At 32.1% G+C, this 72,089-nt stretch overlaps 1 protein-coding gene, 2 long non-coding RNA genes and 1 other non-coding gene across 7 annotated transcripts; 2 read left to right on the top strand and 2 right to left on the bottom strand.

The window, feature by feature from the left end:
• Window positions 1-1,075: 1,075 nt before the first annotated feature.
• Window positions 1,076-58,280, top strand: LOC135130317 (monocarboxylate transporter 12). 2 transcript variants are annotated; one of them, XM_064057680.1, is made up of 7 exons: window positions 1,076-1,151; window positions 1,205-1,314; window positions 1,369-1,490; window positions 26,810-26,929; window positions 28,967-30,145; window positions 30,198-30,398; window positions 57,934-58,280. In XM_064057680.1, exons 3-7 carry the CDS (start codon window positions 1,370-1,372, stop codon window positions 58,080-58,082), a joined length of 1,770 nt encoding a protein of 589 aa, XP_063913750.1. In that variant the 5' UTR covers window positions 1,076-1,151; window positions 1,205-1,314; window position 1,369; the 3' UTR covers window positions 58,083-58,280. The 2 variants fall into 2 exon arrangements, with proteins under 2 accessions (XP_063913750.1, XP_063913751.1); XM_064057681.1 differs by lacking the exon at window positions 57,934-58,280 and having other exon boundaries at window positions 1,205-1,490; window positions 28,967-30,141; window positions 30,198-30,309.
• Trnas-gga (transfer RNA serine (anticodon GGA)) lies at window positions 16,901-16,974 on the bottom strand. The gene has a single exon. It is a non-coding gene; the product is annotated as a tRNA-Ser (tRNA).
• On the bottom strand, window positions 31,745-33,842 carry LOC135130365 (uncharacterized). 3 transcript variants are annotated; one of them, XR_010280747.1, is made up of 3 exons: window positions 33,054-33,842; window positions 32,865-33,003; window positions 31,745-32,813 (listed from the first exon to the last, which is right to left on the bottom strand). It is a non-coding gene; the product is annotated as an uncharacterized LOC135130365 (long non-coding RNA). The 3 variants fall into 3 exon arrangements; XR_010280746.1 differs by having other exon boundaries at window positions 31,745-32,325; window positions 32,376-33,003; window positions 33,054-33,840; XR_010280745.1 differs by having other exon boundaries at window positions 31,745-33,003.
• A 4,687-nt stretch (window positions 58,281-62,967) lies between the features above and the next one.
• On the top strand, window positions 62,968-63,436 carry LOC135129987 (uncharacterized). The gene is made up of 2 exons (XR_010280657.1): window positions 62,968-63,050; window positions 63,098-63,436. It is a non-coding gene; the product is annotated as an uncharacterized LOC135129987 (long non-coding RNA).
• Window positions 63,437-72,089: the final 8,653 nt, after the last annotated feature.

The raw sequence follows: 72,089 nt of genomic DNA on the forward strand, positions 1-72,089 counted from the left end.
TAAAGTTTTTGTTATATTACATTATAGTAAACAATCTAAGAGGAACAATAAGAGAACATCAGTCACGGAGTCCACTATGCTTTTTCACACAGATGGTATTTGTAAAAAAATATGGTGATCTCCTTATTTGACTTTCTACTACTATAACCCTTTAGTACAATGAAATTATTTACGAACAAAGACGAAAATGTTGATGTTGGTATACAAATTCACTGGATTGAGATTTGAAGGGGAAGTACGTTGAACACAATATTTCGTTCACTACAAAATAAATTTAATTAATTTTATAGCGTCAACAACGCGTCGTAATTATGCTGTTAAAATGTAGCTTATATGACACGTTCGTAGATTTACCATAGCAGCGCCATCTATTGATTACTTACTCAACCCAGTCGAAAGGTATCGACATCTGTTAGAATCATTTGGAGTTAACAGATAATTGTGACTGTCAAATAATAACAGACAAATAATTAGCAATAAATTAAAATTGCGACTATAATTTGAGATTTAAACTATCCTATCTCTCAAGTTGGATTGAACTGCACATGGTGTGCGAATTTTATTATAATCGGTTAAGTGGTTTAGGAGTCCATTGAGGACAAACATTGTGACACGAGATTTATATATATTAAGATATGTAGTTGTTTCTGCATGTAATCAAATACTAAATATATGTATATTTACTCAGTACGACATCATCCAACTTTTGACAAAAACATAAGTAATACACAATTTTACTTAAGAAAATTTAAATTACCAAAACCTGAAATACATAGTAACAATGAATGTATTCCTGATATGAGTGGTTTGTTGCTGCCAAGCATCTTATCACTTTTTTGTAAACAACTAATTTCATCGATAATAAATATATGCAAAATTGGAACCAACCTATTTACTGGTTCTTATCAGCAGTACTCGTTTGTACAATTTTAAAGCTGTTGCAAGATAAAAATTTTAAAACGTCTTTCTCAAGTTGAAAACAAATTACACTTTAGTAATGGCGACACATTTTCGATAGGTATATTGTTACAAAATGCAAACAAACAATATTTATTGATTTGATTTTAACTTCTAGTTTCACAATTCTTTGATAACACTAATGACCCTCCTTTATTTACTTGGTTGCGCTAGGTGCGTTCTTTATATCATCGGTAAATATAAATAAAGACACCAAATCATTAAATATTTTAATTTATTATTTTAGAAATAGCAACAAATGGAGGGGATATACTTACTTCTATTATGATAAACATGACAAAATTAGTAGTGGCGCCGGCAACGTCGAGACGAGTAGGAGAATCTCACACGCGAGACGTGCGCCTAAATCCACGTGGTGAAGTAGTGTTTTTATTTTAGTTCTGGTTATAGAATGTCACTAGGTCATCAAACGAAAAGACAAGAGGATGAAGAAGACAGTGACGTACCACCACCACCAGATGGTGGATGGGGATGGATGGTAGTATTTGGCTCATTTATGATTCACATTATCAGTAAGTTGTTTATTGCATTTTGACACATTGACGTTTGTACATTATCGCCTCTCTTGATACTGGTGTCAAATAACCGGTCATCCCTGTTTTAAATACTGAACTAAATTCCAGTCCAAAAGAACGACACATTAAGTAAATATCTTTACTGACAGTCTTAAAAATTAAAGAAAATGAATCTAGTAATAGAGGTACGTATCTTCAATAAGCTTATAAAAATAAAATAACACCTTTATATTAGGTACATTAGACAATGAAACTCAACGATTATACCTGAAAAACTAAACGATTTCTCTGACGCATGTTTCTGTTCTTCTTCCAACAACTACTTAAAAAAAAAAAACGGTTTTATCAGATGTACAAATAAAAAATATCTAAAATATTTATCATCACCATATCTCTGATCATTATTGTTACTTCCCATTCCCACTACTTATCGTGAAACTATTTCGAGTCTTTCAGGCACCGTTCCAAAAGTAACAGTAGTAGAATTATACTGATTTCGAGATTTGCAGTAATTTTAAATGAAGAGTAACGATACTCACAATAATTATTAGATATTACTTATTCACCAACTTAGGTTTAATAAAATAAAAACGCAAAAACTACTGGCGGATATTAAAATATTGTAAGTAAATAAAACATCAAATGCACTGCAGATCGTTTTTTGCTCTATATTGACATGGTATTGGTCGGCATATACATCATTCGTTTTCATTGCAACAAAGATGTAAAATAATTTCTTATTATAACACCGAAACAGAACTTAATAAACAAGACGTGTGAAAGAAAGTGCATGTGCAACCAATTAATAAACAACAACCACGTGTCGCGTCAACGCTTGGAGGCTCGTGTTCAAAAAATTTTGACGCACAAACAAATATTAGTAATCTTATTCATATTTTCAAAATAAAATTTTAATTTAATGAACAATTTTTGGGAACAACAATATGATTTTCTTAATTAAAAAAGTAATTAACTTCAAAAAACTGTTTTGTTTCGATGCCGGAATGGAGATTGTGGAATACTCCTAGTGCCCATTTTTCATGACAATGTACGATTGAGATGACAGTCGAAAGCGAGTACCACCGGTCATACAAGTGAGAAATCAGTATTCTGTGCGCTTAAAGGGTATATTTTCATTCATACATTCTGTCAGTTGAAAATAAATCTGTCTCACAAAGCAGTGTTTTAAGAATTCAGAATTATTTGGAGTAGATGAAATTTATTTATTCCGAACTTTTATGGAACTAAATTCGATAATTAGAAACCGATAAAAGGTGGTTCACGATGAACACATGCTGCTGTAAACTAAAAAATTGTCGTTCTAGAGCCGTAAAAACAGCGTGAAACAAACAGTGCGGTTTGCACGTGTGCGCAACACCACGGGATGGTAATTTTTTATCGAGTGACTACTGTGATCTCGGAAACCTTGACAGATACGACTGATACGAGATCGGTTAAATTTCAAAAGTGGCATTGGTGAGTGTTAATTAATAATCTTCTATGAAACAAATTCTCAGCTTATTAGATTTATGATTATAAATGTCAATTTTCTTTTTTCTAATCGACATTTTTACATACTTATACAGAAAAAAAATCTTTTTTTTTTGCAGATAATTATTAATTCATTAATTATGTACTTGTTTAGAACCATTTCATATGTTGTTAGATTCACTATTTAAAAATTATTCATTGATCGCTGTTATTTGCCGAACCTCCATCCGACGAAAGGCTAAGCCTATCTTTTCTCGACCATTAGCATTAGAATATGAAAAAATAGGCTTCACGTTTCTAGATGTCTGTCGTTTGGTGGTGCTTTTATTACATAGATAATTTCTAGACTGATTGCCGTAAAATTTTATAAGTAAGTATGTAGATATTTTAGAAATATCTTTTAGATGGTAAAAATCTAACCAAATTTTACATGTTATTTAAATTCTACAACATAACATACTTCTACAACTATAGTTTTGGAATCCAGAATTGATCATTTTAGAATTTACCTTGTAAATTGCAGAACCGCATGCGCTGAAATCTTGCAAACATTTTAAGGTTATCGTTAATCAAAATTTGTATTGCATATATTTTTATTTTAAATATAGGTTAAACATTTGATAAGACAATACTGCATTTAAACAACATCGTAAGTTACTTCTTTCACCGTTACAGGCGTTAAGAATGTCAGCATTATCATCTTTGATAATAATAATTTCAGAAGTGTAAAAAAAAATATTGTAACGCAAACACACATCAAAAATTTAAAACTTTTTCTTCCAAATAGTAAAATCGCAATACAAAATTGAAACCGTAAATTAGTAGTCATTATTCTAAATCTACTTGCACTACGATTTCCTAAATGAAAAATAGTAACTGGTAATAAAGACAAATTTCATGATTAATTTTTAACACACAATGTGTTTCGTCATTAACAAGGAAATAAATCTTAATAGTCTGGAGAATGAAGTATTTAAATGACCTACTACTAAGTAATAGACTAGTAAAAGTATTCCAATTTATAATATGGCTTTCAACTGACAGCTTTTTGATTTTTTTATTTATTAAGAAATTGTGAAATTTTTAATTTTCGTTTCCTTATAATTTTTACTGTATTTCCTACCAAAGTTTCCATATAGTCTTCCAACGTTATCCACTTCTAACTCCCTAACTTTCGACAAGTATTGCTTTTGCCTCAGAATCAGTAAAAATAAACATGTTGATAATTTCTGAAAGTAGTTTTTTATTCTGGTTCAGAAAGTATCAAAAAAATCTGGGTGTTCAATTAAAAAAAAGGAAAAATGTTGTAATCAAGTCACCATGTTTAACTATACCGGGTGTCTGGAAAATGGCGGATTAACTCTCCGCTACGCTCTTAACAATCAACTGGTGAGTCTGGGAAAAATAGTAAAAAAAATCCTTCGCATTTTTTGGTGAAGTTATAATGATTTTAAAATTGGTTCTTTTGCTACGTTTAACAACTAAACAACTCATTCATTATCAGAATATCTAGTAGTAAAACTTTTAGTTAATATTTTTCTCCCCCATGACCATGTTTAATTACCATTTCAGTTAGAATGCACAAAGATATGGATGTGTTGATTTTGTAATAATTTGATAAAATTCCATTTGACAACAATATTTGCCTGATATAAAGCGAAGGTGTACTTCAGTCACCATCGTTACTAAGAAACCAGAAAGTAAGCCGGAGGTATTCACGCATTAGGTGTGTACAGTGTTGCCAATTTTACTTTTATAAAATCACGTTTTTTTCGTAATCTACGTTATAAAGAATTTTTTTATTATTTTTTTGGGACTCCCGAAACCCCCGTATATAACGTACTGTTAATCCGCCATTTTCCAGACACCCGGTATTTATATCCAGAGCAAATTTCAGAAAAAAAACTTTTCAAATTACAAAGTTATTCCACCGTTCCGGGACTTTATACTAACCTGGTCTGGTCTGTTAGTGAAATGTAACACAATGAATGATAGATAACTCGATGGAATGTCCTGTACTGATGAGATCCAACAAGATCGAAACTACAGTCTACAGCTTTCCAGCGGGTTGTCTAGCCTTCGGTGTAATTAAACACTTTGCGATGTCTGATCTGTTGGCTGTAATACTTAATAAGGCTCCAAATATTATGCAAACACAATATCAGTTGCAATGTTTTGAATCGCTTCCAGTTTTCCCTTACTTTGTTCCTGAATCGCAGAAAAAGCTTTTATTTCTGCCTATAAAGTGAACAGTTTCAGCCAAATTAATGACATTTTCTTGTTAACATGATCTTTTTTTTAAGTCTTTGAAGAATTTTCCGTGTAGTTGCTTTTATTTTAGTCCATTAATTATGTTTTCTGAGATATGTAAAATGTGCATTTCTTTGGGAATAGATAGATTTAAAAAAAAAGAAAGAAAACACTCAAGAATCTTCAAGAATGGCGGATCTTAAACCTGCATCACTCAATGCTGTTCATAGAAAGGCCTAATGAGAAACGCAGTGAAGAAATACTGACACTGTGTAGAAAAGATCTCAGATTTAAGATCCACTACTGACCCGAAAATGACCGACATTCAGGCAAAACTTTTATCATTACGGGTAATAAAACCAGTAATATGCATTGATTAGATTAATAATAACTTTGAGATCCTAGAACTACAGCATACAATTTCGTCTAATTTTTCGTGTTGTATGTTTGTATTATGTTGTGCGTGTTAGGAACAACAATGTCAATGAGAATGGCTTCATGAAAGTGTTTCGTTATACAGTGCGCGGAAATTTATATTGCGGCTGCAATTCCCCAGTTGAAGTAAGGTGTCTTTTACGGCGAATAGCGGGGACTCTTTGATCTGGGCCACAAGGTCGTAGCCAGTGCGTCTCTAGGAGTGTTTACAGCTAGTAAAAAAACTACTTCTGTATTACTATATTACTTCAAATAATAATACTCGGTGCCCTTATTAATTTTTCAACCACAGGACTACAGATTTGTGATCTTGAAATGTTATATTATGTTGATATAGTCCAAAAGAAAAATATATTTGTAATCAAAGTATCGACGCGGCAGCACTGGTACGAGCGTCTGAGGTATTATTCCGCCCGTTGGTTATAAGTATGATATCTAGTATGTTGGTTGTAATGTTACTGTCTGTAAGTGTTGTGCGATCCCTATATAGTTTGTATTCGGTGTTTTCAAGGAACGAAGATGGAATATAAGTTAGTGTATCTTGGATCAAATTCAAATCTCCTTGCTAAGTCTTTGTGAATGATTCTGGCTGCGATGTCGTGTCTAGCTTTATAGTAAGTTTATGCTAGGATGCTAGAACATGAAGTTATGTGCTGATTGATTTCGGGTTTTTCTTTACAAAATCAACAAGAATGGTTTCTTATATTTGGATCTTTAATTATATATTTTCTGTAATTCTTAGTATTAATTACTTGTTCTTCAATAGCAAACAAAAACCTATCTCTTTAGGCATAGAAATTTAATTTTTTCAGCAAAATTAATTTTCTTATGGATGTATGTTTCGTCTAGATCTTTGACAAATTTTCCAAGCTGTTGTTTTTGATTCACTCCACATACTACGTTATTTAGTTTGTGGAATGTGGGGTATGGGGATTTGTTCGCTATTGGATAGATTTAATAATGTGTGGTTCAAATCTGCCATTGGTATGGCGCGAAATAGTTCGTTTCTGTCTGGGCGTCTCAGGAAATATATCAAAAAATCCACGAAATCTGTGGTTTTGAAAACGTAAAACAAAGTGTCACTGTCACGCATATGGCTATGCATTACATTTAAAATAAAGTTGATGGAAATAATTCTCTGAAAATGAGTTTCATGAATCCAGGAGTGGATTTTCTTGTGCGTAATAATGTGAATTGTGTTAATTTACACTGCCATTGTGGGAAAATTTGGCCCTATTACTAAATACAATGTTCCTGATAAAATTAGGATCATTTAACAGCTGTTCCCGCACAAAATTGCAAAATGCTAATCTAAGCTAATTTTATTGTTCAAAATTTGTGTTGTAAATCTAAAAACCCTAACAGATATGAAGTATGCCCTGCTCGTAATATGTTCCAAAATTTGTCACCCTGTTACAAAAATTTTACACACACCAGTAATAAAGCTATCGTGTCTTTTAAAATTACTGGGTATCTAAAATAAATTTGGTATAAAAATCAGGAGATTTTCTAAACTTCCTTATTACGGTTTAAAGTACAAGTCTTTTCATAATTTAAGTAAATTTCACGAATCACAATCTTCCAGTGCAATGAGCTGAATTTGACATTACATGAAAAGTTATAGATTACTAATATAAACGTAACATATAAAATCGGTACGTGCACGCTTTGGTTTTTTTAGTATGGTTATAACTGGTGTTATGATAACTAATCCATAATTTCTAGTAGTTCTATTTTTTCATGTGCATTCAAAGCCTGAAAACATCAAACATCATAAGTACGCCTCAACTGTCAGAACGGGCAAAATCTGCCTGTTGGTAAAAGAGTGATTAAGTACTGAAGTGGTTCTAAAATGTAAACTGTATTTGCAAGAACAAACTTTTCGGTTTATTCATTGGGAGAAAATAACACAGGAATTTTGTATGTTTGTTAAGATACCTAACAACTAGTTTTGACATTTCTGCTGCCGTCACAACGATTCGTACATATTTAAACTAACAAAAGTTGTTTAATTTAAGGGCATAACTTGATATACCTAATGTACATGTAGCGTGTTCTGTCAGTAATAAAAATTTTCACACTTTCCAGCTTTTCCTTCAAATAATTTATTGACTAAATAAAACGTACTTAGATATTGTCGCAGAGGCCTTGATTTATCTTATTTAATGTTATTGTTATCGTTATCATCAACAATATGGCAGTGTCCTGTTTTGTGGTAAGCTAAATATTTATTTCTATTTTGTTTAGCAACATACAACGTCATCGGATTTGACTTAACCGCTTTCAATTTTATTTCTAGAACTAAGTATTTAATCTTCTTGATGTTAATGATTGAAGGTCGTGTCTCCGAGAAATCCATAGGATTTTTTAATATAATTCCCAATTTTCGTAAATGTAGGTCGAATTTAGTTTTTTAAATTTAACTATAAATTAATTATACACTTTTCTGAAGATTAGGTCTCAAGACGTACCTATTTCTCACAACTTTTGTGTTCGCACTTACAAATTCAACCGTGGTGATTTTTTTTTTTTCTGTTACTGAAGTAGTGAATTTTATGGACGGTGTGTCACTGGTAACGCCGAGCCTAACAAAATTAAAAATGTAACACACAATAATCATATTTTCAGAGGCATCATTGGTCTTGACAAATTACGCATAAAAGATAATCAGCCTTTGTATCCTATCAGTTTTGTAAAAAATGTCAGTTCAAGACATTTTTAGGTTGTTATAGGTTAAATCAAAGAGATTATTAAATAATCTAAAAAACAAAATATGTGAATTCTAAAATTTATTATTCAAAAACCAAACAAACAATTTAACAATATGAATGCAACAAATGCTCAAAATGCCGTCCTTTATCTTGTTGGCAGGCTTGCATTCTTGCTCAAAAAGATTTATTCATTTTCATTAAAAATTCAGGTAGCAAGGCGGCATCCTTCAGAATTTTTGGTTCCAAATGTTCCACACCAAGGATCTGGGTTTTATAAAACCGTTCCCTCAGAGTGTCGCATAACAAGAAGTCTAGTGATGAAACATGTGGGCCTCTTGGGGGGCCTGGATTTTCTGAACCTCTTCCTATCCAGCGATCTTCAAATCTTTGATTTAAATATTCACCCACTGTTCGCCGATAATGTGTAAAGCCCCATCCTGCTGGTATTATTTGACCAGAAATATAGTAAGGTAGCCGTCACAATAAGCTGAACGCCTCAAGCGCTTAATAAACCCCTAACCACAGCTTATAGATGCCATAAATTTGGGCCGAATGCCGCGTACCATTCGTTAGTACTTAAAGAAGAGATATGCTGTGCCCAAACAGTGGAGGGTAATAAAAATTACAACCACGCTAATAAAAGGAGCGCCCCTTTTATTGGCGTCATTAGGCCCCTGCATTGTCCCACAATCCCGCACAGTAGTGGTTGTAAAATTTTACTAGGTACTGTTATAATGTAGGAACTTTACAAATTTGTTCTTTTACTGGGTATACGACCCTGGACGATTCTACTCTACTGATAAAAACAATAAATTAATCCTTACCATTGTACAATTATACATAAATCTCATACAGATGACAATCTGAATATGCATCCATGCTATTGATTTTGTATTGCTTTTGACACAACATAAAAGTGAGGTTGTACGGGATTTATGTGATAATGACTGTACAGCGGTTCCTCCCATTATGTCAGACATATACTTTGACCAGAACTCTTGTGCGGACTCTACCTCAGGCATCTATTGCCTTACACTAATTTTTATGAGAGGGTAACCACCCACTGTTGTAAACTTGTCTACTTATACAAATTTCATTCGAGATACACCCACATAAAACTTTATGACAGATAATGAGTGAAATCCCTGCACAATGGCAACAGTAATTTATTGCTTTTAACACCCTCTGCGACCAGAAATCGGCACGTTCCGGCAGAATTTTTCAGGGCCGTACTCTGTATATATAAGGTATAAGTTGAAATAATAGACAAATTATATTACAGTGAAACCTGTCTATGCCGGACTCTGTAGAAGGCGGAAAACTGCTCATCGCGGAAATTTTCCGCAGTCCCGTTTTTTCAAATACCTAATATAATGTATTTTGGTCCGTATAAGCCGGAAACTGCATAACGCGGAAACGGAAAATATTTGTAAGTCCCAACGTGTCAAAATACATGCACCCAACTCTGCATAAAACGGAAGCGAGAACAAAATTGATGATTTCTACGAAAAATATGCAATTCAATTCGTGGACCTGCAGGTGCATTTTTTGTCAACAGGAAATCACTGTTCTCAATTCTCATTTAATTGGTGTCTCTCGTGGTTATATGTGTGTTCGCAATGGCCCAAAAAACGACCAACAATAACAGCAAAATGGATTTAATTAATGTACAATTGCAGCAAAATTTGAGAAAGAAATTGCAAAAGTTCGGTTGCAAAAAACGTAAGTGTGTCAAATTATAAAACATATTCCTAAAATAAATTAGAGAATAATGGCAAAGCGGTGAGCGTCTAGCCAACCTTTTGCAGTTGAGAACAAGCATGGAAAATATATCTCAATGGCCGAAAAAGCAAATAACAAAAACAACTATTGCAAATAATTCTTTTATATGTACCTATGTATTCAATTTAATAAAAATTGATTTCCGTTTTATAGAGGTTGACTTTCCGTCATAGCCGGGTTTCCTGTAAAAGCCGGAACCCTGTTTAAGACGGATACAAATTTTGGACCCGCGCGATTCCGGCATAGACAGGTTTTACTGTAGTTAAATAATATTTATAAGATTATAAGTCACTTTCAGACTCAGATGAGTCGTTATTTATTGAAATTATAATTTCGTTAGGCCGTGTATTTACAAATGTTGATTCAACTTTTATAACATGCCGAATACAATTCTGCCATTTTTCAGAAGATATGACTTCTGATTGTTGTCTAATGAGATTTACTACAGCGGGAGAACTTTCTGGACGATTATTATATTTTCTAATATTATATCTATAACATTACCGAAAGCAGGTAAAACTTTCAACTCAACCCGAATACGGCTCTGTAAAAAATGACTTGTCAAGCCCTTTTCATAATTTATGGTTGCGGTTTCAGGAGCACCGATTTTTGAGTGATTGGTCCCATAAAAATTTATGTGGGTGTATCTCGAATACGGTAACTGTACCCCGACCTCTGTCTTGAGTAATACAGATAGTAGTAAAATTTGCATTACGGTGCATCTCAACAAACCCCGTCCCAGCCATCTCGACTGTGGCAAGTCTGTGGTGGCAAGGTTAGTTGTGGTCAAAGTTTAGTGTTTAGAGCTGCCAGCTAGCCATAGGGATTTACATACTAAAAACTTCGAATCGTGTTAATAAACTGTCCAGCATTTTCGAGTGAAACTTGGCAGAATATTTGACTGGTATTTTGTAAATCAGTTTCAGTTCATCGTACAAAACAAACTAATTACGAAATTAATATAATAAAACTTAGATTACGTTAGAGAAGTAAAAAATACACTAAATTCGTTACGTGTTTCTTGTCTACGAGGCCATGACGAAGTGTTATAACTTATATAACCTCATAACGTTACAACTATGAATTTGTGCTGAATTTAAATAATTAACTATTATTGTAATTATTTTAATCTGTACGATAAAATAAACTGAAATTGATTTATAAAATATGTACTAAGTAGTCTAATATTTTGCCAAATTTCACTTGAAAATCCCTACAGAAAACTTACACGATTCAAAGTTTTTAACAAGCAAATCCCTATGGCTAGCATTAAAAAAATCACTATATTCTTCGGCTGTTAACTGTTGCTATTACCATCGGCCATAACAGCCTTTTACTGAAGAAATACAGTTAATCATCCTTATGGACATTATGACTTTTAGGTTACAGTTATTTAATTTACATAACACTGTTTTGAAAATTTCCAACTTTAATAAATTCAGGTTTTTTCCGCATTCTCTATGCAGTTTCTTCTATTAATAACAAACTAGGCTATAAATTTTTCATCTTGGCTCAACAAATATTTTGTTTTATTGGAACTTTGCCGTGTTAAAATATACTTTTAAAATTAATTTCAAACTTCCGTATAATGCAACAAGATGAAATCTGGAGATATACTTACTTATGAATTCAGTAAATTAAATTTTAGGCTAAAATGCACTGAAATTTTTTAACTGACATTGGAATTATAATTTTATTAAAATTTGTTATGAACACAAGTCAAAATTAATTTGGTAAGAAACTTGAAAACATGACCGATGTATTCTTGGTGCTTAAGGCAGAAGACTTGCAAATGGAAACATATTTTAAGCTTCCGAAAATTAAGTCAAAGACTTCACATTTTAATCGTTTGATGATATGTATCTTGTCCGACAAATTTATGTCTAAATTTAAAGCTTTGGTCCTTGACAATTAAGATCGAGTTTCGTATTTTCTTAGTTTTCACATTTCGTAGAACACGAAAATGAATTTTTTTAGTTTCCATTTGCTGGTTGCCATGTGTAGGTTGTTTTACTTCAAAGATAACTTACGTATCTAAATAATTTACAACTTTATGTAAAGTTTAACGTTATTGGGCAAATGTTAAAAAACAACCTTACAATATGTATTTATCTCTTTCAAAAAATTGATGGCGCAATTTCAAAACACTACAGACGAAATTTTACTTTAAGTGTGCACTCCGATTTAAGTATATTTATCTACACGGAGTATCGTAAAAAAATAAATTTTAGCTATCGAATTTAACAATTCACCTTATTCTGTCAAAATATTTGTTGGATAGTAATACTCACATAGAGATTGCAAAATATAAATAGGTTGAAGGTTATTTCGGCAGAACTTGCCTCGCCCCAGAAGTTCGATAAAACAGAGCTTTTTCGAGAAGTTATAAGATTTGATTTTAGGAATTTTAGTTTTTGGAGAAAACCCCTATACGTTAAAATAAAGATATTATGTAATGTTAAAGTAAATGTAAAGAAGCGTGCAACGGGTATTTTCCAATTGAGTTTTACAACATTTTGTGATGCTGATAACGTAATCAACATTTTCTCAAAAACACTTATGGCAATTTGGATAGATGCAGTGTAATACTAATAATAATAGTATTGTATTTCCAAATTTTCGGAAAAATAAACTGAGCTGTTCCTCAATAACATAAATCGACTCATTCATTAGTGCTTTTGACTCACCTGCATAAACAATTCTAAATAATATAAATCACGATTCATCAAATTTTGCACATTTTAGACGGACAGACAGACGATAAGCAGACAGACAGACAGATAGACAAACAACATACTGAAACGGGAGACCCACTTTTTTATAATCTAGGGGTCATGAAACGACGATAAAACGTGAAAGTAGCCAGTCGCCCGATAGACTCGATTACTGTACTACTTTGTACTATTTTTACGAAATAAACCAATACGCCGCCCCGGTACGATGCCTAGGGGTTTTCTCGAGGGCTTTCTAGTATGGCGGTGATGGATGACTCATCATGGGCGATGGTAACCGGGCGGCGTTCATCTATAGAAAACCTTGGAAGCGGAAGTCGTAATGGGTACTTTAGAAAAACCTCGATCACGACTTGTCTAGAAAGAAACGTATGGGTTTAAACCCATACGTTTCTTACGGAGGTGACATCTATTTAAGTTGAGTCAGAATTATTCGCTGTATATAAGTCGTATAAATTTGTATTACTGAAGAATAAATTATTGAGTTTTTCCCACGTCGATTTTAATTACCGATCATCGTAACACTATATTTTTACTTTCTTAGCTTACGCTCGGGAAGTAAAAATGAACAAAATCTAATTTTATAATTGTTCGAACAACGTGTATTTGTTAGTTTATACTTCAGGGGTGAGGGAAATTATCGAAATAACCTTCGACCATTTTTCTTATAGAGATTATCACAAAAAACTCGCTAATAATTTTTCAAAGAATCGCGATTTGTTATACTGTACTTCCGGGGGGAGGAAAGTTCTGTTGTTTCAACCATTTTTTTTTCTTTATTTGAAAAGATATGAAGGACTAGCGATTGTATTCATAATTTAATGGTTGCATGCTCGTTTTTACGCAACTATCCGCCGTTATCGGTTTCATGTTATCCATCTTTTGTTTGCTTTGTTGTTATTATTGTCTCTTCTTTTACACTTATTGTTAATGAGTAATGACTTTTCGAGGTTGGAGTTCTGAACTATATTTCGCCTAATTTACGAAAAGAACACGATTGGGTATAGTTTTCACGTTCTAAAATACGTGTTTAAAACACCAACAAGGATTGAATTTGAATATATAGTGAACCAAGAGTTATAAGGTTATATGGCCATCATAAAATCATCCCATTGTGTAGAAGTTAAGTTGTTTACAATAGAAAAGGTTTTAGGGTCGTAAATAACGTGTCCACTGCAGCTCGACCGGCTCTTCTGGTTTCGTTCAGGGGCGGCTTTCGCTAAATATGAAAATCCACCACTCCACTATTTCTTTACTACCTGCAGCCGCTGAGGGTTTCGAAATGACCACTCGCTTTGAAAGCCGGCCCTGTTAAATATGAGCAAGAAATGTTTAGAAGATGATTTATTGCCAACCGGTAAGCTTAGTGCGAACCACACAAAGGGGGTATTTATTTGCGGTCAACTACTTTTATGATGGCCATATAACCTTATAGTTCTTGGTTCACTATATATCACTTGACTGAAAACCACACACAAATCATCCGAATCCTGTGCAAATCGGAAATTTTCCATAAGGGCTGGGAGCCCTGGCACACCAGAACGCCTGCATCCGGATTCAAATTTTATATAATTTTCATTGAAGTAAAATTTATAAAAAATGACCCATTCTACCTTTTAGGAGCGCCGGTGTAAATTTTTCCTTGCTGATTCAGCAAGTTCCATTTGCCCGTGTGTATTGTGGCCGTCAAAATAGACCGAATGCTGCCTGGGGCGAGGTCGTGCTGCCACTCATTGAAGTGATTAGGATGGTTGTAATTTTTATTACTCTCCATTGTTTGGGCACAGCACATCTCTTATTTAAGTACTAACAGAATGGTACTCGGCATTCGGCCCAAATTTATGGCATCTATAAGCTGTGACTAGGGGTTTATTGAGCGCTTGAGGCGTTCAGCTTATTGCGACAGCTACTATACATGCTCCCATTCTCGACCCAACACGGATTCGTTTGAACCGGGGCGGTATTTATCAACCCTGATTCCGCTAACAAAGGTCTGTTGCCTATATTACTTTGATTATTATTAAAAATATAACAGACGAGCGAAAACAAAACTATTCGCTCAAAAAATCGTGGATACTAACTGTTGCTATTATTTTTATTTGGCGAACATTTTCACAAAATTTACAACCAAACCATTTTTTGTTATAAGCTAAACTGTTATACTAAGCCAAATATTATCATAAAATTAATTTGACTAAACTTTAATTTTATGATTTCTTGGCATTGTGTGGATATTTCAGTTTGTCATAAAAATGATGTGTCCTCAGAATGCAATCTAATATGCTCTATAAGAATAAAATATACTAGAAATAAATTTATATCATGAAATTCTATAATTTCTTCAACATATAAGTGAAATATTAAAGTTGGTTTATTATCAACGCGCGGAATTGTGTTTCATACGCTCGATCCAGTGCTGTCGCGGCGATAGTTTGATTACAAATATATTTTTCTTTTGGACTATATCAACATAATATAACATTTCAAGATCACAAATCTGTGGTCATGTGTTTGAAAAATTAAAAAGGGCATCGAGTATTTTTATTTGAAGTAATATAGTAATATAGAAGTAGTTTTTTAACAAGCTGTAAACACTCCAAGCGACGCACTGGCTACGACCTTGTGGAGCAGATCAAAGCGTCCCCGCTACTCGCCGTAAAACACACCTTGCTTCAACTGGGGAATTGCATCCGTAAGATATTTTTCCGCCCAGTGTTTATTATAAATTACTCCGCATCTTTAAAAAATCGCAATGTTTCTGAAACCGACGACCTGTTTTACATCATATGGTTCGGAACATACTACTTAACCATTAGGTATGTGAAACATATTTTTATACTTACATCGCATCGAAGCAGTAAATTATAGTATTTACAATCAATGTCAGTTGATAACAATATTTTAGATAATTCTTATCCCACTCAGTTGATGGAATACATCTACTAAATAATCTGTTATAGGACTAGAAAACAATTACAAATATTTTATCTCTAAAATAAAAAAAACGGAGGTCATCAGGTATATGTACAGGGTGTTATTGAAAGGTACGTACAACAAAAGTGACATTTCTTCGCGAAGTCTAAGAAGTCTGAAAAACTTAGTTTCTGTTATCAAAATTATAAGGGGAAAATTAACTCTTATCCAACCTTTTTAGACGCTACTGAAGAATAAATAGGTAAAATTAATTTATTTTAATAAATCCTAGCAACTGTAACAATAAAACTTTTGTCAAGACTAAATGTTGCTATAGAAACGAAAGATGTTCTTTTTATCAGAGGCGTACAACGAATTTGGACATAAATTTTAATAATGTTTATCTCTAAAAGGAGAATACTTTTACCTGAACTTTTTTTTACTTTTAGCCCCCATACTTCGAGACCAATTGCCGATTTTATTTTGTACGTATCTTTCAATAACACGCTGTATATTGTGTAAATAATATGCATAAAGAACTCAGGAATTCTCATCTTTTTCTTTCTATAAATATAGATTCTATATAGTGTAAGTTATGCTTTTACAAGTATAGGGTTTCCGTAAATGATTACAGGGTCGAAGTGGGTCCTCGAAGCGTACCGCCTATCACTTTATGTGGACTTTACTAAATGCTTGAGAACTCACAACAAATACTACACGCATCTGTATAACTGGTAGCCTAGAGGCTTCATATCTTATTAAAAAATAAAACTAATCTATTACAATAAAAAGAAACAAATCTATTGTGGTTAAACTTCACAGAGTAAATGTTGAAAATGTTCACCATTTTGTTCGAGGCACATGTTCACTTTCTTTTTAATTTCAAAAATGTTCTATATCATCCTTTCGTCAATGTTTTGGACCCATTGTTCAATTTCATGTTGCAACAGATGTTTGCGAATTCTGCTCGAATCGTCTCAAATCATCAACAACTTCCTCAGATACTGAAGGTCTTCCAGGAGATTTCCCTTCCTTAACACTGTCAGTTCGAACAATTGTGTTGATTACATTGTAGGTAAGCAGAGAAAAATGTTGTGCCTCGGTGGGAGTCGAACCCACGTCTCTATGCTTTCCGGGCAAGTATCTTTACCACTGGACCACGAGGCCACTTATCTTTCTCTGCTTACGTGTTATTGTGCGGCCACAACATCTCTAAAGTGAGCCTCTAACGATGTTTTTTGAATTTGCAAATAATGGTATTCTTCCTTACAAGCGGTTACAGCACACACACTCTCCGTTTACGAAAGTGCTATTGTTCAACGGAATAAACCATTTTCACGACATTCGCACAAAAATAAAATTCTTGTACCTACCCAAGCATCAAGAGTTTTGAAAACGACTGTTTTGAGCTTGGATCGACGAGAATTATTGTAATTCACACTTGGCAAACGTTAGAACAATAAAAGAGATGACCTTAAATGACAGGTTACAAATGACATTAATAACAATTAAGAACTGTCATAATGAGACATGATTTCAGCGGAATGGGATTTTTGAAATCCATGCCCTGTATAGATTTACGACTGTGATAAAAATTATTAAAACTGTGATGAGTACCTGGTGCCCCAATGTAGCAGTAACATTGTTGAACGGCAAATAAAATATGTTTTTGGTGTCTTTTATGCTTCATAACAAATAGTTTTATCACATTAGCATAACAGCAAAGATCTTTTAAAATTCCGTAAAACAGGTTCACGCGGGACTTATGTAACTGTCGCTTTTAAATGAAAAAAGAGAGGTTAACTTTTATGAGGTATTTTCATGTTAAAAATGTATATATAAACAAAACCCTTCAATGCTGTCATATGATCATTTAAATCTGATTTCTAACATCGGAGAGATCAAGCAGCACACAAGGAAATGGAAGTGGAAAAAAAGACGCTTTTGTAATTTTCAGAAAAATTAATGACAGTTTAGTGTGATAGATGTTACTGAAAGCTAAAAATAAAACCTAGGTAAGGCACATTTTTTGATTTTGAGCATTTTTAAAAGAATCGTTGATTCAATCGCTAATTAATTGACTTTACACGTCCCACTAAAGATATAAACGTCACTGATATATATTTTTTTAGTGTAACATCGGTGTGAAATTATTAAAAAAATGTTGCTTAATAGGAGTACAATTTATTAATATGTCGCTATAGACTCAATCTGATCTGATCAGAATCCAATGTCAGTCTATTTTGCCATTTTATTTGTTTTTTTGCTTCGACAAGAACACGACTGATATACGAAGATTACAAAATATTCCGAAGATAACCTCTGATTACACCGAAGACACAGTCATGTATGAATAAATTATTGTATTACTAGAAGCAATTAATTTCACACCGACATTTTATAGCAATGAACGTTCGTTATATTACTTCATGTATTAAACAAATATTTTTTGGTGCTAACAAAAATATTAGTTCAGAGGTTATCATACTCCACGCCCGCTCTATCTCAGTCAGAGCTATAAAAACTTTTCCACGTGAATATTAGCCACTCTGACTTCAAAAAAGTAAATGCCAAAATTACGAAGGGTGATAAACATGTCAGTACTAGAGTAGGTAAGTTATTTATGATGGTTCACTTTGATAGCTGTTGTCACCTGACTATGACTATTATACACCAATCTTGTCTATTATTTTGTTATACTGGATATAATATTAATCATTTAATATTATATAAAATTAATATTATATAAAATTCTTGTGTCACTCCTCCGAAACGGCTTGACCGATTTTTATGAAATTTTTTGTGTATATTCGATAGGTCTGAAAATAAATCGTAAACTATTTTTTATACTCCTAAGTGATAAGGGTGGCCCTCCCAAAAAATTTCTGTTTATAAAATGCTATTTGTTTTTATAAATTTTTGAATAATTATGTAGATATTCAAGAAAATGTTTGCTCTATTTTCTTTAATATTGTCGCGAATGTGTGGTCATCAGAGCCATTTTTAATTTTTGTTTTCCGAGAGATCATCTCAGATGTTGAATTTGTTATGTTTCCAACACAATTGTTAGTAGTTATTTATATAAGATGATAAAGGGCTTTTTAACCTATCGAGTGAAAGAAGTTAATTCTCGAGTAACGATAGTCACAAGAGAATTATCTTTCATGAGAAGTTAATTTCCCTTTATCGTCGTGTATAATATTTTATTTTTATTTCCGAAGCGTAAACGATATTGTAATCGAGTCCGTCGGCGGACTCTCTACTTTTACGTTTTCTCGACCTTTCATGACCCCTAGACTATGAAGAAATAGGTCCCCGTTTCCGTCTGTCCGTCCGTGTGTCTGCCATCCCGAATTTTTATTACGCAGATAATCTCCGAAAGTACGGGGCCGATTGTTGTCAAATTTTGTCTAATCGTCTCCACCAATAGTGTAATGTCGTCACTTCAAAATTGTACATAGTAAATGGGTTATAAATTGTAGAAAATAACATAGTCCTACACATGCAGTTTATGAATCCGTATTGAGCTTTTAGCCGAAACGTCCAGATTCTTGAAAAAAAACAAAATTATGAAACATTTTGCAATTAAATTTTGAATCTGCAAAACCGAATGCTTTGAAATGTTGCAGATGTTTTAAAGTGATGATAAGCATGGAAAATTTTTGATCACTACGCATATTGCTGAGATAGCGCTATTCCCGTAATGTGCTGTAATAGTATATTAAAGCATAAGTGCAGAAAGCAAGCTATTCCAGCGCAAGTTCAAGTTGAATGAACAAGCATTGGAATAGCCTTCTGCACGTATGTTTTACACTATTTTCTCTGTTTTAACCCTTATTTACATCAATTTAGCTTTTGTACAATAACAACTGTAAACATTTTAGCCGTGGGGATTTTTTTTTGGTAAAATAGTTACCGTTGGTGTCACTGCCCATTGTCATGGCGTTCAATTTAAACAAATGAATAATTGTTTATTGTCAGCGCTTATTGCAATTTTTGGCAGAAAATGGAAAATTTTGTACGATATAGGTAAAAACAAACAAAATTTTACTAATAACATAGATGACCTCAAATGAAAACACGCCAGAGACGCCCCCTGAGCTGAGCGATTTGGCTGCATCCATGGTACAAGTAAACTTGTACCATAGATGCAACAAATAAATTTGTACCTACCATATCTGGTACAAGTAAACTTGTACCCGATTTGGTGCCAGCCAGCGGCGAAGAAAGGCTGTCGTACCAAGTCCTTAAATAAATTGTCACCAAAAAATGCATTGGAAAAGAGTCTCTTATTGCATGATTTTGCGTGCTGGAAAGTGCCATTCCAATGTCAAAACAGAGAAATATATTCTACAATGCCCGTACTTGTGCAGAGACAGTTTATACAGATATGCTTGTGATGATAGACCATCAGGTACACGAAGTTAGGTGACCCTTTCTAGCCTAGTAACGGAAAATAAAATTTATTTGTTTTTACTTTGGTTATTACAAAAATACGATTTCGTCTTCGACTGATCGTTTGTTGACACATATGATCTCGACATTGTGCAAATTGTGTTTCAATAATGACTTGCAGCCAGGCAGCGACCTGCACAAAGAGCTGCCGTCTGAGTTTTGTTTGCAACATCGTTTCTCATTCTTATTTTGCTTTTTTTATCGTTCAATAAAGTATTCCACACACTTTTAAAATTGCTACATTTGCATTCATATTTCTTCGATTTGCTTATACAGGGTGATTAAAAAATAATAATTAATGACTGAATTTATTTTATTGAGCAAATCAAGAACTACAAAAGCGAATGCCTTGAAATCTTGCAGACGTTTTAAACTTATAGCAGGCATGGTAAATGTTTAATCAAAATATATCTCTTTATCTTTCCCAAAAAACTGATGACGTCATGTCACAATTTGGCCGAATAAATACTATCTAAATCGTGCGAAATATGATGAGTCTATACTTGTGATTTATCGTTGCATTAATATTATTTAAATTTGCATGAATAGATTAATTTATTTTATTGATTAAATCAAGAACGGCTCACTCCATTTTCCACAATTTTTTGGGGGAGGGGGGCGATATAATACGTTATTATTAATATTACTGCACCAATCTAAGTTTACATACGTGTTCTTGCAAAAATGATAATTGACGTCATCACAAAATTTTGTAAAGTAAAAACCTACTTGAATCATACGCGTAGTATGCTTCTTTACATTTACTTTAGCATTACACATTTACATATGTTTATTTCAAATTATAGGGGTTCTTATAAAAAATATAAAATCGCAAAAACAAATTTTATAATTTTTCGAAAATGCTGGATGTTTCACAGAACTTCAGCAGCGAGAGAATTTCTGTCGAAACACCTTTCGGCCAATTTTTTGTATCAGTTAAAATAAACATGTTGATAATTTCTAAAAGTACTCTTTTATTCTACTTCAGAAAATGTCAAAAAAATCCGGGTGTTACATTTAAAAAAGAGAGAGAGATAAACAAACCTAACGGAGCACCACGCAATAAAGCAGACTATAGTGAATAAGGGAAAATTATGTAAAAAATTCTTATTTACTTAATCGTAGGTTTATAAAGCTCTCAATATACGAAAATGTGGCATCGCTGTTGGTATGTTTTAACAATGCATTTTCGAAAACTAATAATAATAGGTAAATGTTTTCATCACAACATTCAATAAATGTCAACATGATATTTAATACGATAAAAAAATAATAATAACATAAATAGTGGAAGTAGAGTAGGTAACTAATAGAAAACATTGTGATTAAGTAGGACATCAGATTTTAAAAATTATGACCTTGGTTGTTTATACAATCTGTACATCTTCTTCGAATACCCTGTTTCCAACATTTCCTTTGCAACAGTTGCGCAGATCTTCTTCATTTATTGGCTGTCATACACTCACTACCAAAAGAAAAATATGATGATGTCAACAACATTTTTGCAAAGACTGGTATATCGCTTTGGGGAGGTGCAGTGTAATACTAATGATAACAGTATTTCATTCCCAAATTTTCGGGAAAACGGAGTGAGCCGTTCCCGATTTAATTAAAAAAATAAATTGACTCTTTTTTGCACATTTTGGATAGGATTTATTCGGCAAAATTTTGAGATGACGTCATTAATTTTGTGGGAAGGGATAAACGCATAATTTTTTTTTAACGATTTACCATGATTACGATAACCTTAAAATATTTACAAGACTTCAGAGCGTTCGGTTTTGCAAAATCAAAGTTATATTGCAAAATATTGTTATTCAGTTTTGAAAGTTTTGCAAAAATTCTGGATGTCTAGGGTGAAAACTCGACACGGATTCACACAACACAAAGTCAGGAGTATCTTATTTTTCGAAATTAAAATTTTATTGGTGATGGGGACGATTAGCCAAATTTTAGTTAGTATTTAACCATCTACATGATATTCCTAATATACAGCGTGTTATTGAAAGGTACATACAAAATAAAATCGGCAATTAGTCTCGAAATATGGGTGCTAAAAGTTAAAAAAAGTTCAGGTAAAAGTGTTCTCCTTTTAGAGATAATATCTCTGGTTTCTATAGCAACATTTAGTCTTGAGAAAAGTTTTATTGTTACAGTTGCTAGGATTTGCTAAAATAAATTAATTTTACATATTTATCCTTCAGTAGCGTCTAAAAATGTTGGATAAAGGTTAATTTTCCCCTTATAATTTTGAAAACACAAAATAAGTTTTTCAGACTTCTTAGACTTCGCGAAGAACTGTCAATTTTTGTTGTACGTACCTTTCAATAACACCCTATATATACAAAATTTGATAACAATCGCTCCAGTAATTTCGGAGATTACTTGTCTAATAAAAATGGATACAGACAAATAGACAGACAAACAGACAAACGGAAATGGGAGACCACTTTTTTCGTACTCTGGAGGTCATGACACATTGAAAAAATATGAAAGTGGCAATTCGGCCGATGGACTCGATGACTATACTTCCTTAGCTTATGGTCGGGAAGTAAAAATCTAAATGATTTAAGTCTGCCGAACGAGCCGGCCAATGCTCTAGTCTCCCTCGACCCATCCAACGATTGTTAAAATTTGTATTTAACCACCGTCTGACATCTACAGAAAAATCTATAGAGGCGCCATCAAGTTCAAACCACATGTTACGTTCTCCGGCTAGTGAAATATTTTCTATTAATTCTTGATATTCGTTATTTAAAAAAATTGGTTCAAAGTGTTTAGACAGTACTTCCCTCGCTGTCCGAAACTTGACGACTGTTGTGTTTTTTTTCTCATTACATTTTTGTAGTGGGGAATTAAAAAAAATGCGATGACGTCATCAACATTTTTGCAAGGACACGTATATCAGGTGGGATAGATGTAGTGTAATACTTAGAATAAAATTATTGTATTCCCAAATTTTCGGGAAAATGAATTGGGTCGTTTTGAATTTTGATTTGTAATAATCAATAAAATAACGAAACAATTTACTCACGTATACGACGTGTATTAGGAGAGGCAACTGAAAATCGTTTATGTATAAGCATTCTTAATTTAAGACGACAAGCATAACACTTGCTGAGACTGTATACGTGAGAGTCAAACAGAGAAACTGTAAACAAAACCGGTGGTCGTCTAGAGATTTTTATTGCTTCGACTTCCGCTTATTATATAAAACATTGGGTTTTATTTTAATTTTTGACGGTGGAATTCACAATTGGTTGATTATAACATGTCTATACCACATTCGCGGAACCTAGTCAGCGCACAAAACAAATGCACGTCTGTAATGTTAAAGTAAATGTAAATAAGACGAACAGACAGACGGACAGACGGACAGACGGACAGACAGACGGACAGACAGACGGAAATGGGAGACCTATTTCTTCGTCTTCTAGGGGCCATGAAAGATCGAGAAAACGTAAAAGTAGAGAGTCAGCCGAGAGACTCGATTACAATACTTGCTTTGCTTACGCTCGGGAAGTAAAAATTGGTCGAAAGTTGTTTCGACAGAACTTTCCTCGCTCGTGAAATACAATGATTTTTTTTTTAATTACCCTGTATACGCAAATCCAAAAAATATTAATGGAATGATAAATCACAAATACAGACTCATCATATTTTGTACATTTTAGATACGATTTATTCGGCAAACTTTTAAGTTGACGTGATCAATTTTTTGGAGGGGATAAGCAAATATATTTTGGCTAAAAATTTAGTATGATCTTTATAACCTTAAAACATCTGCAAGATATCAACGCATTCGGTGTAGCAAATTCAAAATGAAATCACAAAATGTTGATTTATGATTTTGATTTTTTTTCCAAAAATTTTAACGTTTCGGGTAAAAACTCAATACGAAATCATAAACTTCATGTATAGTACTATGTTATTTTATACAATTTGAAACCCATTTACTGTGTACAATTTTGAAGTGGCGTCATCACATGATTGGTGGGAATGATAGACAAATTTCGGTTAGCGTTTTACAATCTACATGATATACTTAATATAAATACAAAATTTAACAACAATCGGCACAGTACTTTCTGAGATTATCTGTCCATTAAAAATCCGGGACGGCAGACGGACAGACAGACAGACAGACAGACAGACAGACGGAAACGGGAGACCTATAGAAAAAGTAAAAATTAAGAAAACTTTGACCAGTCATACGATTGGATGATATCTGTGGCCCAAGAAGTTGATTCTTAATTATTCTAGCCCAAAAATTAAAAACAGATTTATGTTTTTATCCTCTTACTCGTACAACGTGTGTATTTTCTAAATCCCAGTAGTGATTATTACGCAAGCTGAAAATTACTGCCCGCGAAAATCAGATTGATAATAATATGTTTTTTGCCTCTTTCATATTCCCAGAGCAGCCAACTACAGAATTTCATCCGGGGTTGATAAAAAGCTTGGACTTTTGTATAATGGATTGGATGGGAATTTTCTTTCTTTAAAATTGTTTGCACTAATGTAAAGTGAATTCCAACATCTTATGCAACTGCGCTAGTGCTTCGTCGGGGTTGATTTTCAAAAATTTCGATGACTTGTTCTTCTACTCTTGGTGTTCTCGTAGTACTTTTTTTTTCTACATGAAGAAAAATTTGTAATTTCAGTAAATAAAATTTGATTTTGTAATTTTAATTTTTCGTAGTCGTAGTCGCAGAAAAAGTATAGTATACAACTCGAGTGGTAAGCCTATTCCACACTCCCTCGAATTACGCGACTCGCTGCGCTCGTGGCTGCAAAGTCGTGTGTAATAGGCTGCAATAACGCTATAATGAAAACCCTTGAAAACTATATTTTTAAATCAGCGGCAAATAAATTGAAAGAGCCAGTGCCGAAACTAGCTATAGGCGAAGTAGGCCCTTGCCTAGGGGCGCCAACGACAAGGGGCGCCAAATTCGTCCAAAAATTATGTTGTACTAACCAAGAATGATTTTTTTTGTTTCCTTTTTTTATATTTTATTATAGTATCTGTTTTGTATACTTATTAAAAAATATAAGTAAAATTGTTCTGTAAAATTGAATTTTTTATGTGTAAAGGATGGGCGCCTAACGCAAGGTTCGCCTATACCAAAATATTCTCTAGTCTCAGCACTGGAAAGAGCAGACAAATTCTCTACCAATATCATTAATAAATAAATATGATGATAAAGATGATCCCAAAATAGATCCTTGGCGGACACCAGGGGTACAAGCCGTATGCCTGAGAAACTAAAACTCTGTCCATTTTATCAAAATTCTAACTGGATTTTAAAAAACTCCTGCATTTTTCCTCTGACATGATCAAATTCTGATTGTACAAAATTTTACTATGTAATAAATATATTATAGAAGATGTAGATATCCACACAAGTTACTAATAGTATATTATTAACTAAGGTTGTGAAGACAGACATTCTAGACCGAGCGCAAATTAGAACCTGAGACGCGCAGCGTCGAGGGCTCTAAAGCGCGAGGTCTAGAATTGGCTTCACAAACGTGGTTAATATACTATTTTTTCCACTAGTAGCCCATTTGAGGTTTGCGAATTTTCAAAATGTTTTTTCTGAAGTGCATCAAAAAAAACGTGTACTCACGTCATTTTAGTAAGCTTTGGAATTTTATTATTTTTTGACAATCCAGAAATGGTCCAGAACTTTTGTTTTAATTTCCTCCATATTTCCCGTTTTTAATAAATTTTTGTGTGAAAAATGTTGTAAAGTGAACCATCATGTACCCCTCCCCATTCCGTCGTATTTACGCGACCGCGACAAATTTGGCTGAAAAAGGTATGGACCTTTTATCGTTAAAGCGACACGGGGAATGGAAATCCTCCAGCATAGCAGAAGGATACAACGACGGCTCGATCTTCAATAAAAAAAAAATCGCCGAAATCGTCCAAAGCTCATCTACGGCAAATCAAGTCAAACCAAATCGGAACTATGATTCAATTTCAGTACCGTAAACTTCATTTTCACTCCCATCAACTTCATCAACGTTGTTTCACCAATTTATCCTCAATTTATAATCAATTCAGGCTTTGGAAATCATTCCAGGGCATAATTTAAAAGCAAATTTTCCAAAATGATCGTTTTCAGGTTATGTCTCAGTTTTTCTGACAGTTGTGGACAGTTGTCACATTAGGTGGCCAACTTCACGTTTACATTATTGACCAAGGTTTACAATTTTCCAAATTACAGACCTCTAGACAAGTCGACAATTAGCCATTGTAATGCTACTAGTGGAAAAAATGAATTTATTCAAACGTACGCCAGAAGATATAATATTAATCATGCTTTATCTGATACTTGTTAGTTTATAACATACGAGTATAACACTTATAACGTTCAAATAGTATGAATTATGTTAGAGAAATTAATTTTTGGCTATTTTATTTTATGAATTATGTTTTTAAGAATGTAATTAATGTTATATATTATTTATTATTATCTACCTATATCAAAATTAATGTGTTAATAATTACTGTACTAACGTAATAAAATTTCTGTTACAGCTGATGGTGTTACTTACTCTTTTGGTGTATTTTACGACGAATTTTTAAATTACTTTGCGGAAGGAAAAGCTGCAACTGCATGGATACTTTCCATCTTGGTGGGCGTAACCTTGTGTTCAGGTTAGTTTTCCAGTTTCGTATTTACGTAAGAGAAAATTTAATATTAAACAACCAAATTATCGTGATAATAACGAGATGATAAATCCTAGTATCACCAAAAATTGTCTGCGAAATATGTCGCCTTCTTAGATAATAACGTCATCTTGACGAAAGTCTAACTAATTTTATGTTTTCTCTACGTTTTTAACAGCTTCTAGAATACGAAAGTGAGGACATGACGGTCCCCCCTTTCCCTATATCTGTCATATTTTTAACATTACACATATAAGTTATCGCAAGAAAAATAATTATAGGGTACGATTTGTCTCGAAATCATTACTTTTATTGTGTGTGCAAGATGTCCCAAAATAATTAATGAATAGAAAAAGAGTAGGTAGATGTTCTACGAACTGCGAAACGCCAAGTATGACAACAGAATGTAGCTTTGGAAGATAATAATCAACAATGTATAAAAATTAACTTTTTTGAGATACATCCAGTGTTTGATGAAGATAAATAAATACGTTCATTATGATAGTCGTATGTAGGTACTTAATAAATAAATCTCATTATGAATTAATTTATTGAGATAGTTGATGGGATGAGGTCATCAAGGGTTTATAGATGGTAAATATATAAATTTTACTTAATACTGTATCTTGCCAAAATTTCGTTACGTAAACGTAATGTTTGAAATTAACAGAAGAAATTTGTAGTCCATTTTTTGGAGACAATTATTCGCACTGGTGAAGTTAAAAATAGCGACGGCTAGTCAAACCACGAGTATACAAATTTTATTTATTAATGTAGTATCTGTCTTGAGCAATGTTTTGAAAAGACGTTTTCATTGTTGTAATAAGATGAATATATTGTCATACACAAAAAAGCAGCATTACGCATAGAAAGCGTTTCAAAAAGAAGAGGAAGGAATAATTCCGCAATCCAAATTTCGAAATAAATTCTAATGTAATCTTTTAGAGATGAGGTCATTATTTTTCGTGGTATAAAGATGAAAAACAAATTTTAGTTAAGGCTCTGCAATTATCGATGGTAGTTTTTATAATTTTTGGAATAATTTTTAATTACTTCATGAAGCCTAATCAAATTGGCAAAAGATTTTATTAAAATGAAATTATATGAAGCCTCTCAAACAAGAGTATAGAAAACATTCTTGTATAATGTTTTCATAGTAACTTTTTCAACTGGTGAATTAAAATATGAACATAACTTACCAGGTTTAACAAATGTAATAAAAGCATTGATAAAGTTAAAATTAGATCCTCGGTGAGATCTGTGTTAACATTACAATTAGTTAAACATCAAGAAATAATAATCATTTTCATTTAAAGTCCCGTTAATTAGCAATATTTTTTTTTCGTTTATTATTTTAGTTATTAGATGATAACTTTATCACTTATACTTTCGCAAGGACGCTCTTTAGTGTTTGAACAAATAAAATTATCTTTATTAGTGCAACTAAACACATGGTCATTGTCATTCTTTATCGAAGAATTATGAATAAATTAATGGTAATTGCAACACAAATCGTTATTACAAAAGCAAATCCTGTAACAACAGTTATCAAGCGTTCAACAAAAAAAGTTCTCGTTTTACGTTCTAAGTTACAAAATTGTTATATAAATTAAAAAAAAAACGATGTTGTATGTTTCGGTTGTTTTGAAACTTCCGAAAATGTCCTGATAAAGATATGTCAACTTCGAATAAATTTACTACTACTCTACAACAATTTCGTTTAATAAAATACTTAGATATAAATTTTATAACTTCCTTACATCGAGATTATTCCGTTAACAAACATTTAAACTAGAATTTTCTCCATGTATTCGTTATAGGTACATATTTAGACCATATTTCTACGACCTGATTCAAAAACTAACTAAGAAACGTTCACTTTCTAAAAGTGAAGTGAAAAAAGAATCGATTTATGTTATTTATACACAAGAATAACACTTGTTGCAAATTTTTTCCGGAAAATTTGTGACAACAAAGAACGAATTAATTGTTTAAAACTGTTAATAAAGTATATACATTTTTCAGGTCCTATCTCAAGTTCGTTTGTGAATCGTTGGGGCTGCCGCCTAGTAACCATCGCTGGTGCTGTACTTGCTAGTATATGCATGATCTTGTCAGTCTTTGCCAAAAACGTAACGACTCTGTATTTTACCATTGGAATAGGCACAGGTCTGGGTTTTGGTCTTATATATTTGCCAGCAATTGTAAGTGTAACAACTTATTTTGAAAAAAAGAGATCCTTAGCTACTGGCATAGCAGTATGTGGTTCGGGTTTTGGAACATTTGTCTTTGCCCCCATTATCACCAAGTTATTATCAGAATACGGCTGGAGAGGAGCTATGCTAATAATAGCCGGCACTGTCTTAGAATGTATTATATTCGGAGCATTATTTCGACCTTTAGAACAAGAGAAAAATGCACAACCCGAAATGATTGTTAGTCTTAAACAAACCGACGGTAAACTAGATTTACATGTATCTGAAGATAATTTACAATTTTCGACTAAAATTAATGGAAACGCTGAAATAGATCGTCCCCATAGTATGAGTCACTTTTCAGTGCCTAAAGGAAATAAATCAACAGAAGACAATAAAAGTATACCAAACGGTAAAAACCATCAAAACTCTAGAATGGCGTTAAGTCAGCCAACCCTAGTAGCACCACCTGAACGTCCTTACCAGCCACGTTATGGAAGCCAAAGTTTACGAAAATACGGTCCATTAGATAAACCTGATGTTTTTTATCAAGGTAGTTTAAAAAACATATCATCATATCGTTCCCGTCTTGATTTAAAACACAATGAGGATTCTACGTTTTTGGGTCGAAGACATTCTTCCATAGGTTACAGAAGGCGACATTTCGAAAGCGATACGTCAGGAATACTATTATGTGGAATTATCCCGTGTTCACAAGAAACTAAAGATACTTTAAAAGAAATGTTAGATGTTTCTCTTTTTAATGACTGGATTTTTATTATATTTACCTTAAGCAATTTTCTTACAAGTGTAGGCTTCAACGTTCCTTACGTTTATATAGTTCCGAAAGCAAAAAGTCTGGATCTTTCTGCAGAAGAAGCAAGTATGCTTCTATCGATCATCGGCATAGCCAATACAGTTGGTCGAATCATTCTAGGATATATTTCCGATAAACCCTGGGTGAATCGTCTCACTGTTTACAACTGGTGCTTAACACTTTGTGGAGTAGGTATGTCTAACAGAATGCTTTTACAATAAATAAATATTTATTTTATTTGTAGCAACAACATTGAGTGCTTTCTGTCCTACATTCTACAGTTTGGCATTGTACGCGAGTGTTTTTGGGTTTACAATAGGCGCGTATGTTGGTCTTACTTCTGTAATTTTAGTCGATTTGCTGGGACTTGAAAAACTTACCAATGCATTTGGACTTCTGCTTTTATTTCAAGGTGTAGCTTCACTTATTGGACCACCAATTGCAGGTATGTATTAATATACCATATGATTAAAAAAGGGAGGGAGGACAATACAGTGGTCTTGGACAATAAAGTGTCTAGAAATAAAAGCAATCTTTTAGATAATTTACATTTAATTCCTACTGACCTATTCTGGTCAATGAGGTCAGTTTTGGATTCGAATTTACCTTGTAAAAACTGTTTAAATAATTTTCGTCCTTGCTTCAGTATAACAATGAATCTTGAGTTAAAAATGGAATGCATGAATGTTAGAGTTAAGTTACCGTAGCGATACAAAAGCTACTGGTTTAGATCATGCACACCGTAATAATCTAATAATGCATTCCACGTTGTTTTGAAGTCAGTCCACCTTCCTAAAACTGTGGAACTATGAAATTTAAAACAGATGAATGCGTAATCAAATAAGGCTGATTGACATCATAGTCAAAATTGTAACATATGGATAGAACTTTTTAAATGGCAGATAATTTTATGACTCCTCTTTTGAGAGCTTATTTCATTTTACATGATACCATAATTAAAAAAAAACAGCGTTACAAAAAAAAAGAAACAAACATATTTATTGATATGAACTTTTTGGACCTTTTAACAGCAACGAAACCTCTTATCTGCTTTATTTTAACTAAAAGTGTTGGAGAAACGCATTTTGCAGATAATAAGGTCGTCTAATTAATATTAATTTTTTTAAGAACTAACCAAAAGTATTTTCCTTTTTTTTGGATTGCTGTTTTTTTTTTAAACTTTGGTGTGTAGTATGAAATACGCTCTCAAACAAGGGGGCATTCTCTCCCAATACTATATAAAACATTTTTCGCTATATGTCGTAGTTTTGTCGGTTCAAGGTCACAGCACGTCACTATAACGTCAATCAGCATCATTTGATTTTTCTCCACGGTTCTATAGCTAAAGAGGGGGTGAGACTCATACGCAGTCCGAGAAAATAAAAGTTGTTCTGTTATTCTTACACAAGTAACATACTCGTATTTAGAATAGAAACAAGCTTGATGCAATATTCGATTTTAGCAGTTAAATACTTAAAACAAAATTTAATGACTCAAACTTTAGTGCCATGGATAACTAAAGTACATACTTGGAAATTTTATATTGATACATATGTGTTATATCTATATATATATATACGTCAATAATAACTTTTGGCCTCGCGCCAGATTTAGGCAACAAGTAATGGGAGTATATGAAAACCACATCCTAGCCTCAAACCTGTCATATCAGTGTTCAAATTTGTATTTATGGTTGCATCATTTACAACAACCGAATGCTTGACACGTTGTAAAGTAGGTAAATATTTGGAGTTATAGTTTAAACTGTTTTCGAGTAAAAGAAAGAAAAAGTGGTATGAATCAGTTTATTCAGAAACAATTTTTTGGAATTAAAACAGCCACATAGAGGCTGAAGAAATTAAGATAATCAAAGAGAAAAGAAAACAACTTAAAACTAGGAAAGCTTACTTCGTAGTAAGTGCAATTATATTCTATGAACATTTAATACTACTATAAAACACCAAAGTAGATTATTCATATTTCTTATGAAGTTAGAGATTGCAATTATTAACAAAGTTGACAACGTATGGATAAAGTTAAATATATATCTTTTAGTCAAAAGAGGTGTCTGCATAATTTGTTACAGTGTGTTTGCAGGTATATTTGTACAATGCAGCAGCTGCTGCATTCACTATCCAAATGTAATGTATAAATAATGATTTGTCTGGTGTATGGTGCGGTCTTAAAATTAGGTATTTTTACTATATTTCAATTGGATAAATATTTTTACGCATATTTGTAAATTCTCGTGCTTTGCCAGTTTTAGACGTTGGAATTTTAATTATTAGCGTATCGTTTTTGTCTTGAATGCCGTCATTATTTTTCAATTTATCCATTCCACATGCTCCTACAACTTCTAATAAAAAATAAACCTAAAACATAATGATTTATAGACAATGTGATTGACCTTGTTTGAGATCACCTTTAACATCGTGTACATTTAATCACGGGCTTCTGTTAAAAATTTTGGTAAGTCTTCTCTTGTAAATATATTTGATTTCTTGGCAATGTAACCTATATTTTTTGCTTGAAAACTTGGTGTACTTAGATATATCTATGCTGTTTTTTATTAACAGAGTTGACTTTAACTACGACTATGCAGCCCAAAGTGTTAAAGATTTCACAGAATTTGCTTTTTCAGCGAAATACTCGTATGCAATGAGGTGTTCTCCATATATTTTGCATGGTTGTTTCTGCGCAAAAAAAAAAAAATTCATACCGCTTTTCATAAACTGTGGCTGAGTTTTTAGGTAATAAATTTGATATATTATCTGCCAGTTTTTGCAAGTTCGGTCGAATGCATGTAAACTGCTTGTTATTATTGCTATCCATCTCTATTTTGCAATTGCTGCAGATCTTTCTGCAAGCAAAAATATTAAAAGTGCCGAAAAATAAGAGGTATGCTTCATACTTTCATTTAAAATGGGCATGTAAGCTAATAATCTGTTCTGTAATAATAATAAAAGCTTATTATAGGTTATGTAGATACAAGAAAATTGTTCAAATTCTTCCTTTCCGCATACTCCTACAACTTCGAATAAAAAATATACCTAAAACATTATGTTTTATAGACAATGTGATTGACCTTCTTTGAGATTACCTTTGACATTAGGTACATTAATCACGGGCCTCTGTTAAAAATTTTCGTAAGTTTTCTCTTGTAAATATATTTGATTTCTGGGAAACATAACCTATATTTTTTGCTTGAGAACTTGGTGTACTTAGATTATATCTATGCTGTTTTATATTAACAGAGTTGACTTTAACAACGACTATGTAGCCCAAAATGTTGATTTCACAGAATTTTCTTTTTCAGCGAAATACTCGTATGCAAAATGAGATATTCTCCATATAATGTTTTCCATGGTTGTTTCTGCACCCAACAAAAACTTATTACAGGTTATGTGGATACACATTGTTCGCTGCCATAGAATGTCGCTGCACTTCAAGAAATCCGCTGTTGCCATGCAAGGTTGCGACGTTGCGAGATTACGCGCAAATTTAGTTAATAAATTATATTTATAAAATTAATAAACCGGATGTGTTTCTAATAACTAATAAAAAGGGTTATCAAAGAGTATAGAATTACTGCTAAACCGAAAAACAATTTATAACCTTGTAAAATGTAATTGTGGAGGTAGATAATACTAATATGACAACACCGCATTTAATTTCTGTGCCGATTTTTGAACATAGAAAAAGCACATTACTGCGCGATTTCGAAAAAAGAAACATTACTATTTTTTAGCAGCTTTTAACCTCTCTTTTTATATTTCTCCAAGAAAGGCGTACATGTCAATTTTAAAATACCAGTTTAAGTTGGAGTAAGAAATTTACTTTTATGGTTGTGTGTACAGGCACTTCTACAATTAGCAGTACAAGTTTTTGTTAATCTCTTAAACTATTTTTCTACTTATGGAGCCAATCTGGATATTTGCTTAAGGGTGTGCTTTAAATTTTAGGAATTAATATCTTGGAACGTCATGCATCGTTTCCATACATTTTTGAGCTTCTGTTTTATTTTCTAATCACTTGGAATTTCATTTCCAAAAACAAAAATTGTACTTGAAATGATAGATATGAAGCTCATTATTCCGAAACATGTAATTATAAGATCAAATGTTACTATGCATGAAATGTATTATTTGATATAAAGTAACTTTTGATATCGCATTCTTTAGATTTTTTTCATGGGTACTTTACAGTTAATAGTATCACCATGAAATTGTTTCTTAGATTTGTTTTTCTTTCTTCCGGTATTTGAATCACAATTTGATAATCTTAAAACAACGACAATTAATTTAACTTTAGCTTGAGTTGTGAACCTGAAAGTTGTTTTGTATGAATTTGTGTGACAAAAGTGTACTAAAGATGAAAATAATTACTTATACTCTTTTATAATCATTAATTACATTTGTAGCAATTTTTGGCCTCTCGTATTTTATATTATTTTATCCAAGAAACAAGCGAAATTTGAAAAACCAGTTTAATATTTTAATGGAGCAGTAATTATGAACCCAAATGTTGCTATGGATAAAAACTATTATTTGATTTAAATTAACTTTTGGAATCACAGTCTTTGGATTTTTTTCGTAGATACTCCACAGTAAACAACATAATTATAAATATGTCCCTTTGATTTATTAATTTCTCAATCCGCCGATATTTGAAAGACGATTTGGTATTCTTAAAACAAGGGTTACTAATTTAATGTCCCCTTGGACTGTGAGCCTGAAAGTTGTTTTGTATGAATCCATATGGGGTCAAAGTGTACTAAAGATGAAAAGAATGACTTCGTTTATAGCAACTTTTGGCCTCTCGTGTTTAATATTTCTCCAAGAATGTTTTTAATTTTGTAAGATATTGGGCCAATAAAACAGACACAGACAACATTATTTGCAATTCTTCCAACCACCTATGGATTCATAAAATATCAACTTTTGCATCTTTAATTGAAATATTGTTCAATTCTAATCTAAACCATGAAAACTATAATAAAGAACTTCAGTCCATAAAACAAATTGCAATAAATAATGACTTTAAAGTAAAATTAATCCACAATCTAATTGACAAAATAAGATACAAAATTAAAAAAAAAACAATGTTGCTCGTTGTTCAAAACGGACCATGATACTAAGGAAGACATAGGTAGATATTATTTTCTGGATTTTATTGAAACATTATCTTACAAAATTAAAAACATACTAAATAGAGTGAATAAAAATGTTAATATTTCATTTATAAAAATTAATTCAACCAGAAATCAGTTACTGAACAACAAAGATAAAATTACTTAACTAGATAAAGCCGGAGTCTATCAATTACAATTTGAATGTTGAGATTGTGCCTTAAATTTTACGAATCCATATCGTGAAATAATACACCTCATGAATTTCACCGGCTTGTGTTGAAATTTCGGGTTTCCAATTTTAAATTTATTAATCTAGTACTTCGTTCCAAAAACAAAATTGTGCCCGGAATGATGGGTTAATTACCTGTTTTCACATATACGAAGCGCACGAGTCCGAAAGTTACCTAACATGCAATTATGAGGCTAAATGTTGCTATGGATGAAAACTATTATTTGACTTAAAGTAACTTTTGGCATCACAGTCTTTAGATCTTTTTTCATAGGTATTTTACACTTAACAACATCATTATGAATTTATTTCTTAGATTTATTTCTCAATCCACCAATATTTGTCTTAACCTCATAGAAAATGTTTCGTCTTATGGAAAAAATCTGAATCTTTACACTTGGGGGTGTGCCTGAATATATAGCACCGAATATTGCCTCACATGAATTTTACTGCCTCGATTTGACCAAATTTTGGGTTTCCGATTTTAGATTTAATCATGTTCCTAGTATTTTAAGATATGTTAGCACATGAGTCCGAAATTATGAGGCCAAGAGTTTCTATGGATGAAAGCCATTATTTGATTTAAAGTAACTTTTGGCATCACAATCTTTAGATTTTTTTAATAGTTACTTCACAATTAATAACACAATTATGACTTTTTCTTTTAGGTTTATTTCTCTTATCTGTTATTAAAATAACTGCTATTAAGTTAATTTTAGCTTGGGTTGTAAGTTTGAAAGTTGTTTTCTACGATTCTGTGAGGCCAAAGTCTACAAAAGATGAAAATAATTTTAGGTTAGATAGTTCACCACTCTGTCAATTATTTATTTTTATTTATACTATTTTCGTGTGGTATAGCAAGAATAATGGTCAACAATCAAGTATTTTAGGCTCAAAAAACGGCAGATCAAATTCCTGATAATATTAACACTAATAAGTCTAAAAATTTAACCAAATATTGACTTTTTTAAAGTGTTATAGGTTTACTGAAGAGGTGGCTGAGGAAGGGGATGAACCCTGAAACTGGTATCACCAAAATAGTATTAATAAAAATAAATAATTGGTTGATTGCAGAACTACATAACCCAACTTTATACCCACGCTAATATGGAAACAAACATTTCAAAATAATTAGCTCATTTATAGCAACTTTGGACCTGTCGTCCTTTATATTTGGCTAAGTAGCAAGTATTTAAAAAATTTTAATAATCACTTTAACTTTGAATAAAAAAAATTTTTATGAATGCGTCTACAGATACTTCTACCATTCACAGTCGTAATTTTGTCTTAACCTTATAGAAAATGTTTCGTTTTATGGAAAAAATCTGAATATTTACACTTGGGGGTGTGCCTGAATATATAGCACCGAATATTGATTCACATGAATTTTACTGCCTCGATTTGACCAAATTTTGGGTTTCCGATTTTAGATTTATTCATGTACCTTGTACTTTAATGTATGTTAGCACATGAGTCCGAAAGTCATTGGTCATGTAATTATGAGGCCAAAAGTTTCTATGGATGAAAGCCATTATTTGATTTAAAGTAACTTTTGGCATTACAATCTTTAGATTTTTTTAATAGTTACTTCATAATTAATAACACAATTATGACTTTTTCTTGTAGGTTTATTCCTCTTATTTGTTATTAAAATAACTGCTGTTAAGTTAATTTTAGCTTGGGTTGTAAGTTTGAAAGTTGTTCTCTACGATTCTGTGAGGCCAAAGTCTACAAAAGATGAAAATAATTTTAGGTTAGATAGTTCAACATTCAGCCAATTATTTATTTTTATTTATACTATTTTCGTGTGGTATATCAAGAATAATGGTCAAAAATCAAGTATTTTAGGATCAAAAAACGGCACATCAATTTCCAGATAATATTAACACTAATAAGTCTAAAAATCTAACCAAATATTGACTTTTTTAAAGTGTTATAAGTTTACTGACGAGGTGGCTGAGAAAGGGGATGAACCCTGAAACTGGTATCAACAAAATAGTATAAATAAAAATAAATAATTGGTTGATTGCAGAACTACCTAACCCAACTTTATACCCGCGCTAATATGGAAACACACATATCAAAATAATTAGCTCATTTATAGCAACTTTCGAACTCTCGTATTTTATATTTGTCTAAGTAGCAAGTACTTAAAAAATTTAAATTATCACTTTAACTTTGAATAAAAAAATATTTTTATGAATGCGTCTACAGATTCTTCTACCATTCACAGTCTAATTTTGTACTAACTTCATACAAAATGTTTCGTATTATGGAAAAAATCTGAATATTTACACTTGGGGGTGTGCCTGAATATATAGCACCGAATATTGATTCACATGAATTTTACTGCCTCGATTTGACCAAATTTTGGGTTTCCGATTTTAGATTTATTCATGTACCTTGTACTTTAATGTATGTTAGCACATGAGTCCGAAAGTTATTCGTCATGTAATTATGAGGCCAAAAGTTTCTATGGATGAAAACCATTATTTGATTTAAAGTAACTTTTGGCATCACAATTTTTAGATTTTTTTAATAGTTACTTCATAATTAATAACACAATTATGACTTTTTCTTGTAGGTTTATTTCTCTTATTTGTTATTAAAATAACTGCTATTAAGTTAATTTTAGCTTGGGTTGTAAGTTTGAAAGTTGTTCTCTACGATTCTGTGAGGCCAAAGTCTACAAAAGATGAAAATAATTTTAGGTTAGATAGTTCAACATTCAGCCAATTATTTATTTTTATTTATACTATTTTCGTGTGGTATATCAAGAATAATGGTCAAAAATCAAGTATTTTAGGATCAAAAAACGGCACATCAATTTCCAGATAATATTAACACTAATAAAGGCCTCGCCACATAGGCTGTGCTATGCTATGCTCATATTAAAACGTTATGTCTATGCTATGTAAAAAATACATTCACATAGCATGAACATGACATGCAGTCACAGATGGTGTTCACAACAGCCATGCCATAGAATAGTAGCAATTGGTAGCATAGCATAGTAGATGTGTGTTTATAAATAGTTATTAGTAAAAGCAGTGGTGAGTAAAAGTGGTCGTTCATTTTGAAACTTGTTGGTGTAGCTGACAATCTGAAATAAAAAAATTCACGAAGAGAACCTGATCGAATTACTTAAACTTTATTATTATTATGTGCAATATGCAGTGCAATATAGAAATACAACTTATAAAAGAAGAAAATTGAGAAGGCTTATGTTAGAATTTTGAATTTTCTCTAGACGCGCATGAGCCAACAACCAAACATTACACAGAAGTAGGATTCCATTCTACTTTCATGCTATGTCGGATTATTTCGAGCTGTGTAATGTCTATGCTAGTTCTGTGTAAAAAGTACATAAAGCATAACATAATGGCTATGTGAACACTCTCATTTAAATGTATTGTGTCTACTTCTATGTTTTTCATTAACATAGCATAGCACAGCCTATGTGGCGAGGCCTTAAGTCTAAAAATCTAACCAAATATTGACTTTTTTAAAGTGTTATAAGTTTACTGACGAGGTGGCTGAGAAAGAGGATGAACCCTGAAACTGGTATCACCAAAATAGTATAAATAAAAATAAATAATTGGTTGATTGCAGAACTACCTAACCCAACTTTATACCCACTCTAATATGGAAACACACATATCAAAATAATTAGCTCATTTATAGCAACTTTCGAACTCTCGTATTTTATATTTGTCGAAGTAGCAAGTACTTAAAAAATTTAAATTATCACTTTAACTTTGAATAAAAAAATATTTTTATGAATGCGTCTACAGATTCTTCTACCATTCACAGTCTAATTTTGTCTTAACTTCATTCAAAATGTTTCGTATTATGGAAAAATCTGAATATTTACACTTGGGGTGTGCCTGAATATATAGCACCGAATATTGATTCACATGAATTTTACTGCCTCGATTTGACCAAATTTTGGGTTTCCGATTTTAGATTTATTCATGTACCTTATACTTTAATGTATGTTAGCACATGAGTCCGAAAGTCATTGGTCATGTAATTATGAGGCCAAAAGTTTCTATGGATGAAAGCCATTATTTGATTTAAAATAACTTTTGGCATCACAATCTTTAGATTTTTTTAATAGTTACCTAATAATTAATAACACAATTATGACTTTTTCTTGTTGGTTTATTTCTCTTATTTGTTACTAAAATAACTGCTATTAAGTTAATTTTAGCTTGGGTTGTAAGTTTCAAAGTTGTTCTCTACGATTCTGTGAGGCCAAAGTCTACAAAAGATGAAAATAATTTTAGGTTAGATAGTTCAACATTCAGCCAATTATTTATTTTTATTTATACTATTTTCGTGTGGTATAGCAAGAATAATGGTCAAAAATCAAGTATTTTAGGATCAAAAAACGGCACATCAATTTCCAGATAATATTAACACTAATAAGTCTAAAAATCTAACCAAATATTGACTTTTTTAAAGTGTTATAAGTTTACTGACGAGGTGGCTGAGAAAGGGGATGAACCCTGAAACTGGTATCACCAAAATAGTATAAATAAAAATAAATAATTGGTTGATTGCAGAACTACCTAACCCAACTTTATACCCGCGCTAATATGGAAACACACATATCAAAATAATTAGCTCATTTATAGCAACTTTCGAACTCTCGTATTTTATATTTGTCTAAGTATCAAGTACTTAAAAAATTTAAATTATCACTTTAACTTTGAATAAAAAAATATTTTTATGAATGCGTCTACAGATTCTTCTACCATTCATAGTCTAATTTTGTCTTAACTTCATACAAAATGTTTCGTATTATGGAAAAAATCTGAATATTTACACTTGGGGGTGTGCCTGAATATATAGCACCGAATATTGATTCACATGAATTTTACTGCCTCGATTTGACCAAATTTTGGGTTTCCGATTTTAGATTTATTCATGTACCTTATACTTTAATGTATGTTAGCACATGAGTCCGAAAGTCATTGGTCATGTAATTATGAGGCCAAAAGTTTCTATGGATGAAAGCCATTATTTGATTTAAAATAACTTTTGGCATCACAATCTTTAGATTTTTTTAATAGTTACTTCATAATTAATAACACAATTATGACTTTTTCTTGTAGGTTTATTTCTCTTATTTGTTACTAAAATAACTGCTATTAAGTTAATTTTAGCTTGGGTTGTAAGTTTCAAAGTTGTTCTCTACGATTCTGTGAGGCCAAAGTCTACAAAAGATGAAAATAATTTTAGGTTAGATAGTTCAACATTCAGCCAATTATTTATTTTTATTTATACTATTTTCGTGTGGTATAGCAAGAATAATGGTCAAAAATCAAGTATTTTAGGATCAAAAAACGGCACATCAATTTCCAGATAATATTAACACTAATAAGTCTAAAAATCTAACCAAATATTGACTTTTTTAAAGTGTTATAAGTTTACTGACGAGGTGGCTGAGAAAGGGGATGAACCCTGAAACTGGTATCACCAAAATAGTATAAATAAAAATAAATAATTGGTTGATTGCAGAACTACCTAACCCAACTTTATACCCGCGCTAATATGGAAACACACATATCAAAATAATTAGCTCATTTATAGCAACTTTCGAACTCTCGTATTTTATATTTGTCTAAGTATCAAGTACTTAAAAAATTTAAATTATCACTTTAACTTTTAATAAAAAAATATTTTTATGAATGCGTCTACAGATTCTTCTACCATTCATAGTCTAATTTTGTCTTAACTTCATACAAAATGTTTCGTATTATGGAAAAAATCTGAATATTTACACTTGGGGGTGTGCCTGAATATATAGCACCGAATATTGATTCACATGAATTTTACTGCCTCGATTTGACCAAATTTTGTGTTTCCGATTTTAGATTTATTCATGTACCTTATACTTTAATGTATGTTAGCACATGAGTCCGAAAGTCATTGGTCATGTAATTATGCGGCCAAAAGTTTCTATGGATGAAAGCCATTATTTGATTTTAAGTAACTTTTGGCATCACAATCTTTAGATTTTTTTAATAGTTACTTCATAATTAATAACACAATTATGACTTTTTCTTGTAGGTTTATTTCTCTTATTTGTTATTAAAATAACTGCTATTAAGTTAATTTTTGCTTGGGTTGTAAGTTTCAAAGTTGTTCTCTACGATTCTGTGAGGCCAAAGTCTACAAAAGATGAAAATAATTTTAGGTTAGATAGTTCAACATTCAGCCAATTATTTATTTTTATTTATACTATTTTCGTGTGGTATAGCAAGAATAATGGTCAAAAATCAAGTATTTTAGGATCAAAAAACGGCACATCAATTTCCAGATAATATTAACACTAATAAGTCTAAAAATCTAACCAAATATTGACTTTTTTAAAGTGTTATAAGTTTACTGACGAGGTGGCTGAGAAAGGGGATGAACCCTGAAACTGGTATCACCAAAATAGTATAAATAAAAATAAATAATTGGTTGATTGCAGAACTACCTAACCCAACTTTATACCCGCGCTAATATGGAAACACACATATCAAAATAATTAGCTCATTTATAGCAACTTTCGAACTCTCGTATTTTATATTTGTCTAAGTATCAAGTACTTAAAAAATTTAAATTATCACTTTAACTTTGAATAAAAAAATATTTTTATGAATGCGTCTACAGATTCTTCTACCATTCATAGTCTAATTTTGTCTTAACTTCATACAAAATGTTTCGTATTATGGAAAAAATCTGAATATTTACACTTGGGGGTGTGCCTGAATATATAGCACCGAATATTGATTCACACGAATTTTACTGCCTCGATTTGACCAAATTTTGGGTTTCCGATTTTAGATTTATTCATGTACCTTATACTTTAATGTATGTTAGCACATGAGTCCGAAAGTCATTGGTCATGTAATTATGAGGTCAAAAGTTTCTATGGATGAAAGCCATTATTTGATTTAAAGTAACTTTTGGCATCACAATCTTTAGATTTTTTTAATAGTTACTTTACAATTAATAATACAATTATGACTTTTTCTTGTAGGTTTATTTCTCTTATTTGTTATTAAAATAAGTGCTGTTAAGTTAATTTTAGCTTGGGTTGTAAGTTTGAAAGTTGTTTTCTACGATTCTGTGAGGCCAAATTCTACAAAAGATGAAAATAATTTTAGGTTAGATAGTTCAAAACTCTGCCAATTATTTATTTTTATTTATACTATTTTCGTGTGGTATAGCAAGAATAATGGTCAACAATCAAGTATTTTAGGCTCAAAAAACGGCAGATCAAATTCCTGATAATATTAACACTAATAAGTCTAAAAATTTAACCAAATATTGACTTTTTTAAAGTGTCATAGGTTTACTGACGAGGTGGCTGAGGAAGGGGATGAACCCTGAAACTGGTATCACCAAAATAGTATAAATAAAAATAAATAATTGGTTGATTGCAGAACTACCTAACCCAAATTTATACCCACGCTAATATGGAAACAAACATTTCAAAATAATTAGCTCATTTATAGCAACTTTAGACCTGTCGTCCTTTATATTTGGCTAAGTAGCAAGTATTTAAAAAATTTTAATTATCACTTTAACTTTGAATAAAAAATATTTTTATGAATGCGTCTACAGATACTTCTACCATTCACAGTCGTAATTTTGTCTTAACCTTATAGAAAATGTTTCGTTTTATGGAAAAAATCTGAATCTTTACACTTGGGGGTGTGCCTGAATATATAGCACCGAATATTGATTCACATGAATTTTACTGCCTCGATTTGACCAAATTTTGGGTTTCCGATTTTAGATTTATTCATGTACCTTGTACTTTAATGTATGTTAGCACATGAGTCCGAAAGTTATTCGTCATGTAATTATGAGGCCAAAAGTTTCTATGGATGAAAGCCATTATTTGATTTAAAGTAACTTTTGGCATCACAATCTTTAGATTTTTTTAATAGTTACTTCATAATTAACAACACAATTATGACTTTTTCTTGTAGGTTTATTTCTCTTATTTGTTATTAAAATAACTGCTATTAAGTTAATTTTAGCTTGGGTTGTAAGTTTGAAAGTTGTTCTCTACGATTCTGTGAGGCCAAAGTCTACAAAAGATGAAAATAATTTTAGGTTAGATAGTTCAACATTCAGCCAATTATTTATTTTTATTTATAATATTTTCGTGTGGTATAGCAAGAATAATGGTCAAAAATCAAGTATTTTAGGATCAAAAAACGGCACATCAATTTCCAGATAATATTAACACTAATAAGTCTAAAAATCTAACCAAATATTGACTTTTTTAAAGTGTTATAAGTTTACTGACGAGGTGGCTGAGAAAGGGGATGAACCCTGAAACTGGTATCACCAAAATAGTATAAAAAAAAATAAATAATTGGTTGATTGCAGAACTACCTAACCCAACTTTATACCCACTCTAATATGGAAACACACATATCAAAATAATTAGCTCATTTATAGCAACTTTCGAACTCTCGTATTTTATATTTGTCTAAGTAGCAAGTACTTAAAAAATTTAAATTATCACTTTAACTTTGAATAAAAAAATATTTTTATGAATGCGTCTACAGATTCTTCTACCATTCACAGTCTAATTTTGTACTAACTTCATACAAAATGTTTCGTATTATGGAAAAAATCTGAATATTTACACTTGGGGGTGTGCCTGAATATATAGCACCGAATATTGATTCACATGAATTTTACTGCCTCGATTTGACCAAATTTTGGGTTTCCGATTTTAGATTTATTCATGTACCTTATACTTTAATGTATGTTAGCACATGAGTCCGAAAGTCATTGGTCATGTAATTATGAGGCCAAAAGTTTCTATGGATGAAAGCCATTATTTGATTTAAAGTAACTTTTGGCATCACAATCTTTAGATTTTTTTAATAGTTACTTTACAATTAATAATACAATTATGACTTTTTCTTGTAGGTTTATTTCTCTTATTTGTTATTAAAATAAGTGCTGTTAAGTTAATTTTAGCTTGGGTTGTAAGTTTGAAAGTTGTTTTCTACGATTCTGTGAGGCCAAATTCTACAAAAGATGAAAATAATTTTAGGTTAGATAGTTCAAAACTCTGCCAATTATTTATTTTTATTTATACTATTTTCGTGTGGTATAGCAAGAATAATGGTCAACAATCAAGTATTTTAGGCTCAAAAAACGGCAGATCAAATTCCTGATAATATTAACACTAATAAGTCTAAAAATTTAACCAAATATTGACTTTTTTAAAGTGTCATAGGTTTACTGACGAGGTGGCTGAGGAAGGGGATGAACCCTGAAACTGGTATCACCAAAATAGTATAAATAAAAATAAATAATTGGTTGATTGCAGAACTACCTAACCCAAATTTATACCCACGCTAATATGGAAACAAACATTTCAAAATAATTAGCTCATTTATAGCAACTTTAGACCTGTCGTCCTTTATATTTGGCTAAGTAGCAAGTATTTAAAAAATTTTAATTATCACTTTAACTTTGAATAAAAAATTTTTTATGAATGCGTCTACAGATACTTCTACCATTCACAGTCGTAATTTTGTCTTAACCTTATAGAAAATGTTTCGTTTTATGGAAAAAATCTGAATCTTTACACTTGGGGGTGTGCCTGAATATATAGCACCAAATATTGATTCACATGAATTTTACTGCCTCGATTTGACCAAATTTTGGGTTTCCGATTTTAGATTTATTCATGTACCTTGAACTTTAATGTATGTTAGCACATGAGTCCGAAAGTTATTCGTCATCTAATTATGAGGCCAAAAGTTTCTATGGATGAAAGCCATTATTTGATTTAAAGTAACTTTTGGCATCACAATCTTTAGATTTTTTTAATAGTTACTTCATAATTAACAACACAATTATGACTTTTTCTTGTAGGTTTATTTCTCTTATTTGTTATTAAAATAACTGCTATTAAGCTAATTTTAGCTTGGGTTGTAAGTTTGAAAGTTGTTCTCTACGATTCTGTGAGGCCAAAGTCTACAAAAGATGAAAATAATTTTAGGTTAGATAGTTCAACATTCAGCCAATTATTTATTTTTATTTATAATATTTTCGTGTGGTATAGCAAGAATAATGGTCAAAAATCAAGTATTTTAGGATCAAAAAACGGCACATCAATTTCCAGATAATATTAACACTAATAAGTCTAAAAATCTAACCAAATATTGACTTTTTTAAAGTGTTATAAGTTTACTGACGAGGTGGCTGAGAAAGGGGATGAACCCTGAAACTGGTATCAACAAAATAGTATAAATAAAAATAAATAATTGGTTGATTGCAGAACTACCTAACCCAACTTTATACCCACTCTAATATGGAAACACACATATCAAAATAATTAGCTCATTTATAGCAACTTTCGAACTCTCGTATTTTATATTTGTCTAAGTAGCAAGTACTTAAAAAATTTAAATTATCACTTTAACTTTGAATAAAAAAATATTTTTATGAATGCGTCTACAGATTCTTCTACCATTCACAGTCTAATTTTGTACTAACTTCATACAAAATGTTTCGTATTATGGAAAAAATCTGAATATTTACACTTGGGGGTGTGCCTGAATATATAGCACCGAATATTGATTCACATGAATTTTACTGCCTCGATTTGACCAAATTTTGGGTTTCCGATTTTAGATTTATTCATGTACCTTGTACTTTAATGTATGTTAGCACATGAGTCCGAAAGTTATTCGTCATGTAATTATGAGGCCAAAAGTTTCTATGGATGAAAACCATTATTTGATTTAAAGTAACTTTTGGCATCACAATTTTTAGATTTTTTTAATAGTTACTTCATAATTAATAACACAATTATGACTTTTTCTTGTAGGTTTATTTCTCTTATTTGTTATTAAAATAACTGCTATTAAGTTAATTTTAGCTTGGGTTGTAAGTTTCAAAGTTGTTCTCTACGATTCTGTGAGGCCAAAGTCTACAAAAGATGAAAATAATTTTAGGTTAGATAGTTCAACATTCAGCCAATTATTTATTTTTATTTATACTATTTTCGTGTGGTATAGCAAGAATAATGGTCAAAAATCAAGTATTTTAGGATCAAAAAACGGCACATCAATTTCCAGATAATATTAACACTAATAAGTCTAAAAATCTAACCAAATATTGACTTTTTTAAAGTGTTATAAGTTTACTGACGAGGTGGCTGAGAAAGGGGATGAACCCTGAAACTGGTATCACCAAAATAGTATAAATAAAAATAAATAATTGGTTGATTGCAGAACTACCTAACCCAACTTTATACCCGCGCTAATATGGAAACACACATATCAAAATAATTAGCTCATTTATAGCAACTTTCGAACTCTCGTATTTTATATTTGTCTAAGTATCAAGTACTTAAAAAATTTAAATTATCACTTTAACTTTGAATAAAAAAATATTTTTATGAATGCGTCTACAGATTCTTCTACCATTCACAGTCTAATTTTGTCTTAACTTCATACAAAATGTTTCGTATTATGGAAAAAATCTGAATATTTACACTTGGGGGTGTGCCTGAATATATAGCACCGAATATTGATTCACATGAATTTTACTGCCTCGATTTGACCAAATTTTGGGTTTCCGATTTTAGATTTATTCATGTACCTTATACTTTAATGTATGTTAGCACATGAGTCCGAAAGTCATTGGTCATGTAATTATGAGGCCAAAAGTTTCTATGGATGAAAGCCATTATTTGATTTAAAGTAACTTTTGGCATCACAATCTTTAGATTTTTTTAATAGTTACTTTACAATTAATAATACAATTATGACTTTTTCTTGTAGGTTTATTTCTCTTATTTGTTATTAAAATAAGTGCTGTTAAGTTAATTTTAGCTTGGGTTGTAAGTTTGAAAGTTGTTTTCTACGATTCTGTGAGGCCAAATTCTACAAAAGATGAAAATAATTTTAGGTTAGATAGTTCAAAACTCTGCCAATTATTTATTTTTATTTATACTATTTTCGTGTGGTATAGCAAGAATAATGGTCAACAATCAAATATTTTAGGCTCAAAAAACGGCAGATCAAATTCCTGATAATATTAACACTAATAAGTCTAAAAATTTAACCAAATATTGACTTTTTTAAAGTGTCATAGGTTTACTGACGAGGTGGCTGAGGAAGGGGATGAACCCTGAAACTGGTATCACCAAAATAGTATAAATAAAAATAAATAATTGGTTGATTGCAGAACTACCTAACCCAAATTTATACCCACGCTAATATGGAAACAAACATTTCAAAATAATTAGCTCATTTATAGCAACTTTAGACCTGTCGTCCTTTATATTTGGCTAAGTAGCAAGTATTTAAAAAATTTTAATTATCACTTTAACTTTGAATAAAAAATATTTTTATGAATGCGTCTACAGATACTTCTACCATTCACAGTCGTAATTTTGTCTTAACCTTATAGAAAATGTTTCGTTTTATGGAAAAAATCTGAATCTTTACACTTGGGGGTGTGCCTGAATATATAGCACCGAATATTGATTCACATGAATTTTACTGCCTCGATTTGACCAAATTTTGGGTTTCCGATTTTAGATTTATTCATGTACCTTGAACTTTAATGTATGTTAGCACATGAGTCCGAAAGTTATTCGTCATGTAATTATGAGGCCAAAAGTTTCTATGGATGAAAGCCATTATTTGATTTAAAGTAACTTTTGGCATCACAATCTTTAGATTTTTTTAATAGTTACTTCATAATTAACAACACAATTATGACTTTTTCTTGTAGGTTTATTTCTCTTATTTGTTATTAAAATAACTGCTATTAAGCTAATTTTAGCTTGGGTTGTAAGTTTGAAAGTTGTTCTCTACGATTCTGTGAGGCCAAAGTCTACAAAAGATGAAAATAATTTTAGGTTAGATAGTTCAACATTCAGCCAATTATTTATTTTTATTTATAATATTTTCGTGTGGTATAGCAAGAATAATGGTCAAAAATCAAGTATTTTAGGATCAAAAAACGGCACATCAATTTCCAGATAATATTAACACTAATAAGTCTAAAAATCTAACCAAATATTGACTTTTTTAAAGTGTTATAAGTTTACTGACGAGGTGGCTGAAAAAGGGGATGAACCCTGAAACTGGTATCACCAAAATAGTATAAAAAAAAATAAATAATTGGTTGATTGCAGAACTACCTAACCCAACTTTATACCCACTCTAATATGGAAACACACATATCAAAATAATTAGCTCATTTATAGCAACTTTCGAACTCTCGTATTTTATATTTGTCTAAGTAGCAAGTACTTAAAAAATTTAAATTATCACTTTAACTTTGAATAAAAAAATATTTTTATGAATGCGTCTACAGATTCTTCTACCATTCACAGTCTAATTTTGTACTAACTTCATACAAAATGTTTCGTATTATGGAAAAAATCTGAATATTTACACTTGGGGGTGTGCCTGAATATATAGCACCGAATATTGATTCACATGAATTTTACTGCCTCGATTTGACCAAATTTTGGGTTTCCGATTTTAGATTTATTCATGTACCTTGTACTTTAATGTATGTTAGCACATGAGTCCGAAAGTTATTCGTCATGTAATTATGAGGCCAAAAGTTTCTATGGATGAAAACCATTATTTGATTTAAAGTAACTTTTGGCATCACAATTTTTAGATTTTTTTAATAGTTACTTCATAATTAATAACACAATTATGACTTTTTCTTGTAGGTTTATTTCTCTTATTTGTTATTAAAATAACTGCTATTAAGTTAATTTTAGCTTGGGTTGTAAGTTTCAAAGTTGTTCTCTACGATTCTGTGAGGCCAAAGTCTACAAAAGATGAAAATAATTTTAGGTTAGATAGTTCAACATTCAGCCAATTATTTATTTTTATTTATACTATTTCCGTGTGGTATAGCAAGAATAATGGTCAAAAATCAAGTATTTTAGGATCAAAAAACGGCACATCAATTTCCAGATAATATTAACACTAATAAGTCTAAAAATCTAACCAAATATTGACTTTTTTAAAGTGTTATAAGTTTACTGACGAGGTGGCTGAGAAAGGGGATGAACCCTGAAACTGGTATCACCAAAATAGTATAAATAAAAATAAATAATTGGTTGATTGCAGAACTACCTAACCCAACTTTATACCCGCGCTAATATGGAAACACACATATCAAAATAATTAGCTCATTTATAGCAACTTTCGAACTCTCGTATTTTATATTTGTCTAAGTATCAAGTACTTAAAAAATTTAAATTATCACTTTAACTTTGAATAAAAAAATATTTTTATGAATGCGTCTACAGATTCTTCTACCATTCACAGTCTAATTTTGTCTTAACTTCATACAAAATGTTTCGTATTATGGAAAAAATCTGAATATTTACACTTGGGGGTGTGCCTGAATATATAGCACCTAATATTGATTCACATGAATTTTACTGCCTCGATTTGACCAAATTTTGGGTTTCCGATTTTAGATTTATTCATGTACCTTATACTTTAATGTATGTTAGCACATGAGTCCGAAAGTCATTGGTCATGTAATTATGAGGCCAAAAGTTTCTATGGATGAAAGCCATTATTTGATTTAAAGTAACTTTTGGCATCACAATCTTTAGATTTTTTTAATAGTTACTTCATAATTAATAACACAATTATGACTTTTTCTTGTAGGTTTATTTCTCTTATTTGTTATTAAAATAACTGCTATTAAGTTAATTTTTGCTTGGGTTGTAAGTTTCAAAGTTGTTCTCTACGATTCTGTGAGGCCAAAGTCTACAAAAGATGAAAATAATTTTAGGTTAGATAGTTCAACATTCAGCCAATTATTTATTTTTATTTATACTATTTTCGTGTGGTATAGCAAGAATAATGGTCAAAAATCAAGTATTTTAGGATCAAAAAACGGCACATCAATTTCCAGATAATATTAACACTAATAAGTCTAAAAATCTAACCAAATATTGACTTTTTTAAAGTGTTATAAGTTTACTGACGAGGTGGCTGAGAAAGGGGATGAACCCTGAAACTGGTATCACCAAAATAGTATAAATAAAAATAAATAATTGGTTGATTGCAGAACTACCTAACCCAACTTTATACCCGCGCTAATATGGAAACACACATATCAAATTAATTAGCTCATTTATAGCAACTTTCGAACTCTCGTATTTTATATTTGTCTAAGTAGCAAGTACTTAAAAAATTTAAATTATCACTTTAACTTTGAATAAAAAAATATTTTTATGAATGCGTCTACAGATTCTTCTACCATTCACGGTCTAATTTTGTCTTAACTTCATACAAAATGTTTCGTATTATGGAAAAAATCTGAATATTTACACTTGGGGGTGTGCCTGAATATATAGCACCGAATATTGATTCACATGAATTTTACTGCCTCGATTTGACCAAATTTTGGGTTTCCGATTTTAGATTTATTCATGTACCTTGTACTTTAATGTATGTTAGCACATGAGTCCGAAAGTTATTCGTCATGTAATTATGAGGCCAAAAGTTTCTATGGATGAAAGCCATTATTTGATTTAAAGTAACTTTTGGCATCACAATCTTTAGAGTTTTTTAATAGTTACTTCATAATTAATAACACAATTATGACTTTTTCTTGTAGGTTTATTTCTCTTATTTGTTATTAAAATAACTGCTATTAAGTTAATTTTAGCTTGGGTTGTAAGTTTGAAAGTTGTTCTCTACGATTCTGTGAGGCCAAAGTCTACAAAAGATGAAAATAATTTTAGGTTAGATAGTTCAACATTCAGCCAATTATTTATTTTTATTTATACTATTTTCGTGTGGTATAGCAAGAATAATGGTCAAAAATCAAGTATTTTAGGATCAAAAAACGGCACATCAATTTCCAGATAATATTAACACTAATAAGTCTAAAAATCTAACCAAATATTGACTTTTTTAAAGTGTCATAGGTTTACTGACGAGGTGGCTGAGAAAGGGGATGAACCCTGAAACTGGTATCACCAAAATAGTATAAATAAAAATAAATAATTGGTTGATTGCAGAACTACCTAACCCAAATTTATACCCACGCTAATATGGAAACAAACATATTAAAATAATTAGCTCATTTATAGCAACTTTGGACCTATCTTCCTTTATATTTGGCTAAGTAGCAAGTATTTAAAAAATTGAAATTATCACTTTAACTTTGAATAAAAAATATTTTTATGAATGCGTCTACAGATACTTCTACCATTCACAGTCGTAATTTTGTCTTAACCTTATAGAAAATGTTCCGTTTTATGGAAAAAATCTGAATCTTTACACTTGGGGGTGTGCCTGAATATATAGCACCGAATATTGGTTCACATGAATTTTATTGCCTCGATTTGACCAAATTTTGGGTTTCCGATTTTAGATTTATTCATGTACCTTGTACTTTAATGTATGTTAGCACATGAGTCCGAAAGTTATTCGTCATGTAATTATGAGGCCAAAAGTTTCTATGGATGAAAGACATTATTTGATTTAAAGTAACTTTTGGCATCACAATCTTTAGATTTTTTTAATAGTTACTTCATAATTAATAACACAATTATGACTTTTTCTTGTAGGTTTATTTCTCTTATTTGTTATTAAAATAACTGCTATTAAGTTAATTTTAGCTTGGGTTGTAAGTTTGAAAGTTGTTTTCTACGATTCTGTGAGGCCGAATTGTACAAAAGATGAAAATAATTTTAGGCTAGATAGTTCACCACTCTGCCAATTATTTATTTTTGTTTATACTATTTTGGTGTGGTATAGCAATAATAATGGTCAACAATCAAGGATTTTACAATTTACTTCCTTTATCGCATCCCCTTTGCCCCAGCCTTACTCCGCTCTTTTCCACTCCTTTCATCCACCCAGCTTCTCTTCCATCTTCATTCAATATTTCTGTTATACTTTCCTTTTTTCTTTAATTTCGCCCTAGTCTTGTAGCATGTATTCTAAAGTCTCTTGCACTTCTCCACACATCCTATATATTCTTCTGCTTTCGCTTAAGCAAAAGTTATTGTTTCTTTCTTCATGTCCACCCCTCTGTCTAGCAATTACTTTTTCTCCTTCGTTCTTTCTCTCTCTAGGTACCTTGGCGTTGTTTCTGATATTATCTTTAGACGAGTATAACCCCCATTGTACCTAGGTTCCTTTATACTCGCCATTGGACGTATTTGTCCTTGTCGCCACTTTCGAGGAGACCTTTACTTTTCCACATCTCATTCATTATTTCACACAGTCTTTCAATCAAATCATCCGTTCTAAACGTCCATACATCATTTACCAATCCATTCCTCCCTGGTCTTTTCCCTCTTTTCGACCCTCCAACTTGTTTCCATATTTTTTCCACTGTAATGTTCGGCCATTCTTTCTCTCTCAGCATTCTCGGTTTAACTCTTTTGCGCTACAATACTCTCATTTCCACTCATTAGTTTCATGAAATGGTACTTCCATTGTATTATTAGCATTTCTTCACTGATCATGTTTTTGTTTTTCCTTATTTTGGTTCTTGCTCTGATTTTATGGCTTTTATTTTATTTCTTCTTTCGGAATCTCTTCTTTTTTTTCTTCACACCGACCTGTTATTATTTCTTGCTGGACAGTACTCTTCTTTTTTATCTTTCCCTTTTTACACCTTCGTAAACATTTTTTTTCTTATGTTTTTAAATCTCTGCATCTATTAACCCGCCATTTGTTTCTCTTTTCTGCTTTCTTCGTTATAAATCCTTTTCTTATTGCTGCTTTTTCAGTTGTTGTTTTTAATTCTTCTATTTTATTTTAGCTTACTTCTTTTGAATTCAATTTCCAACATCTTTTATAATGCTCAGTTCCCTTCTCCTTTTTATCTACTTCCTTATTTGTGACTCCGACTTTTCTACTTCTATCCCTCAATTTTACTTCTTATAGCATGTGGTCGGAATCAATTCTTTCTCCTAATTTAAATGTTTCGGCTTCTTCATCAGCTACTGGGTTACATATACAGGTAAATTCTTTATCTTCATCCCCCTCCTTCACCCCATTCAAGACTACCAAACTCTTTCTTCAATTAATTTCCATAGAAATTTTCTGTCTTTATTTAAAATTTTATCTTTAGATTTTTCTGTGCGTTCTCCGCTATATTCCCTGCTTTTGTTGCCTATTTTGGCGTTAAAACCATCTCCTATCAGAAGAAATTCTTCGTTAGACTCATCAATTTTTTCTTAAATTTTTTTCTTCAAATTTTTTTTAATTCCAATGCAATACAATATGCAAATTCTTTTTTTCTTTTATCTTTCTTTCCACTATGCGTTCCACTTCTCTTACCCGCTCTTCGATTTGTTTTATATCTTTTGTCACCCCTGTTATGGATCCCCCACTTGCTTCACCCTCAACTTTTCCTTTTTCCTTGTTCAATTTATTCCCCTTACTCTTTAGTATCCATGTTTCTGTTAATCACACAAAATCAAAATTTTATGTACTCATTAAATAAATTCTGTTTATTTTTCTTAATAATGCAATATTTCAAACAAGCAATTTTAAACCCCATTTGTCCTCCCCGCTTTTCTTTTCCATTCCCTCTCTATTTTTTTTTATAATTACCACCCCTTCTCTTTATGCTTCCTTGCTCAGTTAATTCCAACTCTCTTTGTAAAATTTTTCATCCAAATTTCCCTGTCTTCATTCCATGTCCTCAACTTTCCGCTTCTTACATTCTATACTCTCTAACTTCTTTCTGAATTTTTGGCTCTTCTACTGTCCAATTGTTTTCAGTTGCTTTATATTTTCTTTAATTTTAGATAAATTTCCAACGTTCTTCTGGAAATTACTACCTTCAAACAACTTCTCGTATTTATATAAAACCTAGTCATAATATTAGCTTTGTTAAGTAAATCATCTATGCAACCAACTTTTATACTTAACAATCTTTTCTCAAACCAAAATTGTTAAAATTACTGTTAAAAGATGTCACTGGATGTGCGTGAGTCCAAATGTTACGTTGAATGTGTGAGTCACTTCGGCCTCAAAAGCTACGGCGAGGCCGAAACTTCCAATTTGAGCCCAAAAGTATATATACGTGAGAGAATTTGAGGTCGAAAGTTATCATTAACATATATATAAATATATAAATATCCTCAGAAAAATGTCAGGTCTTTTTTTAAAATCAACCTATCAGAACCTTAGGTAGGTATTAGAAAGTAAAGGAAAAATAGCAGCAAGTCCTGAATGAGGTATAAAATAAAAGCGTTTAGGAATGTTGAAATGTTACAATTTTCTTAATACCAACCTTGAATACAGTTTCGTGTAGACGTTATGTAAATAACCATTTTTTTTCACTTCTTTATCCATTTATCCCCTACCAAAAAGTCGATGAAGTCATCTCAAAATTTTGCAGAACAAATCTAATCTAGACTATGCAAAATATTATGCGTCTATACTTGTGGTTTATCAGTACATTAATATTGTTTGAAAATACTGTTATGTCGTACGAGCGAATAAAAATTGGCATAGATAAAACTCAACAATTTTATTTCTTAATAACTCGAATTTACACGACTAACTATTGCAACGATTATGTACAGAAATTATTCCGGCGAATTTCACTGGACGCTCTTGACTCAACAAGCTGAATCATCCGTTCCCGACGATCGCCTCTATTTAAACCCATTTATTTCCTTCGAGAAGTCGGCGATCGGGAGCTTTCTGGATTGGCCTTCGCAACTTCCGTTTCCAGGCTTTTCTTTAGTGCTCCACCGGCCGCTGTTGAGTCATCTCCGTATATACCAGAATAAACACACACATACTAGAAGAACTATAGGCGGCATACGGGAGCGGCGTATGGGTTTCTTTCGTAACAGTACTCAAAAAAATATAAGAAGCAAAGGCAATCAATTTTATTGATGAAATTTTCCGAAAATTTGAGTAAACAGTACTATTATTGCACCTATTCAAATTGATATACGTGTCCTTGCTAAACTGTTCATGACGTCATCACAAAACAAAAAACTCATATGCTTGTTTTCTTTTTAATGACTATATTACACATATTGTTTATCATCTAGTTGACAATAATTCTGATTAGAATAATTGAATATTCAACAGGTCCTTTAACTCAACAAAATCAAGTTGAAAAGGTATATTATAACTAATTTTATGCAGTTTTAATGAATTTGCAGTAATAAAAATTCTCATAATAATGCTATTAGTATTATAATAGTGTTATAATTTTTATTTAACCTCGAGGTTAACAGAAATCGATTGTTGACCCAAATAGGAATTACAGAAATTTCGGCGAATATCAAACCCCGAAATACATTTAATCGGGTTCTTTGGAAAACAAAAAAGATCCTAGGAATAATTAATTGAATCACTTTATTTTTGTATTTTTTATTATTTCTCACGTTCCCTAGTTTCAAGTGATCCTTAAGTTTTTGTCAAATGTGGTTTAAATAAGATAGGAGTACTTACGGCGTAATTTATGAGAACCCGAAGTTACGTCATATTTGCCGCAAAATTTTGATGGAACTTAGCATTGTCGTAGCAATAGCACCCACTGCACATAATTAGACTTTCCCTTAGATATATTCCGCCCTTTAGTAAAATTCATTTGGATATAATCTTAGCAAAATTGACTGAGAACTAACACTTGTGAAATAAACATTTTAAACAAAATTATTTGTGCATAATTTTCAAGCAAACTTCAAAACTTCTGCAATTTCCATTCTTAAAACCACTGTAGTGTTACTCAAAGAGAACTATATAATTAAAAAAAAATCGTCTAAAGACCTCCCTCCTTAAACACAGTCGAACAAATAGAGCTTCTTGGAAAAGAACTTAATTTTGCGAACTTAATTTTTTTATGATAACCTCTACAACTTAAAATAAAGATATGTGCGTAGTGTTAAATTACATGTAAAAACCAGGCTATGTATATGTTTCATCAATATTCTAGCATGGGTACATATCAATTTGAATAGACGAAGTGCAATACGAATACCTAATAACAGTGCTGTAAACTCAAACTGATTTGATCAATATGGTAGATTGATTAATTTTTTGGAGTCACCTGTGTAAAGTATAGAAACTATGAATGGATTGGAATTATATTTTATTTGTTCCTCACTTGTAAACATCAATTTACCAAGTCACTGTATTCAACATGAAAATGTCACTTAACTGGCTATAGGCTGTAAAATTTTTACAGGCTATAGCCAGTTAAGTGACATTTTCATGTTGTTCGTGCTCATACAGCCATGAATATAAAGCCTAACATTTTTGTGACATAGTCGGTAACATGTTGAATATGTGGCACAAACGTTAAATGAGAGTCTATAATGACTCTTAGATCCTTAATTTGATCGCCGTTGTTCCGTTTATTTTATAATCATCTTGTCGAGGTCGAACGAGAAAATGCCACAACTTTACTTTGATCAATTTTTTGACGGTTTTGATCACACCAGGCACCAAAAATATCTAAATCACTTTGTAAAAGAATACAATCCTCAATAGAATTTACAGTTAGCAATTTTAAAATCATCAGCATACACAAATATGGGGCAATTTAATAGTAATAGTAATAGTAATAGTACTTTATTATTCAACGGGACCATGCCCAGTTACAGAATAATATTAAAAATAATATATATAAACATTTAGCTGTGAAAGTGCAACATTAAAATATATAATAAACAGTATTGGACCTAAATTCGAACCTTGTGTTACTCCACTGAATGAAAAATATTTTACATATTTTAGATAGTAAGTACTAAAGTACTAAAATTTTGATTATGTGTTATTTATTATTCCATCTGATCAGAGTTACAACTGTTAGTTGGTTATTTTTAGTTATCAGCAACATTGTAAATATTCTAGAAACAAAACGAAATATTTATACTATATCTATTATTTGTATCTCATTTCTGCGCATTTTTAAACACAGGATCACTCGATTGATTTGTCTTAAATTAAAATTAAACAATAATAAAAGCCAGACTTGTTAAATTTTAACTAAGCATGCGATTGTGCATCAAAGCAGAGCTAAGATAAAAGGACCCTACCTAATATGAATATACAAAGTGTATACAAATTATTCATTCAAGGCAATACGTCTATAAAACTGTTAGGTTGGATTTATACCAAGATGAAGCCACTATCAGCATTTTGCGAGTTATTTAAATTTTGATTATAAAAAAAAATAAAACCGTATGTAAAAACATATTTTCTTTCACGCGGCAAAATTCTTTAATTTACAAAAATTAAAATTTTCCAACGAGTGCTGCATATATGAATCACTTGTAAACAGAGTGTATAAAAAGATAGAAAACTCTGCCATGTATTGTAAACAAAATTTTTGTTATTAATTACATATATTAAAAAATATTTCATCAATATTATGAAATCATCTTACCATTTTAGTGACCAAAGAACGACGTTAAAAAAAATCAGTTTTTAATTAATTATTCTCTTTCCTCTTTGAAATTAGTTATGGAGCGAACGTCATTATGAAATTCAGATAATAACATACGTAATTCTGCTATGAGATTGCAATGTTATATAAAAAATGCCGTCTAAATAATTATGTACTAATTCTATAATTTTATTTCAGGTGCTTTATATGACATAACACTATCGTATAATCCTGGATTCTTTCTGGCGGGGATCACTATATCGCTCAGTGGAGTTATATTGTTTCTAATTCCTTTAATTTATCGCCATCGAGAAAGACATCGACCGAAAAATCCTACAAATATATAGCAATTACTGTTGCCCTCACGTAATGAGGGAAATTTTAGAGACTACTGTACCATTTAAATCGCCCCAAAACATTGTCATAAAAATATCAGTTTTGCAGAAACTGTTGTAACTGTATGGGTATTATATCATCTGCAATGCAGATCGTTATATCTGTACGTATAAAATGTGAAGATGTAAGAAATAAATTTATTTAATTTGTTTATTTTTCTACCAAAACGTGTATAATACCAATTTCCCTGTTCCACTGGAATTTCTCCAGTTATTTTGAAAATTTAGTAGTCTGAAATTTAGAATGATTCATTAAAATAGCCTCATAATTCCTTAGATTATATAATAAATTATTATGTATCTGATCTAAGCATAATTTCCGTTTGACGCATTGAAAACCATTTATAATCTGTCACATTACGGCACGATTTTCATAAAGGCGCCATGGCGACGAGGTGGAATTCCTCAAGAATTAGCGTTATCTCTTGTGTTTCTTAAGAATAAAGTAGGGCAGGTAGTTATTTTGTACTATAGTTTCTAGTTATATAAAATACACAATTTGAGTTTCCAGTAATTCCAGAGTTGGCGGTTTTGGTGGTAGATTCGCTTCTTGTAGAATTAAAAGTAGTTCTAATCAGTGATCTAACTCCAACTGATGATTCAACTATTTCTTTAATTCTTACCGATGATCCAAGTATTCGAGCAACTTTCTTTTTATTTTTTATAGAATCTGCCATATATCCTTCTGCAACAGTATCACTTTTCCAGACGCTGTGTCTTTTTAAAGTCCTAATATCGGCACCACTATCCGCAAGAATTGTAACGAACGTCCTGCGGAACGAGTGCCCCTTGTATTCGTTAGCATTAGGTAGCTTCAAGTGTCCTTCAATTTTTCTCGGAATTTGTCCAAATGTGTTGATTCCTACGGGATTTCAGGTGCATTTATTGTTGTTACAATACAAAAAAAAAACTTTTAAATTTTAACATGTTTTAACTCTTTCAGGTACAGTGGGCGAAGAATTAAACCACTTTTTTTTAACCCATTAGGTACAATGGTACACAAATTGTACCACACTTTTGAAATGAATTTGTGAATCTCTACATAGGTTCAAAAAGCGTCCCACTTGCGCAAACCATACGTTTACGCTGTAAATTCAAATTGGCGCGCAATCCGTTATTGTTTTCACGTTTATTCTTGTTTCAATAAATGCAGATTATACCGATGCACACGCAGTGATTTTCTCTCACTTTATTGCTAAAATTTATTGGTTTTTATCGAACAATCTTGTCCTAGCAGTGGTGAATTTTATTCAGACACATCGTATTGAGGTAATCTGATTAGAATTTGTTGAGTTATTTGTCTTAAAATGTATTTTTTGTTTGCAAAATTTTAGTGTTTATTATTTGTACCACAGTACAATAGTGAACACAAGAACAGCTTTGCCCTTCAATTTGGTGGGGATGACAGAAGATGAATTTTTTGTAGAAGTGGAATCTAGTTATATCGAATGTACTTCTATTCCCTCCGATATTGATTCAGATAACGATAGTGATGCGGAAGAAGAAATCGATGAAGTTATAGCTGACAATAATGAATATGTGTTGTCTGCTACAGATGATGAAGATGATAATTGGGATGAAGAGGATTTAATTCCCTTATCTCGGTTTGCTAATTCAACAAATATAATATACATTTCTTGGGGCAAAAATTTAACCAATATTCAACCACCACCTCTATTTACTGAACCTTGCGGTCTACCACAATTTATTCTTGATGTGGCTGAACCAACACCATTTGATTTTTTTAATTTATTAGTAACTAATGATATTCTTGGTCACCTCGTATTTCAAACTAATTTATACGCAGAACAAGAGTTCCAATCTACCGGAAAGACATGTAAAAAAACTGATATAAATGAAGTGAAAACATTTTTGGGAATTAATCTTCTGATGGGCATCAAAAAATATTCGAGTTATAGAGATCACTGGAGTACATTACCAGATCTTCATGATCCCTACATCAGTAAACTAATGCCATTGCACAGGTTTGGTTGGATTCTATCCCACCTTCATTTAAATGATAATTCTGTAATGCCAAGGCGAGATACTGACAATTTTGATAAGCTGTACAAAGTACGACCATTTTTGGAGTCTCTAAAGATTAATTTTAAGAAATGTCTGCACCTTCATCAAAATGTGGCTGTCGACGAAGGCATGATTAAGTTCAAAGGGAGAAGTTCTATTAAACAGTATATGCCTAAAAAGCCAGTGAAGAGGAGCTACAAGGTTTGGATGTTAGCGGACCAAACAGGCTATTGTTGGAATTTAAAATCTACACAGGTAAAAGTGGAAACGATGTGGAAAAAAAATTAGGTGCTCGCGTAATTAAATCATTATGCTCTGAAATTACAAACAAAAATCATAACCTGTATTTTGACAATTATTTCTCTTCGGTTCCTCTGATGCAGGATTTACGGAATCTTCACATATATGCTTGTGCTACGGTAAATTCCACCAGAAAATATTTACCTACATTTAAATGTGACAAAGAGTTACGTCGTGGAGATCATCAATGGTTTACTAGTAACACGAATTTAGCTGCAGTGAAATGGCGAGATAAAAGATCAGTACATTTACTGTCTAATTATCATAATCCTGAAGTTAGTACTGAAGTCAAAAGAAAAGAAAAAGATGGACGCTTCGTACAAGTTCCCTGTCCTGTAATGTTGACAGATTACAATAAAAACATGAATTTTGTAGACAAATTTGACCAAATGCGTACTTGCTATGGTATTAATCGAAAAAGTCACAAATGGTGGCACAGGATTTTTTTCTTCTTTATCGACGCGGCAGTAGTAAATGCTTTTTTTTATACTGTTCAAATTGCGAGGTATTGACACAAAGATGACTATGAAAAACTTTAGAAGAAAGATTATTGAAGGTTGGCTACGGCCAACACTCTTGTGAAAAAGATGTCTTTGCCGGTAGAGCTGTCCATTCCAATAAAAAAACATAAACCCCTTGTTTCTGAGAATATAAGACTAACGGAAAGCACTCACCAACCAACACGTACTACAAGAAGACGATGTGCATTCTGCAGTACGAAAGTTAAAGATACAAGAACTAACTGGAAATGCAGTGTTTGTAACGTACCACTATGTTTGGGAAAATCCAAGCATTGTTTCCAATCATATCACAGAAAATAATGTTATAGTCATAAGCGTATGGTGGTACAAAAGTGATACCACCCTATAACGTCTTTACCATTAGGGCATTAACCAAAAAGAGTGTTTTTACCTTATATTTTGTGTATTAACAGGAATACGTAATAGTTTATAAAGTTTTTTTTAATAAAAAAATTTCTTGTACCTCTAGGGTTTATTTCTTAGCAAAATTCTCGTACCTGAAAGAGTTTTAATCAAGGCAACTCCTCCAGTTTCATTAAAAGTGGTGCAAATTCTTGGTCGATGTGTTTTGGTATCTTTAATGTGAACAACTACAACCGAACCTTTCTCTTTTAACATCGTCTATACACATTACTAGAGCTGTGCGGTCGAAATTTATTTACCCCCACTATCGGCCCACAGTGCCGATCGCCTTGCTCGCTTCTCGCTTTTCAGTTGTGGATTATTTTTGATAATTCACACAAATAGTTTTATTGTCAACGAGACGGACACCTGAACATTATTAAAATTATTATTACTCTTATTTCGTGAATATGGATTTTAAAATCATCAACTGACATGCCGTTAACATTATTTTTCGCGTAATTTTCTTCGCGATACATAACGTCGGTTGCAAGCCTCTGGCCTGCCGGAGTGGGGGTCAATTCGCAGCGTTTAAATTTCAACCGCACAGCTCTAGGTGACAAGTTATGGAATTCTACTCTTCTGCAGGCCCCAAACAAACCAAAAATGGCAACCACCTACAACGATATTAGTTTTATGACAGCTACTTTGGCACATTGAAATCCTACTTTCACAAGCAAATACTTTTCATTTAGTACATTTGTCAAAAACTCTATTAATTGCTGTTTTGAAAATACTTTTGACTTTTCTGGTATATAACCAATTGAGCTACTCTTTACTCTTCAGGAACTCAATCAGTTTTGGTAAACTGCCATGTCTACATTATTTTTTATTCGCAGCATACACTTTCGCTTTGAATAAGCCCACCATAATGATGAAGCTTTGTATATCTTCGACTACGTATATAATAAAAGAAAACAAAATTATTATTATCAGCGTATTTAATTACCTACTGTTTCGTAATACCTAATCCAAAAAGTAGGGAAGTAGTACTTGTTCCGTCACAGTCTCCACTTTTTGCTGTTTTAACCAAAATGAAAATTTTTCAAATTCTTTGGCGTACATAGTTTCGAATTTTCTTGGAATTAAACTTTGCTCAGCTTCCGCAACCTTTCGGCTAATTTCATTGTACGATGATGAAGATGATGTGAGGTCTCAGGAGAAAATATTTTTCACAATTTTTTGAGACTATTGAATTGTTTGAAAAAACTCCATAGCAACAGCAAAAAGCAAGCTTTTGTACTTTTATTCAGGTGAAAGTATGATTTTCAGAAATTAAAACTGATGGTCTATGACCCCTACTTTGACCACAAAATGAAATATGATATTCATTTATAATACAGGATTATGGCACTCATGAAATTATCGCATTCGCTTCGCTCATCCGCTAAACTTTCATTCGTGCCATAATCCGTTGCATTATAAACTAGTATCATATAACATACTACATATTATCTGCTAGCATAAATAATTAAAAAAAAAACTTTGTGATGAATTATTTTTTAAAGCAAAAAATCCGAGTTGGCTATCTATTAGTCGTTTCTGTAGTTGCATATTATTTATTTTACCAAAAATCACACGTTATCTATGAATCACACAGGCGCAGTCATTTAAGCTTTTAGGTGTGACAATTTGTGTTAATCATGTTAATTTTATAAATTTAGAAACAAAGGTGAGTTATTAACTCTCAAGTTTACCTTCTGATGGTGGAAATTATAGGACTTTCCCGGCAAAAATCACTATGAAGTATAGTGTATTAGCAAAAATGTGAAAAGTATTACACACCTACGAGAACGTTTTGCTGACATATTTTCAACAGTTATTCAAAAATAGAAAAGCTTCTTGTATGTGGTCGTATTAGTGGATGTTACGAAGAGATTTGTCTGTCCATCAAGAAGTTCAATATTAGCAAACACATACAGCTGGTTGCATTTCTGAAACGCACGTCTAACGGATATGGGCCTAAAAAGTCCAAAATATCTACCTAACAGAATATTCAAAATTTATATTAGCAGTAGAAGATAAAACGTTTTTAATAATAAATGTAGGAAAACTCAGCTTAAATACATATTTTTTTCAAACTGAATTATATTACCAAATCCAAAAACTAAAATTGCCCTTGAATTTTCGTTACATCATTGCAGGGCTAAATTTGGTACAACTTGTTCGAAAATATATTGTACTGCGTCCAATCCAAACTGAAGATGCTCGGGTTTAAGTCTCATTAGAAATAACAAATGTACGAAACAACCAATTGGAATACACACTTTTAAGATTATGCAAAAAATGATGGCTAGTTTTTTGAAATTTATTAATCCAGAGGAATATGCTGAACATTGTTTCAGGAGGTCTTCTGTCTGCTTGTTGGCGCGGATCTTCTTCTTGCAGCTAAGCGTCATTGGCAGAGGGATACAACGAAAATTCCATCAAAAGTTCAAAATATACAAAATAATGCACAAGTTAATGAAAGTAATGTAACTGTTTCGATACCGCCGCAAGCCTCTAATAATATCAGGTTATTGCATTGTAAAAATTGTATTGTTAATGTTTACCGATCTAAGTTTGTGTTTCCGTGATTTTTGAATAAAATTGTCTTACGATTAATTAGAGGGCTATATATTATGGTACTCAGTCCCATAATGATTTGTATAAAGTCAGTATAACTTTAGCGTCATAGCATCTTTGGTTTTCCCAAAATGAACAACTTCTTGTTTCAAACAGAATATAATACTCCTATAATTTTAGATAGCTTAAATAAATTACTTTTTTCGATTGTGTAATTCTTGATATTGAATCTGTTTAATAAAATGCATTATAAATATTTTTTGCATTTTATAAAGTATATGCTACTTTACGCCATAGCAGCAAAATCTAATTTTATATTTTTTTTTAAAAAAGCGGAATTCGTTGAGCTTGTACTTCAGGAGCGAGTAAAGTTCGGTGGAAATAAACTTCTATCAATTTTTATTTCCCGAGCGTAAACAAAGGAAGTATTGTAATCGAGTCCGTCGACCGACTCTCTACTTTTACATTTTCTCGATCTTTCATGACCCCTAGAAGACGAAGAAATAGGTCTCCCGTTTCCGTCTGTCTGTCCGTCTGTCTGCCGTCCCGGATTTTTATTAGACAGATAATCTCCGAAAGTACTGGGCCGATTGTTGTCAAATTTCGTATTTATATTAGGTATATCATATAGATGGTAAAACACTAACCAAAGTTTGTCTAATCATCCCCACCACTAACGTGATGACGTCACTTCAAAATTGTACATAATAATTGGGTTTTAAATTGTATCAAATAGCATAGTCTTAGACATGTAGATTATGACTCCGAATTGAGATTTTACCCGAAACGTCCAGATTTTCGGAAAAAAAATTAGGAAACAACATTCTGGCATTTAATTTGGAATCTACAAAACCGAATGCTTTGAAATCTTGCAGATGGTTTACAGTTATGATAAGCATGATATAATTTTAATCACAATATATTTAGTTATCCCCTCCAAAAAATTGAGGACGTCACCCCAAAATTTTGCTGAATAAATCCTATCTAAAATGTACAAAATATGATGAGTCTCTTCTTGTGATTTATCATTCCATTCATATTTTTTGGATATGCATATACAGGGTAACCCAAAAAAATTATTGAATGCGTGAATTGATTTTATTGATTTAATCAGCAACTACAGAACCGAATGCTTTGAGATTTTGCAAATGTTTTAAGGTTATAAAGAGCATAATACATTTTTAGTCAAAATATATTTGCTTATCTCCTCCAAAAAATTGATGACGTCACCTCAAAAGTTTGCCGAATAATCCTATCTAAAATGTACAAAATATGATGAGTCTCTTCTTGTAATTTGTCATTCCATTCATATTTTTTGGATTTGGATATACAGGGTGAAATTTAATGAATGCGCAAATTTATTTTATTGATTTAATCAAGAACTACAAAACCGAATGCTTTGAAATCTAATACGAAAAAAAACATAATAGTCGTCACGTTGCCGACAGCGAGGGAAGTACTGTCTAAACTCTTTAGACCAATTTTTTGCTTCGTAACTGTCATTCTAACCTTCGAGTAATGCGAGGAGCTTCTTGTATATGTCCACATTCTCGTTAATCTGAACCATACACTGCAGCATTGATCACCTACATCGACCAAGACTTGAATCTTTCAGAGAATACATTTAATAAAAACTGTAAACTTTGTTCTTATAACACGACTCTGTTCTAAATTTCCAAATTAGATTAAAATTTTTAAAAACCTACTTTTTCCTAAAAAATCCAATGTTATAGTGTTAACAGCTCCTATTACATTATTGGATTGATTAATATGCATTTTGTGCGTAGGTCTTTTATTACTATTATTATTAATTGTGCTTTGAGCTGAGGCTTTTACAGCCTATTAAACTCACGGAATATATATCAGAAAGACTTTAAATTATGTATGTAGTATTAATACTTTCAGATTCAATAAGATCTGCCAGTAGAGCGTTCCATGCACTAAAAACCCTGTTGTTTAAAATTTTTGTCGAGACCGCGATTTATACATTTCATGGGTTAGCTTTAATCGATGACCACGCAGATGCTCGTGATAGTTGATGTTAAACATAGTTGCTAAATCAGCAGATAAGTACCCATTCAGTATTTTGAAGGTCCACACCAGATCATTTTTACTTCTTCTTACGGAAAGACTATATAGCGATAATTCTTTTAGCCGCTGGGAATATGATTGATTCCGTAGTGTTTTAACCATTTTTGTCGCTCGGCGCTGGACTCTGTAAGTATTGTGCGATCCCAGTATAGTTTGTATTCGTGTTTTCAAGAAATGGAAATCGAATGTAAGTGTAATAGAGTGTCGTATCTAGGATTAATCTTTATGAATGATTTTGGCTCCGTTGTTGTGTCTAGCTTTGTAGTCAGTTTATGCCAGGATGCTACAGGATGTGCTCAATCGATTCGGGTTTTTCTTCACAAAGTCAACAAAAATCGTTTCTTATGTTTGGATCTTTGATTATATATTTTTTTCACCAGCAGTCATGAAGCATGCAAATCTCGACTTATTTAGAGGTAGCAAAGTTCAACTTTTGCGACCAAGGTTCAAAAAGAAGAATGAGGTTATGTACGAAATACTTGATGTGATTATTTCTTAAAAAATGAATAAATGTGTGCTACTAACATTACTTGAGTATACGCATGGTAGTTGATAGACAGTGGAAGATAAAATGATTAATAATATACTATACTTAGGTATGCACTTCTAGGTATTAATTATCTACTTGGTTTTGAACGACGAACAAAAACCCTTCTGCTTCGGCGTACAAACTTGATTTTTAAGCCAAATAAATAAGATTTTCTTGTTGATATGAGCTTCGTCTAGGTCTTTGAAGAATTTTCTACGCAATTGATTTTGTTTCGGCCCACTTCAGTGGTCAAGTTTGTGGAGAGTGTGGACTTCTTCGGTATTAGATGGATTTAAGCGTGTATAAGAAAATAACATGCTTCTGAAGTAACGACAAGTGCAATGGAAAGCAAAAATTCTTTTTCTCTCCAACAAACGTGATAGAAAAAAGAAGCAAAGTAATAGTTAATATACTGAAAAGATTAATAAACAATGAAGATCATCAACAACAAGTTTTGCTTCCAATTAAGTATATCTGAAAGCAAGTCGTACTTCAAACAACGCATAAATTCCGCATCTCAGTTAATGTGCCGCATCCAAAACATCGTTCGAGTTTAAAAATTATTACCTCAAAGACAAAGATCGTTGTCAAATACTTCTTCATTACAAAAATGATTTTAGAGCATAGTCTACAACTTTGCCGCTGATCGACTTTAAAAACTTCGAAAAAAACGTCGCATGTTAAAAATTTAAGTACACACCTTTTGTGCACGTAACAAAGAAAGATTTTTTGGTAGAAGTTTAAAAAGCCGAGTACAGTAAAAGTTACATTGTGAGAATATGTAGTGTTTGGTTATATTACAACTATACAAAATGTTGTATAGTATTTGAAATATGACGTGATAAAGAACCAAAAAACGCAATTTTAAAATTATGAAAATTCAAGAAATAATTCGATTTACTATGAAATTTTAATATATAAAAATCAAATTTTAACATGAATAGAAGCAGAATGACAAAAACTTTATGATAATTTGTGTAAGATTTATGTATCAACTTTTTCAGAAATCGGTAGGTTTTTGGGTAATTGGCAACACCGCCACCGCCGTGAATTCTCCCATTTAAATGCATTGCTTGCGGGTTTTGTGCTCTGCCAAGTGAAACCGAAACGGACTTTGACGAAGAATTTTTTGTTACTTAAAAATACCAAATTTAATATTTTGAAGACTATATAACAAAGAAATCTATGCGCCTGTTATCAAAATATTAATCATCCACATCCTGGCCTATTTATCACTACCAACAATTTTTATCGTTGTCACTATTACGGAAGAAAGTAAAATTGTTATGTAGCCAGTCAATAATATAACGGAAAGTGAGCGCACAAATGGAGCTATTTATATTTCTCGTGTATTTTACGCATATATTTTCGACCTATTTTCCAACGCGCCTAATTTAAGGTTCTATTTAAATCTATGTTCTACAAAATGTACGATCCACATTTATACGAGTACGAGCAGGTCTATTCCACAGATAATGCATGCTCCTATTGTATCGCGATTCATATGAATTTGTATATGGTGGTAACCCAAATTTGCCGCCAAAATTAGACATGTTAACAATGGTTTAAAAGGAGCCAAACATTCAAAATTTGATTTAAAATTGTGATCGAAGGCGTTCAAATACAAAGTAGTAACGCGTAAGGTTGGAAAAATGCAAATCAAACACAAAATATGGACGACAATAATTGTTTATTCCGAACCAACTTCAAAAACCCGCTCCAGTTCTCACAAATGAAATCAACTGTACCGAACCAATAAAAATATTTCAATATCACAAATTTAAACACACAAAGCAACAAGTGTTGTAGTGTTTAAAAACCACCAACATAGGAACAGGGACTTCAAATTTTCACCCAACTTTCTGCGTCGAGTGTTAATAAAACGATCTCTTTCAACTCAGATGCATGTAGCTTCAGCTAAAACTCACGCACGTTCATTCGTCTGTCGACCAAGCCTACTTTTAAACGTTTGCAAGATTGCAGAGCATTCGATTTTACAGTTTCTAAGTTAAATTATAAAATGTTGTTTTAACTGAAATTACCGATCGAAACGAAAATAATAGGAAACGCTGTTATCTTCTAAAAGTTCAAACCTCGTGATCACCGAGCGTTCATCGGTGCTTAAAGGGCAAAATGGCTAAACAATACAAAGCGTAGCACAACTATCACAAGAGCACTCTGTATGGACAGGTCTTGATTGCTAGTATTGCTACAGAGGAGAGATGATAATGGACAATGGACGAACCCGCGTCCTTTTCGCACTCAGGTAGCTTTCGTATCTACAGTACTAACAACCCAACCGCCGCCAACCTAAACCCTTGACATTCTCTATTTTAATAATTCTCTGCATCTCTAATAAAAATCTCCATGTGTGGTTATCTGCCTAAATTTAGGAGACTTTTTTTAATTTATTACTCCTATTTAAATTCAAATTATTCAAACGCGCTTTCGCAGCGTTATTCGTAATTTCTTTGCGTGAAATTTAAATTTCAATCGGGATACTACAACACATCTAAATTAATTTGCAATTTTATAAAAGAGTCAATTGTTTAAACACAAACGAGTAGCATTCGACACTTGGCGGAACCTCACTTATTCAGGTTTAATTTTTTTATATAAAGATATTTAAAGTTTCTGGATGTTTTTATTTAAGTGTTACAGTATCCACACTTCATAGGTTACTCGCTCGAGATTTATAATAATTCATTTATGGAGTAAGTATTATGGATTAAAGGACCTTGTCTAAACCATCTAGTTATATACAAACTCGCTATTGATATGTTCTTGATAATAAAATAACCATCCACCAAGCACAGATGTTTTGATTTTTCATGTGGTCCAAGCTCTTGGTTTAGGGTGGGTTTTTTTTGGAGAAAGAGGGGCAGTCTTGATTAAAACACCTAGTACCTACAAGAGATGGGTTCAGGTAGGGTCGGGATAGGTACTTTCTGGAGCCCCTGCGGCAATGTGGTTACCCTCGTTTTTCCCGAGCGAGTGTCGCTGGTGAAAAGGTGTTCAGACCACAGGTGATGGTGGGGCATTAATAAGGTTGCCTGACAGGTTGGGTAAACCTGGTTATGAGTATGTGGACGCATAAAATCTCTGACAGATATCATGGTACGTACCTGGGCACTGAGAAGGCTCTCAGGTGGAGCGCCTTTGGCGCATGACACAGCAAGTTGGCGAAAGCCGTTGTCCTGGCTATTGACTAGCTGGTGGAAGCAGTGGTGACAACCAAATGCAACAGGGCATACGTTCGCTGGATCGGTTAGGAGATTAACTCAGTTCCTGGAAGAAATACAGTGACGTATGGACGTAGAGTTGTCTCCTTCACTATGGCCATACCGGTGCTCCTTCTGAGGAGGCCGTGGGCGGGATGCACAACCGAAATTGTACGTGCAAGACGATTACAGGAAATTCTGAGAGTATCGCTCGCCGAAGACGATGCCCTGACCACGAAAATGATGCAGTCATGGCATCGTAACTGTTTCTGGGAGGAACTATGGGATGGAGTTCCCCGAGCAAGTGACCTCATTGATGATATAATGAGACAGATAAGCAGGCAGAAATATTTTTCATGATGACGCGGTGACGGGCTATTTGCATAGGTTTAAATTCCGCCGAGGCCGGGCCTACGAGCTGGGGTTCTCATTTGCGGGGCTATGGCTTGTGGTAAGTCAGCGAGTAGAATTATGGCGGTGGTGAGTACCTGATTTAAAATTAATAGATAGAATTCCCTAACAGGTGATTCTGTATACTATTAATGTGCTGTTTTCTTACACCCGAATAATTCTTTCATAGCTTGAGCATTTTAGAATCGTTATTTTGATTTTGGCCGTATTTAATATGTGCCTTCTTGTGTTTATTGCATAATATGCTTTGTTTTACGTGTTTATGTTGTTGAGTCCATGATGTATTTTTTATTAATTTCATTTTGATTTAAACAATATCGAATTAACATATAATAATTTTGTATGTATTTTCTGTAATTATTGGTATTAACTACTTGGTCTTGAATATCAAATAAAAACCCTTCTGTTTCGGCATGTAGACTTGATTTTTTTAACCAAATCAATGACATTTTCTTGTCGATGTGAGTTTCGTCTAGCTTGTTCTTTTTGTTTCAATCTACTTATTATGTTGTCTAGTTTCTGGAGTGTGGGAATTTCTTCCGTATTGGACAGATTTAAGGGTGTATGATGTGTGGTTCATGTCTGCTTTTGCTATGACGCGAAACAGTTCGTTTCCTTCTACGCGTTTCAGGAAATATTTCTTCAATTCCGAAACCTGTCTATTGTATAAATTTTCTAAGTTCTGGAATCCCCTTCCTCCGTTCTGTCTTGGTAATGAAAATCTCTCGACTACGGATGATGTGTTCTATATTGTATGAATGATTTTCTTACTCCAAAAGAGTATGTTGGCAGTAGAACACAGAATGCATTTACTGCTTTCATTAAATTCTTTCCGTTTAACTGTGTCTTCAAAATTAATTTTAATCTTGTCAGACATTGTTCTTTGAGGTTTGTTTTAGTTTTGGTATGATCAATGTGGAAGAAGACTGATGAAAGCCCAGATATTTGAATGTTTCGTTTCGTCCTTAGGCTTCAATTATTTCATTATTCTGGGTTATATATGGTATTTGTTGTTGAACGCCTTTTCTGATTGCTTGTGTCTTACATTTCTCAACACCGAAGCTCATCCCAATGTGACCGGAAAACTATTCTGTTAAATTTATTATTTATTTATTTATTTATTTATTTATTTATTTATTTATTTATTAATCATGTTACGGATTACTCCAATTTACACAGATAAACTAAATAAATGTACAAAAGACTGAAACATATAAATACTTATATCTAACTTATATCTAATCTAACACTGACTTAGGCATAACTCATGAGCAAAATTAACGGCAAAGGAATTCACGTCTGAATATATGTTTTGAATTCTGAAAAAGATCAAACTTCTTTATGGATGCAAATTTGTTTCCAAGTTCCATTAGTCTATTAATTGGATTATTAAAAGCAAAATTTGTTTTTAACGAAGAATGGACTCTAAAAATGTTTACACTGCGTGTGTTACAAACCGAAAGATCGGGAACATAGAAATCCAATTGTGATAATATTTCAGGGCTAACAATATGAGCATTTATGACACCATGTAAAAGGCAACCATCCGACAGTATCCTCCTTGTATGCAAAGAAGGCAAGTTTATGAAATTGGTGATGATCTCGTATCGGCCTTTATAGTGGGGCCAATGCATTCGGAACTCCAAACATCTAAGAAACTTCTTTTGAATTCTTTCCAAATAATCATTATCCGTCTTATAAAAGGGAAACCATATTGGTGAACAATATTCCAAATGCGAACGTACGAGGGAACAGTAAAGTGTCTTTAAAGAGAACGTAGATAACATGTGACAGTGACGCCATACAAAACCCAACATGTTCATTGACTTTTTGAAAATATAATCGTAATGAGATTTAAAAGACAATTTTGAATCAAACACCACACCGAGGTCTT

The sequence above is a fragment of the Zophobas morio genome, unplaced genomic scaffold (genome assembly GCF_036711695.1).
Source record: "Zophobas morio isolate AGI-343-1 ecotype UQ-CSIRO unplaced genomic scaffold, CSIRO_AGI_Zmor_V1 ptg000017l, whole genome shotgun sequence".
Lineage (NCBI taxonomy): Eukaryota > Metazoa > Arthropoda > Insecta > Coleoptera > Tenebrionidae > Zophobas > Zophobas morio.

What these genes read in the sequence shown, in the direction of transcription:
- LOC135130317 (XM_064057680.1), top strand. Translation starts at nt 1,370, where the DNA reads ATGTCACTAGGTCATCAAACGAAAAGACAAGAGGATGAAGAAGACAGT. An exon ending in ATTTATGATTCACATTATCA is followed by an intron (nt 1,491 to 26,809) that starts GTAAGTTGTTTA and finishes TTTCTGTTACAG; the next exon opens with CTGATGGTGTTACTTACTCT. An exon ending in GGGCGTAACCTTGTGTTCAG is followed by an intron (nt 26,930 to 28,966) that starts GTTAGTTTTCCA and finishes TACATTTTTCAG; the next exon opens with GTCCTATCTCAAGTTCGTTT.